The sequence below is a fragment of the Dermochelys coriacea genome, chromosome 13, assembly GCF_009764565.3.
Source record: "Dermochelys coriacea isolate rDerCor1 chromosome 13, rDerCor1.pri.v4, whole genome shotgun sequence".
Lineage (NCBI taxonomy): Eukaryota > Metazoa > Chordata > Testudines > Dermochelyidae > Dermochelys > Dermochelys coriacea.
Window position 1 is genome coordinate 10,904,072 of NC_050080.1, and position 72,089 is coordinate 10,976,160.

General features: G+C 40.8%; 1 protein-coding gene and 1 long non-coding RNA gene across 4 annotated transcripts; both read right to left on the reverse strand.

Moving 5' to 3' along the window:
• Positions 1-19,957: 19,957 nt before the first annotated feature.
• Positions 19,958-55,474, reverse strand: ZNF831 (zinc finger protein 831). Of its 3 annotated transcripts, XM_043496096.1 has the most exons (7): positions 55,044-55,474; positions 43,215-43,263; positions 36,848-41,202; positions 35,608-35,753; positions 31,525-31,697; positions 25,024-25,193; positions 19,958-23,023 (listed from the first exon to the last, which is right to left on the reverse strand). In XM_043496096.1, the coding sequence occupies exons 3-7, from the start codon at positions 41,168-41,170 to the stop codon at positions 22,190-22,192; spliced, it is 5,646 nt and encodes a 1,881-aa protein (XP_043352031.1). In that variant the 5' UTR covers positions 41,171-41,202; positions 43,215-43,263; positions 55,044-55,474; the 3' UTR covers positions 19,958-22,189. The 3 variants fall into 3 exon arrangements, with proteins under 3 accessions (XP_043352031.1, XP_038226432.1, XP_043352032.1); XM_038370504.2 differs by lacking the exon at positions 43,215-43,263; XM_043496097.1 differs by lacking the exons at positions 43,215-43,263; positions 55,044-55,474 and adding an exon at positions 47,918-48,294.
• LOC122456536 lies at positions 25,283-29,035 on the reverse strand. The gene is made up of 2 exons (XR_006275474.1): positions 28,124-29,035; positions 25,283-25,861 (listed from the first exon to the last, which is right to left on the reverse strand). It is a non-coding gene; the product is annotated as an uncharacterized LOC122456536 (long non-coding RNA).
• Positions 55,475-72,089: the final 16,615 nt, after the last annotated feature.

Sequence of the window (72,089 nt, forward strand, 5' to 3'; positions counted from 1 at the left end):
TGCGTGAGGTGTTTACAATGGTCATAAGTGCTGCGGTGAGCTGAACGGGATTCATGCTTGCCGTGCTATGGCGTCTGCTTGGGCAATCCAGGGAAAAGGGCGCGAAATGATTGTCTGCCATTGCTTTCACGGAGGGAGGGAGGGTTGGCTGATGACATTTACCCATAACCACCTGTGACAAATTTTTGGCCCCATCAGGCATTGGGAGCTCAGCCCAGAATTCCAGTGGGCAGCGGGGACCTCGGGAACTGTGGGATAGCTACCTACAGTGCACCGCTCAGAATGTTGACACTTGCCATGGTACTGTGGATGCACACCGCCGAATTAATGTGCTTAGTGTGGATGCATGCCCTCGACTTTTTAGACAATCTGTTTCTAAAAATCGACTTCTGTAAAATCGGAGTACTTTCGTAGTGTAGACATGGTCACACCTTTAGTTAATTCAGATCAGCTTTCCTGGATGTTCCCATGTAGACTAGCCCTTAGACACAACCAATGGGAGACATAACTCTTCCTTTGGCCTGGTCTACAGTAGGAAATTAGGTTGGTGTAACTACATTGCTCAGGGGTGTGAAAAATCCATCCCCCTGAATGACGCAGTTAAACTGACATAATGCTCAGTGTAGACAGAATTCTCCTATTGACCTAGCTACTGTCTCTCAGGAAGGTGGACTACCTAAGCTCAGGATTGTGCACAAGGGGGGGCAAGCAGGGACAGAGCCCTCCCTCTTCCCCCCCCCGCAGTAATTGGAAGGGGCACAGAACTCCTCTGGGGCTGAGGGGGGAAAAGTGAGCTCCTCCAGCCCCAGGGCCAAGGCGGGAGCTGACAGCTCCTCCATCCCTGGGGTGGGGGGGCATCTGTTTCCCCTCCCTCCCCCGAGTTTAATCTCGGAAGGCTGCTCGCAATGCATGCCCAGGCAGAGCTCTTAGCTGCAGTGCTGGGCAGCCAGATCCCCTCCTCCAGGAGCTAGAGTTCTCTAGAGCTCACCCACCCCACCCCTTCTATGCCTCCATCAATTAGCAGCTGAGATGATATAGAGTGACAATCCTCCTAACCAATAGTAGAGTGGCAGTGAGCAGGGCCCCTTGGGGTGGGGAAGGCCAGGAAGGGATTGGTGGACTGAGGAGCACAGGGCCTGGGGGGGCGGACACAGGGTACCCTGCGGGAGTGGGAAGGAGGGGGGGAGCACAGGGTCCCCAGTGGGGCCCCAGGGGCGGAGAGTGAACTCCTCTTGCCCTGGGGCCATGTGGGAGCATAGAACATGCCCCCCCCCAAAAAAGGGGTCAAACTTTTATTCCTGTGCACGCCCCTAAACTAACGGGTGAACCCCTCCCATCGGCGTAGGTAGTGTCGTCACTGAAGTGCTATCGTGGTGGAGCGCATCGTTGCAGCGTTTGACATGTAGACAAGCCTCTTCCCTCGCTGTAGATGTGTTAGAGAGATGGGGCATTTTCCTTTCTTCCCTTTCCTTTATAGTCTTTCTTCTATCTAAACAAAATCACTTTTCAAGTTCAAGGCTTGTCTACCCTTGAAATGCCACAACAGCACAGCTGTGCTGATGTCATGCTTCAGTGTGGATGCTATCTACACCGATGGGAGGGGTTCTCCCATTAGTTTAGGTAATCCACCTCCCCGAGAGGCAGTAGCTACGTCGACAGAAGAATTCTTCTGAAAACCCATTGCTGTCTATACTGGGGGTTAGGTTGGCTTAACTATGCTGCTCAGGGGTGTGGATTTTTCACATCCCTAAGTGACATAGTTAAACCGATTTAATTTTCTAATCTAGACCAGACCTTACTCTCCGGATGCCAATTGTTTGGCCATCATATTTAGCTGGCTCATCTCTCCCAGACAGAAGCTGAAAAGAGGCATGACTTGCTGGGGTGCTGCTGACTCACGGTACCCATCTATCACTACTGTGGACTGTTGGAAATGACTGACCAATCTGTTCATGGGTAGTTTAAATGTACTCTGTTCCAGCAGGGTTTCTTGTTGAACTACTCACTGGCAAGAGTTTAGGGTAAACCGTCCAAAATAACAAGGAACCAAGATACAATTGGCTTGTCGGGGAAAAAGTTATTTACAGCTATAAAATGAAGGGGTTTGAAGAATTCCACTGAATAATTTCCTGTTGACTTTATCATTCTCATTAGTCTTCCTATCTTCCTCAAGGGTATTAGAAATACATGTGAGGAAGCATCAAGAAATGATTGAGTCTCTGTACTGTGTGTCCTTTAGTCGATATTTTTGTTTTTTAACAGACATTGACTTACTATTACAACACAGCTGCTTTTTCTAGAGTCCATCTTGGAAAATTTCCATTTTAAATTGCTATTTTAAGTACAAATTTTTCAACTGTTTAAAATCTCACTATGCTGAAACCTGATCTTGATAAGTCAAAATAATAATTTCACTCGATTTCAAAGTATTTCTTTGTCGCGCTAATGATGAACTGTGTCTTGTTGGCATAAACTATATATTGATTTCCAAAGCCAGTAACATGGAATATTACCCAGAGGGATCCTCTAGTATTAGGTAATAGTCAGATGAACAGCAACTTGTAATTTAGCACAGAAATTTTGAATGTGTGTGAAATAAGATTTTCAAAAGTACAAGCATTGGTCTAACTCTGCACCATTTAAAATCAGTGGTGATGGTAAAATTCTTATGGAAGCAGAATTAAGCCAACATTGAGCACCTTTAGAAATCCTGCCCACGTAATACCAATGCTCATATACAGCCTTGGGTTGGCGTCTATCCATTATTTTCATTATATTTAGTGCCCTTAAAAGGCAGGAGATTTATAGTCCTGCAGATTAAATTCTTCTCCTTATAAACTGGACTCATAAAGCATGTCCCCAGTCAACTCTCCCAATTTGCCTCAACTCTGACCTGGAGGTGCCACTTGTAGAGAAGAGAGATTAGTTCAGTACCTGGTCTCCCTTCTGAGATGGCAAACAAAGGAGCCATTTGGTATAAATGTGATGGTTTTTTGGATGTGACACTTGTCCACTAGGAATTAAACTGAGATCACCAAACTCGCTTCACAAATTCTATCACACCAGTCTTAGGTCTTGATCATTACCATCCTGTGCTAGATTTGAATTAGCAATCTAGAGGCTAAATCTAATCTAAAATCAATTGTCAGTAAATCTAGTGCTATTCATAGTTCTTTTATCTGTAATTGACAACTGTCTTGATGATTCAGCTATTTTAGTGTTAGTGTAGCTTTCTCTGACTAGTCCTGGGTACACCATGAGCTTAGGAAGGCTCAGGGAGAAAAAGTGCTCATGATTATTGTATATGACTTCAAAAATAGGAAGGGCAGGATCCAGAAGATGAGTCTTTCAAGTGTGTTCAGTTAGTATGTGAGTCTTGAGATACAGCTAAAATAGCATTTCTGATGGCATATTCAGTTAACTCTATTGCTCCCCATTCCAAACAGAACAGAGCTGAGATTAGTAGAATCTTTCACACTTCTGAACTGTGACGGTTGTATTTGAGTGTATTCTTCTCCCTCCTCACACTTTGTCTACACTACACAACTTTTAGTGACACGGCTGTGTCGCTAAAAGTCGGGCAGTATAAATGCTGTTTGTCGGCACTTTTGCCAACAAAATGCTTCCACCCCCTTTGAGTGGGGTTCGCGTTGTCGGCAGGAAAGTGCTCCTGCCAACAACGAGCCATTTACACTGCCACTTGCCGCAGCAAAACTTTTTTGTCTTTCAGGGAAGGGCCTTTTTTAAGCACCTGTGAATGACAAAAGTTTTGTGGTTCAATTGGCAGTGTAGACAAAGCCTTAGGACTTGTGTCATAAAAATAAAGGGAAGGGTAACCACCTTTCTGTATACAAAACTATAAAATCCCTCCTGGCCAGAGGCAAAACTCTTCACCTGTAAAGGGTTAAGAAGCTAAGATAACCTCGCTGGCACCTGACCAAAATGACCAATGAGGAGACAAGATACTTTCAAAGCTGGAAGTGGGGGGGGGACAAAGGGTCTGTCTGTATGATGCTTTTGCCGGGACCAGGTCAGGAATGCTCTTCAGAACTTCTGTTAAGTTAGTAAATAATCTAGCTAGAAATGTGTTAGATTTCCTTTTGTTTAAATGGCTGGTAAATAAGATGTGCTGAATGGAATGTATATTCCTGTTTTGTGTCTTTTTGTAATTTAAGGTTTTGCCTAGAGCAATTCTCTATGTTTTGAATCTGATTACCCTGTAAGGTATTTACCATCCTGATTTTACAGAGATGATTCTTTTACTTCTTCTTTCATTAAAATTCTTCTTTTAAGATCCTGATTGTTTTTTCATTGTTCTTAAGATCCAAGGGTTTGGTTCTGTGTTCACCTATGCAAATTGGTGAGGATTTTTATCAAGCCTTCCCCAGGAAAGGGGGTGTAGGGTTTGGGGGGATATTTTGGGGGAGGAAGACGTCTCCAAGTGGGCTCTTTCCCTGTTCTTTGTTTAACACACTTGGTGGTGGCAGCATTGGGTTCAAGGACAAGGCAAAGTTTGTACCTTGAGGAAGTTTTTAACCTAAGCTGGTAAGAATAAGTTTAGGGAGTCTTTCATGCAGGTCCCCACATCTGTACCCTAGAGTTCAGAGTGGGGAAGGAACCTTGACACTTGTCTACACTGGCAAGTTTTTTCGATGAAACTAATGTCGCCAAGGAAAAATTGACAAAAACAAAGTTGCCAAAGCATGTCTACATTTGCTCCCTCTGTCAACAGATCGTGTCCACATTCGGGGCATCTTTGTTGACAGCGAGAGCAATGGACTGTGGGTATGTATCCCACAGTGCCTGGCAACACCATCCGTCATTAGATGTTGTGAGAATGTGGAAACAGAGCACGGTGCCTCCTGGGATGTGCAAAATGTACCATCATGCACTGCTTTGTGTCCCTTTCCTCCAAAGGTCTCTGGCTTCCTTTCACGCCACTTTTCCAACTGTCATTCTTTTGTAGTGCACGTCAGCATCTGCAGTGAGAGAGGTGGATCCCGCACTTCTCTCCTATGTGCTGTTAGCTGTCGTAGGACATCGCGCACGGCAGCACAGTTACTCGCGAAGTTAGCAGAGGATGAATTACAGGCACCTAAGTGTCATATGGATGGCAGCAACTTATCAGTGCTTTGTGCATTCACAGAGTAGCTGCATACAGTAGACAGTTGCTTTTCAGCTAGGAAAACAAGCACTGATTGATGGGATTGCGTTGTCATGCAGGTGTGGGAAGACAACCAGTTGGTACAGAACTTTAGGATGTGTAAAGCAACCTTCATGGAGCTTTGTGCTGAGTCATCCCCTGACCTGTGGCGTAAGGACACCAGAATGAGAGCTGCCCTTTCGGTAGAGAGGCATGTTGCAATCACTGTGTGGAAGCTGGCGAATCCAGACTGCTACCAGTCAGTCGCAAATCAATTTGGAGTAGGAAAGTCCACTGTTGGGGCTGTATTACTCCAAGTGTGCAGGGCAATAAATCACATCCTGCTGCACAGGACCGTGACTCTGGGAAACGTGCATGACATAGTGGGTGGCTTTGCAGAGATGGGTTTCCCTAACTATGGTGGGGCGATTGATGGCACACACATTCCAATTTTAGCACCAGACCACCTTGCCTCTGAATACATCAATAGGAAGGGATACTTCTCCATGGTGTTGCAGGCACTTATGGATCACCGGGTCATTTCACGGACATCAGTGCAGGCTGGTCTGGAAAGGTGCACATGCATCTTCTGGAACAGTGGCCTGTACAGAAAGCTGCAGGCGGGGACTTTCTTTCCAGACCATGAGTTCACAGTGGGGGATGTGGAAATACCCATAGTAATCCTGGGAGACCCGGCTTATCCCTTACAGACCTGGCTCATGAAACCTTACACAGGGAACCTGGATAGCAGCAAGGAGCGTTTTAACAACAGGCTGAGCAGGTGCTGCATGGTAGTCGAATGTGCCTTTGTCCGTTTGAAAGCTCGCTGGAGTGTTTAAATAGCAGGCTAGACCTTACTGAGGATAATATTCCCATGGTCATCGCCACGTGCTGCACTTTCCATAATCTGTGTGAATCTAAGGGTGAAATGTTTGCTCAGGTGTGGAGCATTGAGGCAGAACGCTTGGCTGCACAGTTTGAACAGCCAGATGCTGGGGCTGTCAGAGGAGCCCAGAGGGCTGCTATTAACATCAGAGAGGCTTTGAGGAACCACTTTGACAATGAGGGGCACTAACACATGTGTGCTTTGGAGTTGCTTCCCTGTTGTGTCCATGTACAAATTTGGGGCCCAAGATCCATGCAACACAATGCTTCAGAAGCCTGTTCCCGAGAGTGGATTGATTGCTATATGCTTTTGTAGAACACAGAATAAAAACACTGTACCATTAAATACCTCAGCCTTTATTTATTGTTAAAAAAGATAAAACCTCACGACTGTGTGTAGCTCCAGCTATCGTGCCAGCTGTGAGTGGGGGTGGAGCGATGGGGAAACATAGGAGTGCTGTGGAGTGAAAAAGAATGTGTGGGCATGGGGGAGGGGGGTTGGCAAAAGAATTGTGCATCTGCTGCAGTGGCGCTTGACCACTGATCTGCTCGGTCTGCAGCTGGATCAGGGACTTGAGCATCTCTGTCTGATCCTCCATCACTTTTAGCATCCGCTCTGTCGCTTGCCTAGCAAAAGCAGCACTTGCCTTTCTGTCCTGCCTTTCGGCTTCCCAGCACTCTTTGCATGCCCTGGTCTGTCTCTCATCGCACTGCAGCACCTCGTGGAACATCTCCTCTTTGCTGCGCCTAGGTTTTTTTCTTATCTGCCGCAGCCGGTCGGCGGGGCTGCATGGCGTGTTCTTCTAGGTCCATACTGAACAGAGGAGGGATTGTTACATTCCAGCAAACGACTGAAACATTTTAGTAAAAAGGACATTTTGCTAGTAGAAATCACTTTCTCTCTAAGACTCTAGGCAGGCACACAGCTCCGCGAGCACCCCAATCGTGGTGAGTGTCGGGAGTGTGGGGAAGGCAGTTGTGCGTACGGACAAAAAGGTCACGGATTTCAGGGCAGCTTTTCAGGGAACTCATTCTAAAATTATCCCATACTTTTTCACAGGCGGCCAACCTGCTGGCTGACATCTCGCTGCTGAGGGTGAGCAGAGAAACCAGGGCTCAGCTGCTGCATGCTTGTGGCTTTCACCCTGGTCTATATGCAGCTCAGCTATGTGCTGCTTTGGTCCCAGCTCCAGTGATTGCTAATGGCATGGGATAGTTTCCTACAATGGGGGAACTAACAAGGCTGCAATCCCTTGGAATCTGCGGCAGAGGATTAACAAGTATCTTGTTGAAACTTTCCAGAGCCCCTCTCTGGAGAATTCCCTGCAGGTCTCGATGTCCATTGACACCCTGCTTGGCCATGTAGATTGGCTACACAGGGCAATGTCCAGCTCACAGAAAACATTACCTGCCTCCCACTTTTTGGTTCCCTACACAAGCCACAGCAATTTACCCAGAGTCTCATCTACTTCCTGCTCCCCATTGAGCACTTCTGGGGTGGAGAAAAGTTCCTGGCTGCCTGCCCCACTGGGTGACCCCACTGGGAGCACCACATCCTCTTCTAGCTTGACTTTTTCATCCACAGTTTCAGCCTCCGGGTTACTCGCTTTCAGCTGCATGCGAAGTTTCCACAGGGCAACAAGCAATGGAGGTGGGGTCACCACCGAGGACAGCATTCAGCTCCTTATAGAAGCGGCATGTCTTAGGTGCACCACCAGAGCGATGGTACACCTGCCTCAGCTCCTTCATCTTCGCTCTGCACTGCTGCGTGTCCTGATCACAGCCCTTTTCGCACAAGCCTTGAGAAATTTGCCCATATGTGTCCCGATTCCTACGGGTCAGTCGCAGCTGCAACTGAACAGGCTCCTCTCCCCATATACTGATCGGATCCATCCACTTAGCAGCGGTCCAAGCGGGAGCACATTCGGTGTGATAGCCAGCCATGCTCACCTGGGAAGCCGCCTGGGAAGCCAGCAAGCAGGAAATGAGATTTAAAATTCCCAGAGCTTGCAAGGGGGAGGGGCAGGTTGGCTGCAGGGGAGCGGAGTTCAAACTGCTGACCAGAGCCGCAGCATGGGAATTGTGGGATACTTTCTGGAGGCCAATAAAATTGGGGAAAAAAACCTGTGGTGTCTACAGTGGCGGTTTGTCAACAGTAAAGGGAGGGGAAAAGACAAAAGTCTCTCTCAGGGATGGAAGTTTTTTGTTGCCAAAACTAGGTGGGTTTGGTTTTTTCGAAAAAAGGCACATTGCAGTGTGTACACTATCGCTGTTTTGTTGCCAAAAACCAGTTAGTGTTTGTGTTTAGTGCAGCCTAGTTTTAAATCACTCAAACAATGTAGCTAATAGACTTCACTGTGGGAGGAAGTGTTTCAGTCTAAATCTGCCTCTGTTCAATTTAAATCCCATTCCTTTTGGTGATGCTGTACCTCCCTGAAACATTTTACCAGTCCCTGTCCCTCCTGGGTGAATATATCCGCCAAATGTTTTGTGAACAGTTATCATTATCCTTGTGTTGTAGTCACTGTTTAGCCAAGCTCTGCTCCCAGTTATATACATCTTCATTGAATTTAATGGAGCTGCACTAATATAATTGAGAACAGAAGATGGTTTCTTTTAATCATTCCTCATAAATGATCCATTTCCTTAAAGATTTTTTTGTTTCCTCTCTGAATTCCTTTCACTTTGTCAACATCTTGGGGGCAAAGAGGCACGCCCAGAGTTAGCACCTGAATTCTTTTTGAAGTATGTAGCATGTTTCCACAAGCATGTTATTAATTATGGATAATTCCATCATTCCTCTTTTCTGACTATTTTCCAGCAATTCACATCTAAATATGCACATCTGGTACAAATAAAAAAAATCTGATTTGTATGTGTTTCACATCAGACATCCAGGAATAATGACTACTTTTCCTTGTCTATATATTTTGAACAACCCAAGTTGGTAAATCCTCTTTTGTATAATCCCATAAGCTTCATAATATTGCACAGGATGAGGTAGCTTTTTTGTGCTTTGCTAACTGTGTTTACTTTCACTGATATGGTCAACTTCTGAAGAATGTCTCATGAACAGAATAACGTTTCCAGTTTGAATGTTTTGCTCCATTTGCAGCCAAAATGTTTATACAATACCCCAGTCAACAAAGTTACGCAAAACTCTTTCATAAACTGGATATGTCTGCAATTGGAATAAAAATAATTTGTGTGCTACAGCAGATGTGCCAATGTACTTTGCACATCTGTAATGCCTTCCATCTGAGGATCTCAAAGCACTTTATGGACATTAATATCTCTACTTTATAGATAGAGTAAGAGGCATCAAGAGATACAGGAACAGATTTCCCCCCCCTTTCTTTTTTTGGAGGGGAGGGGAGGGAAGGGGAACAAAGCCCAAGATGTACAGGTGAACATGTGTTGCAGCTGTGATGGTGCTTTATGTAATTACACATGCAGGGCCTGTTGTCATTAGGGCTACGTATTTTAATGCAACTTTATTGCGTAGGGCCTAGAGCTGGTAGACCACTGATGTCAATGGGGAACACATGGGGTACATAAGTCAAAGCAGGACCTGGCCTTTATGTTCTTCTTCTTAGCATATGTGCAGTGTACCTCGGGTGGCACATGACCAAGTTTCATCACCGAATTTAGTCTGCTGGTTGGATCATTAGCTTCCCCGGCTTGGGCTGGTACTGACTGGGAGTGTGATGTGAATGCTGCTCCATTTCTCCGCGCCTCCCCTCCCCGCCCCCGCTGCCACCTTTATGTTGAAAGTGCTATAGAGCAGGGGCCCTGTGTTTGCATTTTGTAAAGCACCCCATCCATGCAGAGGGCTATGTAAACAATAGCCCTGGTGTAGTATAGATTTAAAGATGGCAGAATGGGTGTAAACAATGACATTTAGGATTCCAAGGTTCAACTGAAAGTGGGATAGAAAGAATGTGGGTTTGGCATGTCTAGTTGGAAGAAACTGCAAGTCCTGTATTCTGAGTGGTGGCTGCATGTGCTGGAGAGAGAGAGAGAGAGAGAGAGAATTCAGTTATTTATCTCCTTGGTGAGAAGAAAAGGTTGTGAAAAATCACAAGTGACAATTAATATCAAATGGTTACTTACCTTTCAGTGATTGTGATTCTTGGAACTGGGTTGTCCATACAGATTCCACCCGTGGTGCACACAAGCTGCGCATGCCCAGGATCGGATTCTGTTGAAATAGCCATTTCCATTGCACCCTGGGAGTCCTTGCACCCACTGTAACCAAGGATATAAGGGATGGAGCAGTCTCAATGACTTCTCAGTTCTGTTGCCAATAAAGAATCCCAGTTGTCAGGACTCCCAATAAGCAGGGACATTGTGGAATCTGCATGCACAATGCATCTCTAAGAATTACAACTACAGCAGGGTAAGCGACTGTTCATTCTTCTTTGAGTGATTGTCCACATCGATTTCACTCGTGGTGACTAGCAAGCAGTATTCTGTTCATGGAGGTGGGTTAGAGGAGTTCTGTTTACATATCAGTCAAAGAACCTCCCTACCAAAGCCTGCAGCTGATCTAGAGGCTTACACCAAGGTGTAATGAATAGAAAAAGTGTGGACTGACCTTCAAGTCACTACCCTACAAATCTCAGTCAATGCGACATATTCAAAGAGGTGGTGGAAGCTGCTTGGGCTCTAGTTGAGTGAGATCTGATGTGCCCAGGAGGCTTTCTGAGGTAGCCCATAGCGTATATATGCAGTCCAAAATATATTTAGGCAGTCTCTGAAAGGATATTCGTTGCCCTCTCATTCATACAGCAAATGAACAGTCTTGGTGATGCTGAGATTTATCTGCTCCTGTCCCAGTAGAAAGACAATGCTCTCATGATACCCCTCGTGTGGAGTTTTGCCTCAGCCAGAAAAGAATAACATTTCGGGAAAAAGACCTGTAAATGAATAGATTGTCAGAATTTCACATGAAGTAATCATGAACAGGTATTTTGGGTGAGGCCTGTCTTGTGAAAGTTGAGGTGGGGAGGGGCTGTCAGGAGTGCCTGAATCTCCCCTATTCTCTTGAATGAGGTAATAGTCACCAGGAAGGCCATCTTCATGGACAGATGGTAGAGGGACCAAATAGCCATGGGCTCAAAGGGAGATCCCGTCACATCAATTGGCACTAGGTTGAGAGTCCATGGTAGATGGGGTTCTATGATTGCTAGAAAGGCATGGGTAAGACCTTGGAGAAATTTCCTCCTGATAGAATGAGAGGATACTACGTGGCCCTGCACCAGGGTATGGCTCAATGAGATTGCAGCCACGTTAACCTTAATTGAGCTGAGACTGTCCTAACTGAGTAAGAGCCCAAAATATTGGGGATTGTCCCTTGCAGCGAAGCACAGTGTTGTCATTTGGACCAAACAGAGAATTCTTTCTATTTGGCTTGGCAAGTTCATCTCATTGAGGGCTTTCTGTTGTGACACAGGATGTTCAGAATCACCACAGAGCAGTCTTTTGCGGTAGCTGTCAGCCAGCCAATATCCAAGCTGTTAGGTATAGGGACTCTGGGGCTGGATGAAGGACCTGACCATTGCTTGAGACAGAAGGATGAACTTTCGAATGGACAATCTCAGTAGATCAGAGTACCAGAACTGCCTGAACCAAGCTGAGGCTATTAGGATGATAGTCTCTGCGTCTTGCCTTAGCTTTGTCAATACTCCAGGGAGTACAAGTGTTGATGGGAAGGCATACCTCGGACCTGGACTCCGAGGGATGAGAAAGGCATGCATGAGGAATCTGTTTTCACTTCCTTGGGAGCAGAATCTCTGACACTTGTTGTTGTGGAGCATCATGAACAGATCTATTGCTGGATATCCCCATCAGAGGAAGATGATGTGGAGGACTTGAGGGACCATTCGTGACTCTGGGAGATCCCTGCTAAGCTCATGCACTATAGTGGGCTGAAGCCCAGAGAGATGGAGAGTTGTCAGAGTGACGTGTTCCAGTTTCTCACACATGGCCCCCTGGCACAAAGAGAACAATTGTGCTCCTCCTTGCCTGTCAATGTAATGTATTGCCATGGTGTTGTTTGAAGTTCCTGCCTGATAATGCCTCAAAAGAGGGGTAGGGATGCGTTGGATGCCAGCAAAAATGCTCTAAGTTCAGGGACATGGAAATGAAGGGAGGCCTTGGGGGCTGACCACTTATATCAAATTTTTACCACATGGGTAACTTACCCAGGGTTGGAGGCATGCATAACTAGTTTTCGATGGAAGAAACATGGAGAACAGAACTTGTTGCATCTGATTACAAGGGAGACCCTCTTGTCCATGTTGTCTCAGATAAACTGATCTCAACCACCTTTGCAGAAGTGAAAGGTAAAGTTTGGCAAGCTGTGTGATGTGTATATATGTGCCAGCACTTGACCCAGAACCTTCAAACAGGTTCTCACCTGCGTGGTAGGCTGCCCTTGAAACTGTCATGTGATGCCTATCATAATGCGGCCCCTCTGAGACAGGTATGCTCCCAACAATTTGATGCTGTGTGTTTGGTGTCAATGTGGATTTGATGCTTTGCTTTTGGTGTCATTGTTAATTTGTCCTTGTTGACCCTGTATGCCGAAAAGATCTAGCCTTTGGGTCTTTTTACCTGGAAGTGGATCTTTCCTGTTGCCTGGGATCCATGGGTGGAACGCTAGAAGAAGTTCATGTAACCCTTAGCCAGCACCTGATATCTCCTGTCTGCATATGTGAAGGTCCTAGAGATGGATACAGGGTGTGCCATATGACCTTTGCGGGTTCCAAAAGCCCTTTGTCAATAGGAAAGGCTGTCCTACCAGATGATGAGATGATTTGTTTGTTTTTTCTTGAATTATCTTGAGAGGGGTACCCAAGGTGCCTACTGGTCTCCTCAAGAGATCTTAAAATGCCTTAACTCATCCGAGAAGGCAGTGGAAGAAAAGTTAGTTGTTTCCTTTGGTGATGAGGATGAGATGGCGAGTGGTCAGAGGAGAGATTATCTCTGCTGGGTTCTTATTCTTCCTCCATATGTTGTTGACGCATTAGGGTTGATACTAGAGCCGGCTGTAGTACCTGTTTTGGAGAAGGCTGCCTTGGTCTGGAGACAGCAGAAGAAGCTGGCTTCTTGACATAGGGACTGATACTTCAAGGTGACATAGGACCAAGACAAGTAGGGATACTGCAGGAAAGGAGGGCACACTAGCTTGACAGTTCCCTTCTGGATCCTGTGGACTCATGGGTGCTTCTCAGGGATTCCATCTTCTATTGTCTGTGTCCACTGAATTATTCATGGTAGACATGGATCTCATTCCAGGGAAGATGATCTGCTGTGTTCCCCAAAGGAGACCAAAAGGGTGAAGTCATCTTCCATAGATAGGGCATTCCCTGTCAAGTCTATGGTCACCACCAACAAGTTGAAAGAGGGACCCATTTTATTCATTGCCTCCCTCAGTCTGTCCAGGATTAGAGACTCCTGTACTGGCCCCACCACGAAGTCTGCTGCCACTAAGAAGTGCGGTGGTGTGAGTAAAGCTTTTGGTACTGAAGAGTTGGTCAGTGCCAAATGAGCGACTGGCATCACTGAGGTCAGTACCAGTGAGCCTAGTTTAGGTTTCCTCAGCACTGCAGTCATCATCCTGAAGTCGTCTGCTGTTGGCGTACATGTGTCAGTCCCCTAAGCAGTACTGGAATTAGTGTAGTGCTACGGTAAGAAGCGATCTGTGTTGGTTTCACCATGGAGTTCAGCAAGGCCCAGCTTTGTGGCTCTGAGAAGGCACCTAAGGGAAGGGTTTCTTGGGACCTTCTACTGAGCAGAGCAGAACAGCAAGGTTTCTGGTAGTCCCTTGAGGCTGGGATGGTGTCGTGGCTCACCAGGGCACTGGAGGAGTGTAAGTGACCTGAAGGTGGTGATCTCTCCAGTTGTTTCACAGGGTCAGTTGAAGCTTGTACAGACCTCTCCAGAAGATGAAGCTTCAGTCACCCTTCTGTCTCTCAAAGTGTGCTTGGAAAATGTCCTGCACGTGGCCATCTCCTAGACAGAGAAGGCATCTCAGGTGGCCATCATTGATGGGCATTGTGGTATCACACAATGAGCAGATCTTAAATTCTGGAGACTTGCTTTTGACCATTTTAGGCTGGGTATAGGAGGAGGAAGGAGACTATCTTGAGCCTTGTACATGGGGTTGCGGAGGCAAGAACCATTAATCTTATTAAAATGACAATAGAGAAGTCTTAGTTTTTCAATCCATCCTTTTTTTTAATGATCTAAGAACTATAATGACTAGAATAACAACAGGTCTACAGATCTAAGTGGTGAATTGCCAGGTTCTGTGTCTCAGCCACAGGTGGTAAGAAGGAACTGAGACGCAGTTGAGGCCACCTCACCTCTGACAACCTCATTACAAGGGCTCCCAAGGCACAGGTGTGCCCCAGTGCATGCTGCTATTTCGAAAGAATCTGCTCTAGCGTGTATGGGCCATATACACACCAATAGTGGAATCTGTGCGGACAGTCACTCAAACAAAATGTTCTGGCAGTTCAAGTCTTCCCCGATGTTGATGCTAAATCACGCTCCTACTTATAAGTACGTAAATTAAGGAGCACTTTAAATGCTTCAGGGCTGATTTCACACACAAGAAAAAGTGGAGCATTTTTTCAGATACCTTGTCTAGAAGCAGTGAATGTATGAGGTTTAGCACGTCTTGATTATGCGTTTTTGAAAATAGTTTATGTTCAACAGGATGATAGAGCCAGCAGCAAACACAGTGCAGGCAGATACACTTGGCGATCAGTTTTGTTTTTGTTTTTTTGGGTTTTTTTGCTTGCTCTCAAGTTGGTAAACAGCTGTGGACACACCAAACGATACTCGAGCAAAGCACTGCAATAAACATTCCTGATTTTTTGATTGGTCCCTAGTTTTGGACTGTCTTAATTTATGTAAACAATATAATTTTGTATCTATAATTTTAAAGACCTCTGTTGCATCACGTTAAAGCCTCAGTTCCTCCTAACTTAGCCTCTTGAGACCTTTGTTGCCCTACACTGCACATTCTCCAGGGCAATATAATTTTCCTGTACTAAGGTTACTAATACAGATCACAGGATTCCAGGTAACTAGCTTCAGTACAAAGCAAAGATTTCATTTATTCTTCAGAGGCCAAGCCTTGGCACAAAGGTTGAGTAAACAGATTGTGGCAGGGGATCTTCACAGGGACCAAGAAGAACTAATCCTCCCTCCCAGGATGTGACGTATCAGTGCACCCTCTCCCCAAATGCTGCAGCTCATGGGCTCTAGTTACATGAGTGGGGTTTGCCCCATGGAGCCACATCTAGACAGAAATAACTACAGTTAAAGAAAGTAATACACAGGATTTTATATAAAAGAAAACAGATCTCCTTCCTGTCTGAAGAGGAAGATAAGAAACATCCAACTCAGTAAATGTAGGTGCAGAATTTGGATTTTGTCAGTGGTTACTGTTTATTGTAGTAGTGTTCTGTTGTAAAGTTGAGGAAAAAAAGGAGAGAATGTGGTATTTGCTGTCACTTGCAGGGACAGATTTGTAATCAGATTTGCTTACAAAATAGGACCTGTACATCAGAGCAGGCACTGAGTTGATAGGATAAAGCATCACAGATTTGTACTGTGCATAGTGCCCTCATGTGGATTTTAGCGTATAGTTACATTTGCAGATTCATTAAATTTTATATAATAATTATATGACATATGTGGTAGCTGCATTAAGACTCCAGCAAGAACTGTTCAGTACAATCCCATGTGTTAACCCAGATGGAACTCCAGCATCCTCATCAAACCCAAAATACTGTAATTGTGATTTGACCTGAATTGAGACAGAGCTCAGCAAAATTCATCTTAAAAATTAATTTTATGTTGGCAAAAGGTGGCAGAGAGGAGTGTGCTGCAATTTTTGGGTGCTTTCAGGACTTGTTTACATGGTGCTTTATCCCCCACCCATAGGGATGTAAATTGTAGTCCACACTCACATGCCATTCTCTAACTGCATGACATGCACTAAAAGTTCTCTAATGTGTGTTAATGTAATCCCATTTCAAACAGTAGTTAATGTGCACTAGGGAAATTTTAAAGCATGTCAGCAGGGTTTAAATGGACCAGTTAGTGCACTACGTGTTAATGTGGACTAAATTTTACACCACTCTGTTGCAGACTGAAGCACTGTGTACGCAAGCCCGAACACTACTGAAAACACCACCACAAACTGCAGCCGTACCTCTGGAATGTGAACAACTGACCACTAAAAAATGTACTGAATGCCCCAAGACTTTTCTCACAGGCCACTTACCAGGAGAGAATAACAGCTTGTGGTCAGTGGAATGGATTCATACCCCACACACAGGTGAAACGTTGTACGTTCCAGTGCCAATAGTCTGAAGGATACAGTCCCTTCCCTCCACCCTGCAAACCCATTTCTTTACTGATAGTATTGTTGTCCAGGATGAGTGGATATTTAAACAGGGAATGTAAGCTAAAGAATGTGTGTGTGTTTAAGTATAAAGGGCAAAGAGGAAACCACAATATCAAAATGTACTGGTGGCTACTGATGATATACATCAGAAGCTATCTACATATTCCACTTGGGGGATTTCACTGGCACAAGTTAAAAAATGCCACAAACAGCTGCAAAAAACTGAAACACTTTCGGCATGGTGAAACCACATTAGTAACAATCTACTGTTTCAATGCAAATATTCCTGTGAGCCATATGGTGAGACAGCAGCAGCAGCGAAAAACATGGGTGGAAACTTCTCAGAATAAGGTTTTGGGTCTCCAGCCTTGCTACATCTTCTAATGTTGCAGTACATTCAAAGGACCTGATTCTGATCTTGGGTAGAAGACTTTTATCCCAGTGTAACCCCACTGTCTTCAGTTAAGTTACTGCACTTTTTACTGGTGTAAATGAGATGTCTTGAACTCTGAATGCTAGAATGCATTATTTGCAATACTAGTCTGCAATGAAAAACAATTTGTTCAGTCATTTCTTATGTGAGTTGAGGTTACTTGTTCATAATGATGGGACTAATAATCAGATCAGTGGCGAATGGCAAATTTATTTTTTTATTAATAAGAAATGGGACTGTCACATGAAATTACTTTCTGACAAACACAGTGTAGGAAGGCGTCCAGTTTACTAACTAAGGGAACTCCAAGTGGAGGCTGTATAGGTGATGTCTTCTTATATTAAGTGAACACACTGTTAGAAAAGTTAGAACTATGATTGTGTCTATGGACCACTGATGGCCAATGATGGACCATTGTTTCAGTAATCAATATTCCTGTATCAGTTTTGATGTGAGATCGCATGTTTGACACAAAACATCATTAACTAAATATCAAGGTTATTGAAATCAGAAAATTTACAAAAGAAAGAAAAAATAGCTATGGCTAATCATCAGTTTAAAAGTACATTTCCTTATCTCGCTCACTTAAAATCATCTTGTTTCTGTTTCGTCTAAAGCCAGCTGTGGTACAGCAATGCAATTGGATGCTGTAATATAAAACTCCAATAGCACAACTGTTCCTCTGAAAGCATTTGTTATCCACTCTCATTGGAATGTTTCCAAGCAAATAATATAAAATTACACTTTAAAACTGATCATTTAATAACAAATATTACATCAACCCTTTTTTAATCTAACAAACTCCCTATACCCAGATAACTGATTTTATACCACGAAATCTCTAGCACTATCAGCACCTGGAACACAGCTGTGTTGGATTTCAGAGTAGCAGCCGTGTTAGTCTGTATTCGCAAAAAGAAAAGGAGTACTTGTGGCACCTTAGAGACTAACAAATTTATTTGAGCATAAGCTTTCGTGAGCTACAGCTCACTGTGTTGGAGGCTCTGGTCTAATCTGATGGTAGGATATCTTCTCTTCCAGCTTCATTAAGATGCAGATAGGGGGTTTCCCTGCAGCTGGATCAGATGAAATAGGTAGGCACTGGATTTTTCCATTACCCATTTGAAAGCCCACATATTTGTTGTTTCTGCAAAATCTCTTAAGAAATAAAACCTCTGAGCAGTTAAAGTTTTGCTTTAGCAGGTTATCAGATGAAATGGCAAGAAACTGTTATAATAAAAGTCTAGAGAAAAGAAGCATTCATGCCCAGCGTTACTTTAGATTACAAGGTGGTGTTGAAAATGAAGAAGGAAATGGAACTGGAACTGAAACTAAAGCACTGCCAACATGTATAGATTTTCTGATCATTTCATCTAATTAAGTTATTAGCACAGAATCCTGAGCTACAATAATGCCACAGCATGTCAGGCTACTGCCTCCAAAGTTAAGGAACACGGTCCAAGAATAACACAGAGAACATAGCATTTAGAGGAAGATTCTGAAGACATTCCAGGGATTTTCTCCACTGGTGGTAGCACTGCTCAGACTACACAGATTTCCCAGACATTGGTAGACATTCAAATATCCATTTTAAACAAGCCAAAATGATCAAGAGTTCAACATGAAGTGCCATAATTCATGATGGAAATTCTTAAACTATTTTTTTTTTTTTGCAAAATAGGCAGATTTTATTCTGGCAGTCAATATAAACTGTGATCTGAACATCTGACACTTGTAAAATTACCAAGTTCCATCAGTGCCCATTTAAAGAAAAATGAACATTTTAACTAGTGCTTGCCTATCCTTGAAGTATCACTCCCTGAAATACAATTCTTTCCCCTGTAATACCTCTATTCTTTTCTTTAAAAAAAAACCTGTTTCATTCTCTTCAGAACAAAACTACAAGTGGCTGGCTGGCTCTGGCCAACTTTTCTATTTGTGTCATTGATATGCAAACCAGCCATCTGGTTTACTCTGTATGTCATGTAAATATGTGTATCTTATTATTCTCCCTATATATTCAGGAGCTTGCCATAACTTTGTAGGATTCTGTCTGACTATTCTTTGTAAGGATATTGTCCCAATCTAAGCTATTGTACTTGTCTGTCTTTTGGGTCTTGAATCAAGAAAGCATCTCTGTTCCAGACAGCACTTAAGCAAGTGGTTAAAGTTAAGAACATGCTTAAATCCCACCGAAGTAGATGGAAGTTCAGCACATGCTTAAAGTTCAACACATGTTCCTCAGGTGTTTTCCTGAATTGAGATCCTTTGATTAGAAACCCTTCAAGCCTTGATGTTTGTTTTGAGTATAGTGCCAACCATACTGTCAACTCTCGCTAATCCTTACTATAATTGTTTATTTATCATTGCCTCCACAGGTATAACCTCGAATTAGCACTAATTGGCTTTCTTTATATTCTCTTCAAGGATACTGTTGTCAATTCCTATCCTTGTACATGTTTTGCCATAACTTTCCCACACTATAATAGCTTCTTTCCTAAAGGTGTTCTTTTAAAACCTTGAGTGGGCATTAAGATTGAGTAGAAAGTTTCCATTCCTTTTACTTGGTTTATATGCACAGAAGAAATCTTATATGATCTGAGTCCTGAGCATACATTATAACCTGTCAGTCATTTAAAGAATCTGTTTTAAGAGGTAAATTCAGTTTTATTTTATATCACTTCAGTGATATTTATGACTATTTTTAATATGGGATTTTGTTCCCAAATTCACTGCTGGTGTAACTGGTTTAACTCTAGAGACTGGAAATGTACTCCTCTGGACAACACATTTTATGTTTAATCTAAAAATTAATGCAATCATAATATTTTTCTTGATAGGTGAATAGAAAATTTTCCTGTTTTATATTTACTAGCAAAAGAAATTTGCAGCTGATCAGTTGTATTCCTATTGTATAATTCAGGGAAAGGCATCACTGCAGAATGGCAGGGTTGTACTGCATCTGGTGAGCAACCCTGGATTACCTGATCCTCCCACATTCACCCTATGGTGCACTTGCATATTTAAAAACCAAACCCTAATAACTACCACATTCTTAGTGTCATTGTGACCTTCAAGTTTAATTTTTATCGAAACAAAATAAGTTAAGAATATAAAGGAACAGATTTTTTTTTAAAAAATATACAAATAAGTCAGTTGTATCATTCTTATCAACATTCAACAAACAAATAGTATTTCAGGTACTATATATTGCATATTCAACAAAAATATGCAATTACAATATGCAACTTACATGGCCAGCCAGTCCCCCAGCATTCATACCTTTCATGCTTCTTAACTTCCCAAAACAGGAATTTCGTACCCATATTTGCTAGTCTTTAGTATAAACCTTCCCAGCTTAAAACACTATTTGGCCTTCTCATGTCTCTGTTCCGTACATGGAAATCCCATTGAAATTAAGAGCTATTTTGCATAAAGTTTATTTACAGAATAGGGCCCCTCTATCCACTTAGTCTCTGACCTATAAGCTTATAAGGGCATAATTCTGATTTCATGTACACTCCTGAAAATCAGGAACTAACTCTTCTAAAGTGTATGGAGTTAATGCTAGTGTTATAAAACCAGCATATAGAAGTAAGATCAGAATAAGGTCCCAGGATTTCATAGAAGTAAAAGGGGAAGATAGCTAATGCTCATTTTTAGTAAAAAAAAAAAAAATACATCCATTCTTCCATGCAATCATGATCCCAAATCCTGTAGGAACCCTACTGAAATCTCTCTGATTTTGGAAATGAATATCGTAGTATTTTTATAATGAACAAATAAAGATTTTGTAGGTTATTCTTTGTGCTTTACTGCTGACAAAGAAAAAATCCTGCGGCCCCCATTAACCTTTTCAACACAATGGCACTAGCATTTATAATTAGAAATCAGTATAACACTCTGATCATGATATCAATTTCCCTAACAGTAAAAATATATACCAACATAATTTGATGCTAAATAAAAAGCTCTCTGCAGGGCAAACTGGAACTATGGTCACTTTCATAATGCATATGAGTGTAAAGGGATGACATAGATCTTAGCATTTGGTTCCATTTATGTGTATTCACAGAAAGGTTGTCATTCTGGCACTTCTCATTCACTTCTTACAATATGCATATGTTTCTCTGACATACATAGATAGTACACTAGACCTATTTATGACTAGGACCCATACAGGCTCACCTGTGCATGATTGCATGATTATTCTTTCCTTAAAGTACATGCAATTATGAATATCACATGAAAGTTAATCCATAAAATCCTGTATATGAGTCCAAATTATACAAAAACTCATAGCAAAGGTAAGTATAAAATTTGACTCTAGTACAGCAGTGCAATGATTTCAAACTTTCTCTGTCAGTTTAAACTAGCTTTTTAGTGAATGGTAAGTGTATCTGGTATTTTACTGACTGGAGAGGTTTTCATGTAAACAAAGTAAATTTTGGGTTTCAAAGCAGAAGTTGATTTACATTTGGGCTAAACTTCAGAACAAAATAAAACACAACAGTGTAACTTGCTTTTAGAGCACAATCCGAAAAACGGAATCAGAAAATCTCTGTGTTAAAAATCTCATTACAAAGAAACATTGACATTACCTATTTACACCCCAATTTCTCAAAGTAGAGCTAAAGAATAAACTATTTCTGTAGATCTCAGCAGAAAAGGCACAAAACACAAAGCAGGCATGCTTGTGTCATTTTGTCACAAAGAAGCATTGACCATTGTACAACATGGAAAAAGTCAGTATTTGTGTGACATCTCTCAATATCATAGATACATGAGGGATATATCTTCCTCCCAATGTACATACATAACTTCCTGAAAGCTGGAAATAATTACTAAAAAGGGTAGCACAGGGATGAAAATATACCCAATGGTTTGTTACAATCTACACCTCAACTTATGCATTAAGGAAGCTGATAGCTGTTTTATCATTATTGGTAAACAAACACACTGCAGTGTCTTTATAATACAGTCTCTGTGAACTGGGGATTGTGGGTGTTATGTGGGATTGATGAGGTTTAGTGGAGTTGGGAACCACCTTATGCATTTAAATATATAATTTAACTGCTTCCTTGCTCCACAGAAAAGCATTAAAATATGTAAAAGAAGCCTGAGTCCTTGCAAAGAAGAACTGTTGTTCTTAGAAGAAAACTTTGCTTATACTGTGCAGGAATGGCTATTCTGATGTTAAGGTGCTTCAAAAAGGCAGATCAATGATCTGCAATTTCCATGGCATTTCTCTCTATAATGTACTGTCATACATCCATCTGCTGTGGCAGTGTCCTGTTTGCTATATTTCTATAACTAGCCTGTCTTCGTCATCACTGCTTGTGTCAGCGTATTCCACTCGGGTTTGTTTCCTTATCATCTCTAAACTTCTTTTTTTGTATGTTTTGGAAGGCGTTTCAGAGCTAGCTGTGGACTCTGTGGGACTGAAGGGAAATGAGGGCTCTTTAAAAGTATTAGTGCCAGTTTCATTAAGTGTTCCATGGCCATCTGATTGTAAGTAGGCTCCATTCTTGTCTACACATCTATGAGGATTGCTATCAGAAGAGTTTATCCCCTGTATATTAGCTGTGCCAGGTAAGCTAGTACTTGAGATTGATGTCTTTGATCCCAATGAAGCTGAACACACAGTTTTGGAACTAGGATTAAGTTTGTCCTTCAGAGATGAGTAAGAATTTCCTTCCATTGGATGTTCCTCCTTTCGTGAGGTCTGGACCAATGGGTATAACGCAGTAAAAGTTTGACCTTGTGACTCTACATTAAGTATATTTTTGTGGTCAGCTTTTGGACATAAGAAAAAAGGAGCAGTAACCTCTGAACCCATACTCACATGCTGGCAGCATGTGCCAGCGCCTACAAAATCAAAAGGAAAAGACCAAAAAGAGGACTCCACAGGGTCAGAATGAGCATTTGGCTGTGGCTCCACTGGAAATGATTTCTGGAGCATGAGAGGTTGAGCCATTAAACAGCAGATGTTCAGGTCATTGTTTGTTTCTCGCATGGCTGCTTTAGCTGGTGATGAACACGAGTATGTTACCATAGGTAATCCTGGAGTTGCATTAAAGTTCTGAAGAAAGAGATTGCCTCTTGAGTGTTTCTCGATTGGTCTAGTAACATCCTGCAGCAGATGTGGGTGGGGGGGAGAGGATCAGGACAGAAATGAATTTCAATTTACATTAAAATTTTCAATCCAAAGCAATTTCATCCTTTGTAAAGAGAATGAAATAACAATTATGTTGACTATATCCACATGAATATAAGACTGTTTATATCTGGTTTCAGAGTAGCAGCCATGTTAGTCTGTATTCGCAAAAAGAAAAGGAATACTTGAACATGAAAAAAGAGAACATGAAACAATGGGTTTATCATACACATTGTAAGGAGAGAGATCACTTAAGATAAGCCATCACCAGCAGCGGGGGGGGGGGGAAGGAGGAAAACCTTTCATGGTGACAAGCAAGGTAGGCTATTTCCAGCAGTTAACAAGAATATTGCTGGCACATGATGGCATATATCACATTGGTAGATGCGCAGGTGAACGAGCCTCTGATAATGTGGCTGATGTGATTACATAAGTCTTGTCATAATCACATCAGCCACATTATCAGAGGCTCGTTCACCTGCGCATCTACCAATGTGATATGTGCCAGCAATGCCCCTCTGCCGTGTACATTGGTCAAACTGGACAGTCTCTACGTAAAAGAATGAATGGACACAAATCAGACGTTAAGAATTATAACATTCAAAAACCAGTTGGAGAACACTTCAATCTCTCTGATCACTCGATTACAGACCTAAGAGTGGCTATCCTTCAACAAAAAAGCTTCAAAAACAGACTCCAACAAGAGACTGCTGAATTGGAATTAATTTGCAAACTGGATACAATTAACTTAGGCTTGAATAGAGACTGGGAATGGATGAGTCATTACACAAAGTAAAACTATTTCCCCATGGTATTTCTCCCCCCCCACCCCACCCCCCACTGTTCCTCAGATATTCTTGTTAACTGCTGGAAATAGCCTACCTTGCTGGTCACCAGGAAAGGTTTTCCTCCTTTCCCCCCCCTGCTGCTGGTGATGGCTTATCTTAAGTGATCACTCTCCTTACAGTGTGTATGATAAACCCATTGTTTCATGTTCTCTGTGTGTGTATATCAATCTCCCCTCTGTTTTTTCCACTAAATGCATCCGATGAAGTGAGCTGTAGCTCACGAAAGCTTATGCTCTAATAAATTTGTTAGTCTCTAAGGTGCCACAAGTACTCCTTTTCTTTTTATATCTGGTGTAACTCTGTTGAGATCAACTGAGTTATACAGGCATAAATATGGTCCTTCATCTCCTACAATTGTGATTATATTTTGCTTTTCTTTTTGTCATAACTACAAGACAAAGTATTCATCCCTCCAGTGATTGCTAATTTCTGAAAAATGAGGTAAATTACTTGTGCATTTCTTCACTGTTAGTTAGTTATTGAAGGTTTTTTTGTTCGTTGTTGGTGTGTCTGTGTGTATTTTGTTTTTTGCTTTTTAGTTAGGTGATAGCTTATGGCTGAAATAGGGGGTTGCTGACTAACTGCATGGTTACAGGTGTCTGGTTGATTTTCTTTATGTTGAAATACTATGTACACATTGCCAGGGAGTGTGTATAACTGAGGCATTAAGGAGCTAAAAACATAGAGTTTATTATGTTGTTTGTGAGCAGTATAGAAATAGCAAGGTGGGTGTGCATCTGCAGCAAAGTTGGTTTGTTGAGGAGCATCTGAAGAGTTAGATTCCTAAATATGAGAACTAATTTTCATAAAAATGTAATTTTATAATAGTAATTTATACTAATATATTCAAAACTCATATAGTAGCTTTGACAGTGAAAGAAATGCCATTTCAAGTTATGCTATTTTCATTGCAAAAACATTCTAAATTCAGTGATTTTGAATGTTTTTACAGCCACGTTACCTTACCATCTTTGCAGCATTTGTGAAAACACAAAATCTGAGAAGCAAATAAATGGGAAAAAATTAAACTGCAGAAGCTTTCAAATGACAATAGGCTGAAATTGAAGTTTTCTAAAATCAGTGTCATCATCTATGTATTTAACAAAGAATTACAGGTAAAACACCTACTTTTCCATCCAGTTTGCCTTTTTGCCTGAAGTTGCTTGGATGCCCAGCTGGTGAAAATATTCCTGAGTTATTTTTGTGATTCCTGTCTTCTTTCTTATGAATATTCCCTTTGGACACTGGCTTGTCTGAGGTGGGGCAAGATAGCTCCTCCTGCTGGGGGAGATAATTATCTGTTGGGAAAGAGATGATTAAGAGAGATTTTTAAGATTAGATACAGTGCTCAATGAGTTTTCCATAAACCTTTTTTTTCCTTTTTTTAATATCTCTGGACAGATTTTGACTTCTTAAATTGTTGTATCAAATTAATTCTGAACATGATCTATCCTAATGTACTTTCATCTCTGATTCCTTGCAAACTGTTAGTCATAGCAGCTGTGTTTGTTGTGTAGTTGCTATTTGTAATCTGCTATTCAAGCCGAGTGACTTTTCATGAATATTCCTGAGTGAATCTTCTTCAGTCCTTCTCTTCAATTAACATTCTTGTGAGCAAAATTTTGCATGTACATATCTTCATGGGAAGCAACGTAAAGGTCTCATGAATACCAGTGAAGCAAATTTGAAGTTCTGATTCCAATAAAAGATCTTAAATACTTTTTTCTTCAGAATTTGCTTACCTTTCTATCCTTCATGTATCTTTATACAAAAATTTAAATGATAGAGACCGGGGGAGGGTAGTGGGGGAGAAGGATAGAAGGAGATGTGTTAATAAGAGCAAGGGAGTAGGAAAAGAAGTTAGGGAAGAAATGTTAATGAGATACAAAACTGCAAGTCAAGGGAATGGCTAGAAAGTATCTGAACTTCAAATTTCAGAATGGAAAAGGGACAGAACTAGAAGGACCTACTACAGTTAAAAGAAAAGGAGTACTTGTGGCACCTTAGAGACTAACAAATTTATTAGAGCATAAGCTTTCGTGAGCTACAGCTCACTTCATCGGATGCATTTGGTGGAAAAAACAGAGGAGAGATTTATATACACACACAGAGAACATGAAAGAATGGGTTTATCATACACCCTGTAAGAAGAGTGATCACTTAAGATAAGCCATCACCGGCAGCAGGGGGCGGGGGGAAAGGAGGAAAACCTTTCCTGGTGACAAGCAAGGTAGGCTAATTCCAGCAGTTAACAAGAATATCAGAGGAACAGTGGGGGGTGGGGTGGGGGGGAGAAATACCATGGGGAAATAGTTTTACTTTGTGTAATGACTCATCCATTCCCAATCTCTATTCAAGCCTAAGTTAATTGTATCCAGTTTGCAAATTAATTCCAATTCAGCAGTCTCTCGTTGGAGTCTGTTTTTGTAGCTTTTTTGTTGAAGGATAGCCACTCTTAGGTCTGTAATCGAGTGACCAGAGAGATTGAAGTGTTCTCCAACTGGTTTTTGAATGTTATAATTCTTGATGTCTGATTTGTGTCCATTCATTCTTTTACGTAGAGACTGCCCAGTTTGGCCAATGTACATGGCAGAGGGGCATTGCTGGCACATGATGGCATATATCACATTGGTAGATGCGCATGTGAACGAGCCTCTGATAGTGTGGCTGATGTGATTAGGCCCCCACAGTATGCCAACATTTTTATGGCTGACTTAGAACAACGCTTCCTCAGCTCTCGTCCCCTAATGCCCCTACTCTACTTGCGCTACATTGATGACATCTTCATCATCTGGACCCATGGAAAAGAAGCTCTTGAGGAATTCCACCATGATTTCAACAATTTCCATCCTACCATCAACCTCAGCCTGGAGCAGTCCACACAAGAGATCCACTTCCTGGACACTATGGTGCTAATAAGCAATGGTCACATAAACACCACCCTATATCGGAAACCTACTGACCGCTATTCCTACCTACATGCCTCTAGCTTTCATCCAGATCATACCACTCGATCCATTGTCTACAGCCAAGGTCTACGATATAACTGCATTTGCTCCAACCCCTCAGACAGAGACAAACACCTACAAGATCTCTATCATGCATTCTTACAACTACAATACCCACCTGCTGAAGTGAAGAAACAGATTGACAGAGCCAGAAGAGTACCCAGAAGTCACCTACTACAGGACAGGCCCAACAAAGAAAATAACAGAACGCCACTAGCCATCACCTTCAGCCCCCAACTAAAACCTCTCCAACGCATCATCAAGGATCTACAACCTATCCTGAAGGATGACCCATCACTCTCACAGATCTTGGGAGACAGGCCAATCCTTGCTTACAGACAGCCCCCCAATCTGAAGCAAATACTCACCAGCAACCACACACCACACAACAGAACCACTAACCCAGGAACCTATCCTTGCAACAAAGCCCGTTGCCAGCTCTGTCCACATATTTATTCAGGGGATTCCATCATAGGGCCTAATCACATCAGCCACACTATCAGAGGCTCATTCACCTGCACATCTACCAATGTGATATATGCCATCATGTGCCAGCAATGCCCCTCTGCCATGTACATTGGTCAAACTGGACAGTCTCTACGTAAAAGAATGAATGGACACAAATCAGACGTCAAGAATTATAACATTCAAAAACCAATTGGAGAACACTTCAATCTCTCTGGTCACTCGATTACAGACCTAAGAGTGGCTATCCTTCAACAAAAAAGCTTCAAAAACAGACTCCAACGAGAGACTGCTGAATTGGAATTAATTTGCAAACTGGATACAATTAACTTAGGCTTGAATAGAGACTGGGAATGGATGAGTCATTACACAAAGTAAAACTATTTCCCCATGGTATTTCTCCCTCCCACCCCACCCCCCACTGTTCCTCTGATATTCTTGTTAACTGCTGGAAATAGCCTACCTTGCTGGTCACCATGAAAGGTTTTCCTCCTTTCCCCCCCCCCCCCCCCGCTGCTGGTGATGGCTTATCTTAAGTGATCACTCTCCTTACAGTGTGTATGATAAACCCATTGTTTCATGTTCTCTGTGTGTGTATATAAATCTCTCCTCTGTTTTTTCCACCAAATGCATCCGATGAAGTGAGCTGTAGCTCACGAAAGCTTATGCTGTAATAAATTTGTTAGTCTCTAAGGTGCCACAAGTACTCCTTTTCTTTTTGCGAATACAGACTAACACGGCTGCTACTCTGAAACCTACTACAGTTAAGTTGCTTTGCCACATTGCAGTGGCAAGTAGTATTTGTAGTGTTGTTGTACCCCTGTTGGTCGCAGGCTATTAGACATACAAGCTGGGTGAGTGAGGTAAATATCTTTTATTGGACCAACTTCTGTTGGTGAAAGAGACAGGATTTCAAGCTTACACAGAGCTCTTCCTCAGGTAGTACTGGCAGAATCCATCATAAGAAACAGCTCAGCTCTTGCATATTGGAAATATACCAGCTCATATCTCCCAGGTTACTGGCATTAAGTAGCTAATTAATTAGATAGATAAATGGAGAGGATCAAGGTGAGGTACAAATAGTCAAAAAAGACAGCAAATGATTCTTCTGTTGATTGGAATTATATGGTAATTCGCCTTTTATTGCACTGCACACCGCTGCTACGTGCTATTGCTGATCACAAAAGGGATAACTCAGTAGAGCTGGCTGGAAGTTGGAATTCCTTCCTGCAAGAAGTTTCCAATTTTTGAAAAAATGTTTTGTCCCAGGTCATGATGAAACTCAAAATGAACATTTTTCACAGAAAGGGATTTCTAGACAAACTCAATTTCGGGGAAAACAACAGTGGAATTTTTCAGCTTGCTGGCAGCCTGCCTGGAAGGCTCTTGTAAACTTTGTTTTCAGAAAGCGATCTTGACAAGAGCCTTCCGGGGGGGCTGCCAAAGAGACAGAGAGCTGGGGTGCTCAGCCCTAGCCTGGGGGGAGACAGGGAGGCTGAGCACAGAGCTCTCAGCCACTGGCAGCTGGGCAGGCTGAGAGCTGGGGAGGCACTCACAGCGCCCAGCCTCTGGCAGATTACCTGCAAGGCTCTTGTCCATTTCATTTTCTGCCTGCAGGGAGAAAATGAAATTGACTAGCCCTTGGAAGAAGGCAGTGGGGAGCTATCATTTTGATTTTTTCCACTGGAAAATAGAAATTTTTGACAAAATTTGAGTTTTGAATCTGTGAGAAGGGCATTTTCAGTTACAGAAAACACTCAATCTGTTCTATAAATTGGTGACACAGTTGTGTTGTGTTGTGTTGGACTTACCCCAAGCTGTGGCCTCACAAGATCAAACTAATGTTTGGTATCAGCCACTTAAAATCCATGTGGCGATTAATAATGTTACAATTAACAGCTACATAACTCTTTTCATGGTCTTGTGATTAAAGCTCAGAGTAGGGAGTTAGAAGTTCTGCATTGTATTCCTGGCTCTGCCACTGCACTGTTAGATTTTGGTAAAGTCATTTCACTTCTCTGCACCTCATCACCTTTTCTATCAATATAATGGTGATAATTGTACTTCACTACCTCACACGAGTATTATAGACCTAAATCTTAATATTTGCAAAGCACTATGAGATCCTTGATGGAAAGAGCTCTAGAAGGAGAATGTATTATTATTATTATTTATTTATCATTTATTTTCAAAGCCCTGTAGAAATTAATTAATCTTAGTCTTAATGAAAGTCTCTGTTTTCTCATGTTCATATGTTCTGCTCTTTTGATGCTCTGGGATGTGCCAGCAGTCGTATGTTTTTGTCTATTTCACCTCTGTTGATCAGAACAGTTATTTAAAAGGAACAAAACAATGTTTTAAAATGTTTTACTAAAGATCACTCTGTTTACCTACCAATGTGATCATACATCAACCTCATAAACTTCCCTGATTTCAGCACCATGGTCAACACTAATTTCCTATTACAAATGAGACATACACCTACTTATCACAAATAATGGCTCAGATTTTCAACCCTGTGAGCTATACTTAGATATGGATTTTGTGCCTTTAGGCAGAGCCCTGAACAAGATACCACCCAGGCAGTAGACCCATAAGGCACAATTCCTCCATGCCTCTTGTGCTGCAAGTATAATCTTGCTTGGTCTTAGGCAAATGTGCATGTGGGAAATGTGGGCCTTATCCCTTGCATGGCTGTGTAACATGAGGGAACAGTCTAACCATGAGTAGAGAGAGATTGGCTCATTTACAATAAGGGGCTCTCTCTATGTTTATGTTCAGTTTGCATGTGCAACTTTTCTTGTATCAAAACCTTGTCTCTGCTTCCATTCTTTCTGTGTTCATAAATAGTATTTGACTTGTGAGGAATTGTGCCCAGAATCTGCAGTGTGACTCATCCATAAAATTCAGCACAGAATGCCAGCAAATTTCTGGAGTACTCTCTTTACTTTATATACATATGGCACTTAAACCATAATACAGAAGCTAATAAACCCCCTCAATCCATGTTTTTATTTATTTGAATAAGTACTACAAGGTTAATTTATTATGCAATAGAATTATAGAATCTTTTAGCAGAAAAGCAGAAATGTTCAAAAATATTTTTACTGCAAAATATAACAGTGCAGCACAGCAAATAAGCTATAAATCTGCTGTGTCAACAATTAGACATGATTATGAGTATAATAACAGAATTAGTGATTTTTTTCAACTATATTTGAGTTGTACAGTTTCTCTGTCTCCTATATATAGATATATACAATTTGTATTTTATTTATAACTTGATAATTCAGAGCACTTTATTTACAGTCTGCTGAGCCCAGATATTGCAGGCAGCGGGGCTGGTGATTTAAGAGGAAGCACTCTTCTGAATCAATACTGAAGTTCTGAACCAGGATGCTGAGGCCCCTTTTTCAGTTCAAAAGTAAAATCAAGGTTCATGTTATCACTAAACAGGTTGATATTTTCCACTCCAGAAGTGGCTTCATTTCAGGTTCTTTCTGTACCTCACAATGTATTAAGAAACTGAATTATTAATTTTTTCAAATGAACACTGCCATAGAAGAACAAAGTTGTTGTTATGTTCATTTATTAATTTGAACTATCATAAATTCCTTTATTTCAGGAATAACAATATAAAACTGACTGATATAAATTATTGTACAAATATAAACTTATTGTGTATTTGAGGATACCACTAACTCTTGTGCAGTCCACCCCTATGAAGAACTTTAGACTACGTGGGCACTTCCATGAAGGATAGCTGTACCTAGTGACTCAGAGATCTCATCAGTTGTTCCAGTCATCAGGAGATGGGTGGCAGTGCAAGGAGACCCACTGTCTACAACTGTACCTGTTCTATAGACACAGTATTTTTTCCCTAGGGCTGGCACCAGGCAGGTTTATTATCAGATAACACATTTTCCCAGTATCTAACCCTGCCATCTTCTCTTACAAAGGTATATGCAGATGGGAATTTTGAAAAGTTAGGCCCTGATTTGCTTTAATGGTCATAAGAACATCATTGCAAAGGGAGGAAATACAATATTTGCAGCCATATATGAAACATAATATGTATCAGATAAATTGGTTTATATTAAAAATTAATAAAAGAATATTACATGCTTGCAAACATGAATAGGCGAGTTATCCTTACCTTGCAAATTTGACGCAGGAGAGTGGCATTTCTCGCATTGATTAAGGCTATCATGTGTGTGGAGCAGCTGATGCTTTTTCAGAGAATCTAGTGTCCTGTTTGGAAGCCAGTGTTGCTTGCTCAGCTTGTTAGTTTTCAACTGACTATATCCGTGCATATGGTTCCTTTTGGACCTGCATTGTAAAATATACCATTTTCAGTAAAAACACAAAATAGATATGTTGTAAGTAGTTGCTATTTAAAAGTAGCCTCAGTGGAGTATTATCACAACTTCACTGGAATTCCACTGGGGCTGAAACTGGCTTATAGAAGGTATGACTATAATGAAAAAAGGAAATGTTACTTTTATGTATGCCACAAAAAATCCTGTATTAGAGAGCCTTAGTAAAAATGGGCAAAATCCTGAAGTTCTTAATTTTACTGGAGTTGGTGGAAGCTTTGGCTGAGTAGGACTGTGTAAAAATTGAGTAAAGACTTCAAACCTTGGTCCATCAAAAGAAAAGGGCTGTGTACTCTGCAGGAAATCCACAGATTTTTCAACCAGGCAAGATATCAAAACAAGATCATACCTCAAGGACCAGGGTCACACAAGGACACCAGTACTTGTCTGCAAGTGGCCTCTGGCTCAATTTCTTATGTGCTATTGTTTGCTTATCACTACTAAAGAACATAAATATTTCAAGGACTTAGATCAAGGAGTTTGAGTTCTCTGGTTTTTGCTATAAAGTGACAAAAGTCTATTAGTTAAGTTTACACATCAGAAGATGTCTTCTTGGGAATGCTGATGAAGAAATACTCGACTAGCTTCCAAAACATGACAGCACCTCACATCTGTGTGAGTCATAATGAGTGGGACTTTCAAATGTACCTTAGAACATCACTGAAAGTCAGTGGGAGATGTGGTCTTAAATCACTTCAGGTTTACACTGTAGTAAAACACCCATGGCTGGCCTATCTCAGCTGACAGGCTCACAACGTTCAGGCTGCCAGGCTATAAAATTGCAGTGTAGATGTTTGGGCTCAGGCTGACGGAAGGGTCTCAGAGTCTGGGCTTGCGTGGGATTCAGCATCAAGAACAAGGCTTTGTAAGTGCCAAATTTTTAGCCAGCCCATAGATTTACATGAACATTTATGTGTGTAAAAACAAACAAACTTGCATTTATGTGCCTGGTTTGGGCAACTAGCTCCCTAAATGTGCAATCCATGCATTCAAATGACTATCTGCCATGTAAAATAAGGGCACTCGGTTATTTTTTGAAAAATAAGTGCACAGATTCAGAGGTCAGGACAAAAAGTCTGGCCCTAAAGGAATGTGACTAGACTATTTAGATGGCACAGGTCAGCTCTTAGTTCTCTATTTTTATTATTCTCTCCTTGGCTGTACCTTAAGCCAATATATGGTCCCATTTTTGCTTGTCTCTTTAAGGCATTTGGCTCATTGAGCTGCTTTCTCTATGCTCAGCCTGCTTTTTTGCTTAACAAGTGAAATCTTTTTTTCAGAATCACTGGGCCTCAGACAAGAGAATTTGGCCCATGTATGACTTAATTGGGAGTCCCATATGGGTATCTGAAGGCAGATTTGGCTTAGACTATTGATTTAGGGTCCAGTCCTGGAGACGTGAAGCAGGCAAAATGCCCATTGACTGAGTAGAGACTAAAGGATTGAGCTCATGTTTTCTAAATTGTTTTTAACAGCTTATTTGTGCATTAAATACATTCTATATAGACCAAAATAGCTAAAGGATTAGGTCATGGGAAAGAGAAATAAGAGAGAGAGAACACACAAAATCCAGCAAATTCTTTCCAACCACCATGATCTAGCTCATTGGTTCTCAAACTTTTGTACTGGTGACCCCTTTCATATAGCAAGCCTCTGAGTACAACCCCCCATATAAATTAAAAAACAGTTTTTTTGTATATTTAACACCATTACAAATGCTGGAGGCAAATGCTGGGGTTTGGGGTGGAGGCTGACAGTTTGCGACCCCCCCATGTAATAACCTTGCGACCCCCGAGGGTTCCTGACCCCCAGTTTGAGAACCCCAGAAGCTAGTCCACAGTTTGTAGAACTATGGAGGCAGAAGAGACCCACAGCTGCACTCTTGGCATAAATTTTGTTTGCACCTTTGTTTTATCTATCAGAAATACAACATAACTTTTAATTTCAATTCTGGCCTAAATTCATTCTTTTTTTCTTTTTAATTTATCCATATAGAACCCTACTTCTTGTCACTTAAGAGGGTTAGTGGTGGGTTTTTTTTTATCCTATCCCTTTTTTTACCATGTTACGATTGTTCAAGAGGCATGAACTAGAAAAAAACATGTGTGACAATGTATAGTGCTACAGGAAAGCTTTGCAGCATTCTTAATTCATTTCCTCTAAAACAGAAAAGTGTGTGATAAACAGGAACTGAAAACAATCATGTGAGAGTTTCTGAAAATGTGTATGGGGGGCAGGGATTGCCAGGAAAAGAACTGACAAGTAGAAAGAGGACAATTCAGCCCTGAAGGTCTGATCTTCTAATTCTGTTAAAGTCAATAGAGATTTTGCCTGTTTCAGGAAAGCAGAATTGAGCACTTTAAGCCCTGATCCTGGACTGAGCTTTGTGTTGACAGACCCTTACTTCTACATAGGACCCTCTAATTTTAATTCAGTGTGGTTTTCCACTGTTGCAGGACTCTGCCTGCACAAAGCATATTACAGGACAGGTCCCATAGATACAGTCACATTAATGGCAGTAGTTTAGTTGATAACAAAGCTTGGTCATCAAACATACACTGACACAAATCAGGATGGGGTCATGCATTCACATTAGGTCCAGATTAGATGTGGTCCTATTGGAGAAAAATTAATTTGGCAGCCTTTGCCTCAGTGGCTCAGAGGCTTTGACTCATTCCTCTCAAATAAGCATCAGTTAACAGTACTGGAAAATCCTCATGCCTGCAATTTATACCTTCCTATATCCTTCTGTTGGATGCTTCTCCAGTTACTACCCTATCATTTACTACCCTATAATTACCCCCTCAATACATGTATAACACCGACAGACCCTGGTCGTCAGCAAGTAGGATCGAAGCTGGGAACTCCTCTGGAGCTTAGTGCATGAGTCTCTACTGCATGAGCTAAAAGCCACATGGCTGTTAGCTAAGGCTGTAGAGCAGATTCATTAATCTCTCTCTCTAAGTGGTTTCCGTGCCACTAGATGGGACAGAACACCACACACAGGAGGTGTGTGGGTTACACGTTACATCAATTCAGATTGATTGATGCTGGCTTGTCAGTTTACTGAGGTGTCACTATCATCACTTCTGATTATGGCCCACTGTCTTTATAATGTTCACCCAGTTTATCCAGGATAGTGTTATTCTGCTAGGGCAAATTTAAATTTAGTGCAAGCAGATACTGAAGTTTTTGGAGCTCTACCCACTTATTCTAGGGTTAAATTTGTCTCCCAGTCACCAACCCAGTCTTCCTTAGCATAGCAGCAAATCCTGTTCTAACTGCTGTGTAAAAAGATCTTTTCTTGATCCAGAAGAGAAATTCTCTTGTCTCTACAGTAACCAGGAATGCTTTGGCTCAATATGTCTGACCCAGATTATCAGATCATGGGCCAGGCATGGATTTTGGCCATGCAGTGGCTTTATGGGTGACATCTATCAAGAGCAAAAAAACTTGGATACCACAAAAACAGCAAGTAAGACCTAAAAAATAATACAGTTCTTCGCAGTTCTGCATTGTATTTCATCTGCAGTAGAGAACTAAAGGTTCAAAATTTGGGTCCCTCCAGGAAAAAAAAAATGATTCTTTTGTTCCCTCTTGAAATTATAAACTTCAAACAACTGTGAGCATTAATTGACAAGGTTTCCCTCTCCCTTTGACACATTTGTGATGTGCCTAGAAAGCTTTGCACTTTCTTTATAAAATAACATTTTTTTTAAATGATCATGCATTTTCCCAAATCATCATGCTTCTCTCTTTTGGTTAATCAGCACTTTGGGGGCACCGTTTCAGTTTCTGAATCTTATACCTATTTTAGTAAAATGCTACCTATATTGGATGAGGTTGAAAACAACATTCTTTACCATTTTGGGTTGATTTTCATTTTTTTCTGTTTATGGCTCCTCTTGGATTTATTTGTTGTGAATTTTTCCCTTCTGCAAAGTATTTCTTTCTTCTCTCGCGCTGCAATAGTTCCTGAAGCTCCACTTCCTCCAGCCTTTGAACTGGACTGTTGAGAATAGTGAGAAAATTATACTTGTGCATTTCAAAGCACATGAACATTTCTGAATGAGTTACAGAAATTAACTGATTAGATTAACAGAACATTGTCAAACAGTGTAAATCCTAAATTTAACAGTGTAATAATGATTTTTGGTAACAAATTCCTTCTGTATTTAAAAAAGTATTTATATGTTGTGTGTTTAAATTCATATTTAACTGAATATTATTCATATTTAACTGAATATTTAACTGAATATTAACCATAAAATTAAAAATAAAACAAGTTTAATATTTTTCTGGGCCCATGCAAAAATAATGTATGTGCTCTAGTACTGCCCTGCTGGGTGTGAGGTTGACGTTCACTTTAGACATTCTTCCAGGAGCTGTAAATCTCTTGAACTGATTAGTTACTCTTAAACTAAAAATATCCTTCAAAATCTTAAAAACATTTTATAAAGTATGAATACAAGTGTCTCTGTTAAGATGTGAGTCCATTCTCATGAAAGATTTTCACTATTACTTCAAGTGTAAAGCAAAACAGATTCTGGTACAGGGTCTGTCCTTTTTACTTGTTTGTAAAGCACCTAGCCCAAAGGGTCCCTTGACCCTCAACTGTGGCTCCTAAGGGCTACTATAATACAAATAATAATTTAAAATGAAAACAGAAAAAAGCACATGCTGGAATAGAGGAATCCAAAGACTATAAAATTCAAGTTACAATAAAGTTAAAGCATGCTTTTCTGGCTAAGCAAATTTTCTGGCCAAATTTCCATGCAATAGGACATGCTTATTTCCACAAAATATGCAAGTCCTGTGCACGAAATGAGCAGCTATATGCAGTTTGCATATGTACCTGTGTATTTGATATATATAGTCACCTGTGTGTGCCCACACATGCATATTTTGGGAGAAAAAATTAGGCACTTTTTTGTTAAAGTAGATTAATTCAAGTCTCTCAATAATCTGGGACAGAACAGGATTTATATGCATGCTGGAATAATATGCCCCCTAATCTTCACTCTCCTATTCTTTCTAATTAAAGAGTAATCTTGGAGAACTGTGCCCCTGTTCTGAAATAGGAAATAGGATTCACAACATTACCTTCTGTAGCTGCTCTCCCTGGGAAAAGGATGAAAACAGTGTTTTTAAATTCCCAGTGGTTAAGCCATAGGGCACAGTCTTGCTAATACTTTTCATTTTGATAAAAGAAAAGTCACATTTTGACAATGTGCCTTCACTACCAGAATTTTTCTTACAGATGTGCAAGGAAGAGTAAGCAGAGTCGGCCTTCTCCTTTTGCTCAGCAGGTAGAGGAAGGCTTCTGGTTAAACAACACCAAGTTAATTGAGGCTCAGCATTTAGTGATGGGAAGGAGCTCTTTGTGCTTGAGATCCTTGAGTTTCCCGAGAGACAAGTCAAACTGATTTGGGACAGTGCAGGGAGTTCCTTACGTTGAGAACTGAGGGTGTGGCAATAAAACGTGCCAAAGGAATGGCAAAAATAATTTGAATTGTCTATTGAACACACAGAATACTGTAAATCCTGCAACCCTGGTGAAGTGTCCTTAAGGATGCCTGAAGAGCTACCATCTGTGTCCCATCCCATGATTGTCTGTTCAGTGTCCCCGCTAGAGGTTGCCCCTTTGCCTGATGAAGATGTCATTATTAAAGAGTTATTTCCTGAGTGAAGGTGACGTAAGACCTGATTCTCTCCTTTGATGTCGGCAGATATGAAAAAGCCACCTGTATACACAGAAGTAAAGCATACTTTCTTCTCTGTGGTTTGTGCAGAGCAAACGGTTGTACTTATCCACTTCTCGTCTGCTTGCATTCGATCACTTAAGTTATCTTTATGCTTAGTCTCTTTCCAGGTGTCTTTGATTATTTCCTTCTGCCTGCAGCTTTGGTTCTGAAAGCTGTCATCTATCTTGGTTGGGCTGTTAGTTGTTCTTGAGTTGACTGGTAGACAAGGTACCAGAGCCTTCCAGTTTGTATGTACACCCCATCTGAGCCCTACTGCTCTGGCCTGGTGTCTCAGTTCAAATTCTAAAGGGGACAAAAACACATCACCAGAATCAACACTGACTGTCCTATTGTTGATAGTGCAGGAAGTTTTGGTTATCGGAACTGGTAGAGAAATACCAGACATGCTTTCCTGCCCTTGTTCCACTAAAAGTGACAGGTCTGTAGTACTCTCTTCTTGTGGTAATTTAAGGATGTACTTTGGAGAAAATGCATTTTTCTTTAGAGGTGGAGTTACCTGACCAAACTCCAGATTTTGAGTAGTGGAAGATATGCCAGCATCATCACCACTATGCAGTGACAATCTTGCTCCTGCTGTCACAGGACATGTTTTGGCTCCTGTATCTGTCACCTTACTTAAGGCAAAAGAACTACAATTATCTCTCTTTAACTCAGGCACCAGAAATTCAGAAAGTGAAGCTGTTGAGACCTTTGCTGATTGTGGAAGAAGGTTAGCAGTATTATCACTATCATATATGGGTTCTATGGGAAGTTTCATTGTTTTCTCATATTCCATGCCTTCAGCACTGCTGATCGATTCATTCATGTCTGTGCTTGAATTCTGCTCTCCGTCTTTAGCTGACTGTTTAACTAATGCTGGGGAGATGGCATGTACACTATAACAGTCTATCAGTTTCACTGTTTCACCTACTGTGTTATTTTCGCTACTGGAGCTGGGACTGGATTTTAGAGCTCCATTATCTCCACTCTTCAGCTCATCGACTTTCAGTTTTTTTCTCTCTGATGGTAGCTTTTGGAATTCCTGTGTAGATTCACCATTGCTGCAGTTGTGTGCCCTTAAGGTCATCTGTGCATGTTGAGAAGTTTCTTTACTAGTGTGGTTTTCTCCATCACTTTTAAAAATATTTTCACTATCTAATATGAGGATATTGGATTCACTCCCAGGATATGACTCTTCCAATTGACTATTATGCATTTGCAGACTATCAGTGTTCAGCATGTTAGAGTTTAATTGACTAGCTCTCTGCTTAAAATGAAGCCTTGTTTCATGACTGCTTACAGCCAGTAACATGTTATTGCCACCTGTATATTTATCTGAACTATGTTTGTTCCTGCAGCAATGTTTTGGGGAAGTTTTGCATATTACACTCTGTTCACCAGCATTTATTGAATGTGCCATTTCCATTAGTTCTGTAAATCTGCCTTCATTCTCTTCTGAGGAAACACCGTGCAGTACACGATTACCAATGGGACAGGTTTTTGATTTCACAATGTTTAATTCTGTGTTAGAAATGGTCACAGGGGAGGAAAGATTCCCACTTAAAGAGCTCCTTCCATCTTTTGGCTGAATAACTCCATCACCATTGGCTGCTTCCTTTGGATCAGGGGTGAAGCCTATATTGTCTGTTGCCTTTTCCCCCCTTTGATTCAGTTTCTTGGCAGTTTGACTGCTTTTCATTTTTTGGTAGATTTTCTTGAATGTTTCGTCACCATACATCTGCCATTTTTCCTGAGAGAACATTTTAAATTTCCTTTGAGTTGACTTCTTACATTTAGCATTCACTCCTTCTCCTCCAGCTCCAGGCTTTTTAGTTTCTTTCATCTCCTCAGAGAGAGAATAATCATAGACTGCGTTACTTAGTGGCAAGTCATCCACTGCTGTTTGTCTGACAAGTGCACGGGGATGGCTGTTAGGAAAATCCACTGAACTTGTAGCAAGATTGTTGCTATGCAACAAACTAGAAGAGCTCATATTCAGGGGCTGCCTAGTGAAAGATGGTAGTTTTGAGCTACCCACTCTGTCGTGTGCCATTCTTGTGCTCTCTACAAATGGCAAAGAGTTGCTTCTTGTGACAGGCACACAGTCTATTGTTGTCGAGAATTGCGTGGGGACTGAATGAAAAAACAGTGGCTTGGATTTTTCTATGGGTGTAAAGGTAGATTTTGCTGAACAAAGGGAAAGATTCTTTTTCCTGTTTACTTCAAGAGATCTGATGTCAAAATGGAACGAGTCTTTATATGTGTAAGGCATTGGCAGATCAATACTGCCCTGCTTGGAAAGCACTGTTTTTCTGGGTCTAACGTTGTCTAATTGGGTATCATCCACCACAGCTTTGTTATGAGAGATCAGTTTTGAGATATGCTCTTCCAGCTTCTTTTTCTCTAGCATCAAGGCTGTTGCTTTCTCAGCTGAATCCAGTTTTGCACTACTTCCTGCCATGCACCTTAAGCCACTGAAGGCAGTTTCATTTTCCAGCTCTGTGCTTTGTTCACAAAGACTATGCAGGGGGCTGGAGGTCAGCATCTGTTGCTCTGTACTATCAGAGCGTGATAGATATCCGGAATCAGTGCTCTCACACTTCTTCAGCTTATAGTCAGATGGTTTGCAGTCCCATTGCTTATCTGAATAAGTTGCTTGCTGCCTTTGCAACTGAATATGTTTATTTGCTGTTGAGAATCTTTGCTCCTGTATCATCTTTCTCTGGTGTACACTGTCTGGCAAAACTAGTAGAGAAGATAGATTTTGGGGATCTTGCATTGGTTCTCTTTCAGAGACACCCTGACTTGCCTCTGGCCAATAGGAATCATCAATTGTTATCTTCTGACTTTCTGATGTAAGTGATAAAGCATTCAGTGTTGGTAGTGAAATAATGGATGGAAATGTCTTCGTGTCCATTGTGGTACTGGTCTCTGAAATTATTTGTTTAATTCTTGGCCCCTGCTTTTCACAGACATTGTTGTCTCGTTTTGCACCCTGATGTGACATGATGCTGTCTGTTGCCTTCTCATTCTCCTCTAATATGCCACTGTTGTCAGACCCTGAGGGCAGCTTGGTATTGTTGACATGTGTTTGGGTTCTTCTGTGTTTATACAAATTGCTTTGAGTTTTAAATGCAATACCACAGGTAGTGCAGGGAAAGGGCCTCTCACCTGTGTGTGAGCGAATATGTTTCTCAAGGACACTGGGCTTCAGGCAATCTCGTCCACAGTGTTTACAGATGTACTTCCCAGCATTTTTGGATTTCCCTGGACTTCCAACAGGTGCATTTGGACAGGAACTTGATGGTAAAACCGGTGAACTAACTATGTTTAATGTCAAAGTTTGCCCTGCTTGTTTCTGAGCAACTGACTGAGGCTGATCTGTCCTCTCTGAATGCAGACGTGGGTTTAGGATTAAAGGCATATTACTGCTGTCTAGATTTATGCTGCTTCCACCAGCTGCTAACTGGTTGTTTGACTGATAGCATCCTGACTGGATAGGATGATACAGTGGTATGGTAAGGGCTTTCAGGTATATAGTCTGAGGCAGGGCTTGTTCCTGCTGAAAAATCACAGGACTCTGTCTGATACTTGATGAACAGTATGCAGCCTGAAGAGATGAAACTTTAACTGGTTGATCAGCTAGTGCAACTGTGGAATGGGGTTGCCTCTGTGCCTCCATTTCAAAGGTTGTATGTTATCCAGTTCAGTTATCTATGGGAAACAAATATAACATATAGTTATGTTTGAAATGAAAAATCTTGATTTTCTTCGGCTGTTCATTATGCCATATAAATTCGGCATCTACTATAGTAGTAGATGCAAAATTTAATTATATTTCTATAAGGTCTTCCATACTGAAGAATATCAAAAATTTTTATACAAACTTTACATGTACAGGAATCAGTTTATTCATCACTAAAATAGTGTCACCTCTGGTTTGTTGGATGGAAGCTAATAAAACACAGGAACATTACACAAAAGTTTAGTATAGTGCAAAGGAGACCGACCGCTAAAGACTCCTTTTAAAATCTATCCTGAAGTGGTATGCAGATATTAAAAATCTTAGTCTTCAAACTGACATCAAAGCACTTTCATAATATTGGAAATGGTATAGGATAGGATACAGTGTATAGTACAGTAATATAGAATTACTCTGAATTAGTCTGATGTTATATCTTTTTCCAAATTACTTTCTAGATGAGCAGCTTCCAGTGCTCCCAAAGATTCATGATTAACTTATTCTCACTGAACAGTATGCTTAATAAAATAGAATGTTAAACTTTGTAGGCCAAGTCTTGATCAGGACACTCTTGTGCCCGCTTGATTTACACATGTACAACTGCCAACATGGTACAAATGCACAGTTGCACACACAACTGCACTTTTGAAGATCAGTCTTCAGAAAAAAAATAACAAAGCTTGGACATTTAATCAGATATAAAATATAAATGATTGTAATGAATTCAGTAACTAAAGGATACAAATATACCCTGTTTAAAATAAAACACGTGCGTAAAGAAGCTTTGACAAGAGGCAGTGTAGCCTGTTAGTTACAACTGCAGATTGGGAATCAGAACTTCTGTATTGTATTCCCCGCTCCTCCGTTCATTTGTGTTGTGACCCTAATCACACCAGTTCTGACAGTACCCACTGAAGTCAGATATATTTCCATTTACTTTAATGGGTATTCTATCAGAACCTTAGTGCCTAAGTTTATACATCTGTAAAATGGATTTAACAATTAATTACTCACAAACTTCACATAGGTGTTGAGAATTAGGGCTTTGAGATTTTCAGATGGAAGATGCTATAAAACTGACAAATTCATTATATATATCACTCTCAATATAGTTTTAAATAAATAAGTTCTAATTTGTTGACACCATATATCGTGTTAGTTCTGTCTTTTGAAACTAATCTGGAAGCTACTGATGTTTGAAAAAGAAAAACATAATTAGAGTTTAATGTAGCGTTTTAACAAGAATTGAGAGTGAGCCACATAATCCCATATCTAATACCCCTACAATTTCGGAAAGTTCATATCCAACTTTGGTTACAGTCAGGTCCCTCTCTAATTATAACAAGTCTCTGTTTCTAATGTAAACATTCCTAAAAAAGAGCTGGTGTCCAGATCTACTCTCCAGTGTGAGACAATACAAAGTAAAGGATGCACTGCATTTTAATCTGTATTTGATACTTTTAACTACAGCTGAAGCAGACAGGCCACAATTAGAAGAAAATTTGCACAGACAGTTATTAAAGACTCACTGCTACAAACAATGAGTGCTATGCATGGCCCCATATAATGACCTTGTTTAAGTGAGGCTGAAGACACTGTCAGAATTAAACAAGGAATCAAAAGGTGAAAACAAAATGAAACTGTAGATTTAAAAGGTTCTTTTTTTTACTATCCAAATTTATATATGTAAAAGATATAACAGATGTTAGAGCTCACACTGTTGGAGGCAAAAAGTGGAGATAGCTTACAAAGTTGTCTTTGTGTGTGTTGAATGAATTAGAGGCACCATGATGGCATGTTGCCTTGTGTGTATATATAAAAATATATATATATGAGAGAGAGAGAGAATAGCTGGGCAAAAATTATGTAGGTACAGCTTGCACACTCAAAAAGGATGCCACCCTTTAAGAAAATGTGTCCCAATATACTTGTTTTGGTTCAAGATTTGGTTATCGGGTTCAGAGCAATTTTTATTTTCACAAACCTGATTTGGCTAGCCTTGGTGGTTTGTTCTCTCTCCCCTCCTCCCCTTCCTAATAATAAAAACAAGTTGGAAAGCCATGAAAATAAGTTACTTTAAAATTACCATTAGGAAGAGCAGAAATAGCAGGATAATATCAGCATAATCTATCATAAATAGAGCCTGACTGAACTGTAGAAAACTTCTTGTGAAAATTCATTCAAATTGTGATTCATCTATGTTCACAACCCTTTTGTGTTTAGTTTTTCTGAATATTCAAATACTTAGGTTTACTAGAGCAAATAGTCGCAAAAAGCACATTTTTTAATAACAGTCAACAGTGACATTTGAAACGTGCACTGTGTTGGCTTCTCACATAAGTCACTATTACAGTTTCTGCTACCTAATTGGATGATCTATGTAGCAAACTGTCACAGAGTAAACAGCAAATATTGTAATCCAATATAACAATCTGAATTTTGAAACTATGCCATGTGACTTGTATAGCTAACCCATACAGCATGCATTACAGGTATTCACAACAAACTCTTTGTAAGATATACTCTCTGAAGAAATTTGTGAATAATGCTAAATAATTACATTAGAGGACTTTTCAATCTATTTGCAGACAATTCATGATCAGGAAAAATGGCAGTGCTTCTGAACTAAATTAGTTGATCTGAATTATTCACTCAATTGCAGTTGGAATAGCTGATAAACCAAAGATCCAATAGTGGTTCAGCCATTATGTTGACTGAGAAAGTTAGCACAGGACTCAATTGAGCTAATATATCACATGAACAAATGGAGAAGTTGTGGGAATAACCCTGTATGTGCGATCAGGTAGAACTAGTCACAGTTAACAAACATGCTAGGGCTACTTGCTCAAGCATAATGAAATCCATGATGAAATTCTAGGCTGTAGACTAGGAATAAGGGTCAAGACTACAAATTAAAAATAGGAGTTCTGAGGTAGCATGAATAAAACTAAAAGAGCCTCTAGAGACCCCTCTATGCTACGATATTGAACCACAACAGCAGCATAGCCCTCTATAAAGGTCAGCCATCTATAAAGGTACAGCTATATCAAGCCAGTCATAGCCCATGGAACAAACTGTACTTCTCCACTTGAGCAAAGGGGGACCAATCAATCTGCCTCAGTTCCTGAGCAGATACAAATTACTTTCCTCACCCCTGCACCAGCTCATCTCCACTGGTTGGCAACTTGGGGAGGAGTAGGCAGAAACAAGGAGTGGAGTAGAAGCCCCAAAGCGCCTTCTCTCTCCTTCGCCTAACTAGGAGGTTGCATTGGCAGGGAGGGAGTCTTGCTTCCCTTTTCACACTTGCAGAGTCATGTAAGGCTGGGCCACATTCTGACCCAAAGTAGACACACATCTGATAATGGGCATGGTACATACGAACTTGTCTTGCTGTATGGTGTACCTCTACTTAAGGAAGTTCTATGGCTTGTGTGACACAGGAAATCAGGATAGATGATCACGGTGGTCCCTTCTGGCCTTAGAATCTGTGAAAACCCAACATTTGAAACGAGTCAACCCAGAATACATTGATGTACCCTGCCCTTTCACCTCCTTCCCATGGCCAATGCTTTTGTGTGTTTAAACCCAGCTGCCAGGCATGAATTTCACTTTTCTGTGTTAGAGGTTTCTATAAGGAGAAATTATTCTGTGGTATGGTGCTTTACAGAAATGGGAAGTAGAACATAAACTGTACCTAGCCCTGTTGCAATATGAGGTAACAAAGCAAAGACATAATAATTTCCAAGTAAAACTGTGCCTTTCTATAAGAATGACTAATCAGACTGGGTGTTTTCATGATTACTTAGGATTTATCAAAACATTTATTAAAAAGATCATTACTCTGAAATACCCAACTGCACTATAGAATAGCACCTTTTTTGTTAGTGTGCAAAATAATGGGACAGTGGATACACATATCTAGTAGTTCAGTTTTTATGCAGCAATATGTCTATAATAATAATTTCACTGGTAGGTAGATGACATGATAACCCCAGAAATATCACAGATAGGTAAATTAAATAAATGAATAGCTACCTCAAAAAAATAGACAATAAGAGGTTTACATTTTCAGAAAAATGTCTGTGTGACTAATTTGCACTGTACACAGTTACCATGAAAAGTTTGTAGAGGATATTTTCCTGAGAACAGCCCCAATACTTTGCAATGTAATAAAAAGGAAAAGTCAGACATCTCCTGTTTCTTTTTTTAAGGCGGGTAGTGATCGATCTATCGGGGATTGCTCTGTAGTCGACTCTGGAACTCCACCACAGTGAGAGGCGGAAGCGGAGTCGATGGGGAAGCAGTGGCCATCGATCCTGTGCCGCGAGGACACGAAGTAAGTGATTCTAAGTCGATCTAAGATACGTCGACTTCAGCTACGCTATTCTCGTAGCTGAAGTTGCGTATCTTAGATCGATTCCCACCCCCCTCAGTGTAGACCAGGCTTAAGACTAGCATTAATCATCAATTATATGGGTCACAGTATAATTTTGGGGAAAGTTTTAAGTAATGCTAAACTTTTGAATTAAATGGTAACACACATGCAGCTTAACTGATACATGTATAGTTATTAATATTATTTCTATTCAATTCTGGCAGTTCTCTGTTTTCCGTACCAATTGATGTTATCTTTCTTCCTAGGTGATGTCCTGTGTTGCTTACATTTTAGTGTGGTGCATAAGATCTCACTTTTCATGTCTTTATAGTATAAAGATACTTCTACAGAAAAAAACCACAATATTCTTTTGCACATAGGCTGTGCTGCTGCAGCAACAGTTTATCACAATCTCATTATAACTCAAGGTTAATTCTAGATAGTCTTTATCTAATATAGCAAATCAATTTTTACAAAAAGCATCCAATTCTGAAAAGTACTGAGTGCCCTCAACTCTTATTGACGTTTGGGAAAATGGAGAGTGCTCAGCACCTCTAAGGGGGTACTTGGTACCTTGTCGGACTGGCTCCACAGGGTCAAAACCTGGTCCCATTGAAGCTTTTGTGCTACTGGCAAAAGTGGAGCAGGATTTGGCTTATCCTGAATTTTTCCAGCCAATTCTTCAAGTTTAAAAAGTATTACTTTTATATTGGCATTAACAGAACTGGTCACTGTAATTCCATTAAAATACATTAATTCGGTCACTGGTCCAAATCATGCTTCTAGTTACTCCAGTGTAAATAGATCCTATAAAGTCAATCGAGTAGCTCCAGATTGACACCAGTGTAGCCAGGGTTGCCAGGTGTCCGGCTTTCGACTGGAATGCCCAGTCGAAAAGGGATCCCAACAGCTCCGGTCAGCACCGCTGATTGGGCCGTTAGAAGTCCAGTTGGCAGCGTAGCAGGGCTAAGGAAGGCTCCCTGCCTGCCATGGCTCCGTGTGGCTCCTGGAAGCAGCGGCATGTCCCCGCTCTGGCTCTTAGGTGTAGGGGCAGCCAGGGGGCTCCACATATTGCCCCTGCCCCAAGCACCAGCTCTGTAGCTCCCATTGGCTGGGAGCCATAGCCAGTGCAGGCAATGCCTGTGGATGGGGCAGTGCACAGAGCCACCTAGCCACGGCTTCGCATAGGAGCTGGAGGGGGGACATGCCACTGCTTCTGGCAGCCACATGAGGTAAGTGCCACCCAGATCCTGCACCCCCTGCCCCAGCCCTGATACCCCTCCAAACCCCTCGGTCCCAGCCTGGAGCACCCTTCTGCACCCCAAACCCCTCACCCCAGCCCACCCCAGAGCCTGTACCCCCAGCCAAAGCTCTCACCACCACCCCGTGCCCTGCCCCGCCCTGATCCCCCTCTCACCCTCCAAACCCCTCAGTCCCAGTCCAGAGCACCCTCCTACACCCCAAACCCCTCATCCTTGGGTCCACCCCAGAGCCCACACCCCGAGCTGGAGCCCTCACCCCCTCCTGCATCCCAACCCCTAAAGCCAGTCCAGTGAAAATGAGTGAGGGTAGGGAGAACGAGTGACAGAGGAAGTGGGGATGGAGTGAGCAGGGCCTCAGAGGAGGGGCAGAACGGGGTAAGGGTGTTGGATTTTATGCGAGTAGAAAGTTGGCAACCTAAGTGTAACAGAGATTGGCATTTAACCCACTGTGTTAACATATCAGTTACATTAATATTAGTTAAACACATAAAAACATGGGAGAATAACAGAGCTACATTTTCCTATATAAATTGCTTCTTTATTATGTCATATATATTATATATCCTTGGGTTTCTGAGCACTACAATACAGCCCCATTGTAATCCTGAATTATACAACCAAAGGACTCTTTCTACCCACTGGATATCTAATGCCGCATACAAACTGTGTGGTAAAGTTGCTATCACATATTTAAAAATATTGCTAACAGTCCAGCATGCAATCTATTTCCAGTATTTCTTCTTTACATTTCTTTACACAGTATTTCACATACCTTTTGTGAAGAGTAATTTTTAACTAAATACAATATTAAGTCCCCTGACTTGGCCTATGGATATTGTCCATAGGCACAAAAAGCTTGATGTGTTTTATCACATCGAAGTAGCTGTTGAACATTCTACACATGCATAATGTACTATACTGGCTGATAGGATGCCTTTTAAAAAGGCTTCCAGTCATTCCTACTCCAAACATAATACTGCAGAGTATAGAAAAGATTAAGATATCCTCTTTTCTATAGAAATAAGAGAGATTTTTTTGAGCTTACCGTACCTTGCATATAACTAAGTATTTCACCAAAAGAAGTCTCATTGCTGTCAATATTTGATGCAATCAGAGAGAGAGAGAAATGCAGACAGACTTGAAACAGATAAGAAGTAGGAAGTATTTTTTTTTTCTGTATACACTCGTAAGTGTCATAGTAACAACCTTCAAAAAACAGGAAGAGATGAAACAGGAACATGAAACAGCATTTCAACCTTTTTCTATCATTATCATTAGTCATCTAACAGCCCATAAACAGAATCAGCAGCCTCGAAATATAGGTGTTTTATAAATTGCATTACTGGTAACATTGTTAAGTGAAAGATATTAATGTGATACAAAGAAAACTCCTACAATTGTATGTGACTAAAGCTAATTTTCTTAAAATACTTTCTGTACAACTGTAGCAAGTAGTTCTTAAAATTGTAGTGGAAACGAACAATGAAAGACACAGATGTTTGTTAGACAAGAATCCTAATATCTATCCAATGTGAGTATGATCCAAGGGCTTCTGATAGTGCAGCACAGATAGGGAACAAGTGATAACTGAAATGGTATAGGACACAGATACTTTAGCTATGTTGGAAAAATGCAGTTAGCGTAGGCTGAGAAAGAGAGACTTTGGCATCTAAAATCAGCTTAGAGTTGCATAGAAAATAGGGTGAGGCCCAGTTGCAAACAACACAACTGAAGAGATAGTCTTAATTTTCCAGATCTTGAATGTAGGAGTTCACTTCATCAGGTCAGACACATTACCACTCAAGTTCATTGCTACATGACAGCTTTCCAGCCCTTAAGTGACATGGGCAAAGAGGCCCTGACCCCTTCTAAAAGCTGTTTTACTTTCAGCAGTCTTCCCTCCTGCTCTCCATAGATGTGGATAGCCGTGAATGTAACAGAACCAGTGTGGTTTCACTGCACTAGATGACTTGCTGTGAAAAGTCCTAGTAGGGGGTTCACACACCTTGTGCCACTGACGCTTGATCCACATTATCCCCAGAGGAAGACTTTGACGTAAGCCAGGGAAGAAGCATCAGTGTGGCCAGTAGACTCATATATTAGGAGGCTCTGTAGTGTGATGTTTACTGTTTTTTTATGGATGCAGCCCTAAGATGAAATACAAATTTTATTGCTTTGAGTGATTCTCTGTGCCACATCATTGGATTGTACATGCCAAACTGGAACACATGAACTTCATTTCCCAAGCTGGTGCAAATTAGCCCTTTCTTGGCTTGCAAATGGTACATGCTCATCACTAATACCTTGAAGATGTCATGTCTCCATAATGCAAATTTTACTTTAGCTATCATCACATGTGCTGACTCATTTGGTAAACAAAGAAGTTATGTTTCTTTTGATTGATTGGTCCATATTCCCTGCATATCCACTGGAGTCTGAGATCAATGGTTCAGAGTTTGGATCATCTCTAGAGGTGGAAGTGGGTTTTAGTTTTGCAAAACTTTATTGGTCTGGGTTTGTTCCTTTGTTTTTCTCTCACTCACTCATTCCCTCTCTCTCACATACACACACACAACTGAGAGTGACTTTCATCCTGGTCCCATTTACCAAACCCCTAGATTCAGGGGTGGTAGCCAGATAAGTGGTTCTGGGGTTAGCCAATCTCTAATTCTTTATTTTTTTCCTGCTTTTATTTATGAAGAAAAAAGCTCTTACTAATACCCAGTATAAAGTATGGGAGCCGTCCAATCCTGTGGTATACAGGAATATTCTTAGCAATAGTTAAACATTAAATTAATACATGCAGTTAAAATAAGATCAGTGAAACTAGAAAAAAACATGTTTTGTGCCAGCAATGATTCTTGCTTCGGGTTTACACATTTGCTCTATGCATATGTGTAAGAATAACTACAATGCAGCAATTAGTTGCAGTTCCACTGAAGATACTCTCCTTACTGAATCTATCCCAATTCCATACATGTAAGTGAGAAATTCTGAAGGACTATCATGTGCTAAGGCCAAAAAACTGATTTAAAAGAAGATATTAATTTTAAAACAGCGGTTCTGCCCTTAACTTAAATGAGCCCCACGCACAGTTATGGGCATCTCACAAGCAATTACAAATGGTTTCTCTTAAAAAGCAAAAACCGTCTCTAAGATGATTTAAGCTTCTGCTTGGGACTGTGATTATCATTATTACTCTCACTGAGAACATTTAAAGAATATTCCAGTTTTAAAAATATTACCAACTCCAGCAATATTCCCTTTCTTTAAAATGGGAAATACTGCTAGAACTGAAAATCTCTCTAAAACCATCATTATTTATGATAGTCTATAGTTTGTAGTTTTATATAGTGCTAGCATTATGCTAGATCCTTCAAAAAAAAAACATAAATGCAAGGTGCCATCCCTGAGGAGCTTACAATTTAAATTAACATTGTACAGATTGGGGATGGGGTACAAGTAAAAGCAATGGAATGACCAGTTGTTTAGCACATATCATTAGCTACACATTTTGTATGGTACTTCTTATGTATGTTAATGTCTGTTTGAGGGTAAGATTAAAATATACAAGCTTCATGCCCAGGCTTGCAGAGCACTCTGAAGCTTCAGCAAAGACCTGATCTAAAACCTATCAAAATCAAGGGACAGGCTCCCACTGTCTTCCCTGTGCTGTGGATCAGGCTCATAGTGCAGAATATAGTAGGAGCAGGGTGAAAAATTGTTCTCCTTAACTTCAGAGGATAGGACAAGAAGCAATGGGCTTAAATTACAGCAACAGCAGTTTAGGTTGGACATTAGGAAAAACTTCCTAACTGTCAAGGTGGTTAAGCTCCGGAATAAATTGCACACGGAGGCTGTGGAATCATCAGTATTGGAGATTTTTAAGAGCAGGTTAGACAAACACATCTGTCAGGGATGGCCTAGATAATACTTAGGCAGAAGACTGGACTAGATGACCTCTTGAGGTCCCTTCCGTTCCTACAATGTTATGATTCTATCCCATCTGTATGGCTGAGTGTGCTAGCAAGGGTACAATGCACATTACACCTATGTACATGTTGACCCATTCCACTCTCCAGAACACCGTAGCATAGTGCACTAGTTTTCTGTTTGAAATGCAAGAGACTGGTTTTGTTTGTTTTTAAAAGCCAATCTATTTTTAGATATCACCAAGCCTTCACTGCCTGTATAGGAATCTTTAGGCAAGATCAGTTATGTGCATTTCAGACCAAATCCTGGTCCCACTGAAGTCAGTGGCAAAGTTCCCACTAACTGGTCCACGATTTGGCAGCATGATTTTTATAATAATTCATAATGATGAACATAGCATAATAGAAATAATAATAAAAACAATGTGTTATCCACTAAGGAATATCTGGTGTTACCAAACTCACTTCACATGAGTAAGACTATGGAATTCTGAATATTCATTCTAACCTGCAGAAGCAGAAAATCCATCCTGAAAATGCCTCTGACTACACAGACTTCATATTTGTCATTTTCAGTATGCCTATCCAAATTATTCCACTGAGTCACTGTTCTCAAATACAAGAAGCCTGCACATAACAAAGCATTAGATCTTGTTAATATAAAAAATAAGTAAGAAAGAGGGGTTTTTAAATTATTCATATAATTGTTTAGAGAAAATGAGTTGAATAGGATAAACTGTACTTTTAGTTATTTTCAGATGCATAATTAGCTTTCTATGATTTTTGTTCATCATTTATTATCCATGGACATTTTTATATGTACTCTAGAAGTGATGGGGCCAAATCCTGTTCTCTAATACACCAGGGCAATTCCTGGTACTTCACTATGGCCCATATCTTAGCATTTGTAAATATAAACCAGTGGTCTGTATACACTTTTCATTTCAAACTTGAAAAACTATACATCAGACAAAAGAAAAATCTTGGACTGAGGGTTACATATCATGCTTCAGTCCATTATTCCTTGTAATTTACTTTTTTCATATTTATTTTTTTTCAACTGAATGGTACTACCTATATATAAACTGAAACAAAAAGTTCATCTAATTTCTTAGCCACTATGTGGCTTGTTCTGCTACCTCAAATTTAATTAGTGAAATCTACAGTTTGTTGTGACCAAGACTAATTTACCTGGTTTCTTGGAAGACATCAGAAAAAACCTTGCATTTATAGTGTTTTGAAAGTATGGTGCTTAACTATCTTGGCTTCTTCCAGAGCAATAAGAACACGTAAAAGCTCATCCCCAGGATGTACCTTACTCTAAAATCAGAACACAAATCATTTGGGATACTCCTGACCAAGGATTCTCATGCCCTGTCTTCAACAGAGCTACACCAATTTTACACCAGCTGAGGATCTGGCCTTCTGACTGTTGCAAAAAAACAACTGCAATCTCTGGCTGCTTAAAGGCCATTTTATGCTGTTTATGGCCTTAATCCATCCCTCGGTGTTCTGAATGAAAGACATTTTTACCAGGCTAACATATAAGTGCAGGTCAGCTATACTTAGTGGCAGGGAGGGATTATTTGTTTTTGGTTTTTACTCCTTGTATAATCCTCTTGAAAAGTTAAACTGGTTGCAAGATGTTTCAAATGGAAAAAAAACGCTGGTCTTTGGAACAAAGAGAGTTGATTTAAAAGCTAAATTCTACATTAGTACCGACAAAGTACATCTGTCTTCTGAGAACTCATACATTTCCTCTTCTGAGTTTTAAAAGAATGCACATTTATTTACAAAACAAAATGCTGACACAGTTCAACAAGCACATTTATACTTTCATCCTTGCCAGCACAGATACTTTTGGCCACATAAGAGATAAATGACAGTGTCTCTCACAAGGAAATGCCATGTCAACTGCTTGAGTGGCACTGACAAGCTGTACTCTTATGAAATGTTAGGGCCAATCCATCTCTGCAGGAAACCATTCAGGAGTGGCACTCCATTGTGGTAGAGACTGTACAAACATAAAACCGAACCATCAATAGATTTATAAGTTGAAAGTTGGCACTGTCATATTTAGTAAGCACCTATGAGGAAGGTAGCTTTTATTAACTGCACATTTAGCCAGTTCAGTCTGAAATGTTTCAGCCTCTGGCAACATCTAGTTCCCACTAGGCACGTTCAGATACTCCAGACAGGTATTTAGCATAGTCAGTCCCATATGTGAAACATGATATCTATATTTACAACAACCAGCACCTTAAGTTTTTGGGGCAGGTTGGCTAGGGGACCTGGGTGGAAAATGAAGGGCAGCTGGAGGAAGCCCTGAATAGTTATCTGAATAAACATGGATTTGCTTGCACTGTTCACTTGATCTGCGGGATAGTCCCACACATCTACATAATAAAGTTGCGGCCTAATTAAATCCATATCAAGTGCCTCCTATCCTTCTTTCGGTATAGTCAGACAATGTTTATTGGAAGGACTTCCTGGAGAACAGATCACACTTGTATTCAATTGCATTTTCATACACAGTATGAAAAAGTAATTGTACCATTAGTAATACATTAATTATTAATGGTGCAACAAATATCATTTTGTTTGGTAGAATAGAAGGGTGGTTTTTGGGAGGGGGTTCTGTATTGTTTTTAGAGTGCACAAGTTCCATATACTTCTACACTTCAATTCTAATTAGTAACAGTGGTGTTGATGGACTTTCTTACTGGCCCAGAAGTGACTGCTAGTCTCCCCCAAGATACCTTTTTTCACTGTAAATAATTTCTGTGTCTGGCATTTATTCTCATTCTTGCCTCATTTCCTGAAGCTGAAATCATCTCCCAATGCCTCATAACAAAAGTGCATATTTGACTTCAGCTCTTCAGTTGTTCTTCAAGAGATCTGATCCTGTGAAGTTCTGAGTACCTGCACCAGGGTGCTGACTGCACACTTCTGCTAAAGTTAATAGAGTTGAGGGTGCTCAGCCTGTTGCAGGATCAGGACTGGGGTTTAGAGTCTCCTCATCTTTGGGAATATTGATAATCTTTCCCAGGAGAATTAGTTTTAACCATAGTCTGACCCTGAGACATCTGCCTGCTCATTGTGATATCAATAGTCCTTGAAAATCACACACCTTGCCTCAGTTGTTGTGTAATATACAAAGCAGCTACAAAACATGCTTTATCTAATTCTGAAGTCATGGCACCGAAAGAGTCTCTCTTCAGGTACTGTGTATGAATATTTGGGGGAAATTTACCCTCACTAATTTCACAATATGCTCCTATCATTTCTTAGTTTTACATAAGTGGTTTCTTTTTGTGGATATTGCACCAGAATATTATAATCCTTTCAGAGTATACGAAAGAGAGAAAATTAAACCTATAAAATCAAAATACTCCAGATAAAATGCAGAAGCTGTCTTAAGTTTCTATAACAACTGAAATATACAACACCTATGACAGCAAAGAATTTGGGATTTATCTTGATGGTTAATAGAAGTATATCAACTTGTGCTCTTCATTTTTTCTACTCTTGGATATTTTTAAGTTTGAAACCTCCAAAAGGTTTGACCTCAGTATAAACACTCTATAAGCTAAAAATATATTTTAATATGTACATAAAACATTATTTTTGACTTATAGTTGTCTCAGTCAGAATCATTTGTACATCAAAATATTTTCCACTCTAATTCCTATACCACTTCTCATCTCAGCTGAATCACACAGTACTCTCTGGATTATTCTACGTCTGTACTTCTATTTTAAATTTAGCTTATTTCTCTCAAAAGGGAAACACATTTAATACATCTGTTATTCTTGCACATTGTTGGCAGCTCTATAGTGACCAGGCAAATAGGATGTTTCTAGTTGCACAACAAAAAAAATTAAGGGAGTTCATATTTTTATTTTGTCGCATAATCAAATTCACTGTGCATTTTCTATGCTAGGAAAGAGTTAACAACCTTTAGCCAACAGTCTGCAATCAACAGGTTGCACTGAGAGTAAAATAATAACCTTAATCCAGCTTTTAAAGTTTTGGAGGCTGTACTAACAGATGTAAAAATACCGATTATAAAACTGTCTCAGACAGATGTGGGACTGGTTCTAAAATGCTCTATGTTTTGGAGAAAAGCTTCCCTCATCTCGAATTTAAATAATTACTGCATTAAAACAAGCACAACTTAATGATTTATCTCATTCTATATAGAATTTCCATTCACATAAAGTAACAACAAAGCACTTGCTAACCTTTAGGCGGTCAGTCCATAGGCAGGTGGAGTGGTACAGGTCTCTCTGGAATAGCGTTGAAACAAAAGAAGCATCCTGTTTCCTTTTTCAATTTTCTTTTTTTTTTTTTTAAACTGATCATTGAAGGTTTTGCAGTGGGGTGTGTGGGGATGGGGGGTGATTTCAGCCCATGCTTGGCGTGGGAAGAGTTTTAATGTCTGTTGCTGGTAATATGGTTTGCCTGTTACAGTGTCTGCACTACTGCAGCTCTGTGTGGGCGTAAAGAAATGACACGACTGGGTTTCAAACCATTACAGTGAACATTTGCAAACAGATTTAAAAAAAAAAAACTATCGGGTACAAATGAAAAATTATTTTTTCTTTCTTATATTCTCTTTTGGTTTTTAAAGGAGACTTCTTTTTTAACCTTAAAGACTTAATAGATCTAATGCCCTTTCATTCCATCCAGTTCTCCTTCTGGGCCTATAAAATAAAGAATGTAGCTGAAATATTTAGGAAGATTCTTGGTTGTGTTTTGCAATAAATGTTTCACTATCATCTTTATTTCCACTCTTTAAGGGATTACAAGAAGTTAGTCTTTTTAAAACTCCTTATCAGAATAATTTTTATTTTCTGTAGCATCATTTACATATGCCTCGTAAAACACTTCAGTGACTTAATCATTCAGAGTTTTAAATTATACAGAGCTTTATTCAATATAAAAGCAACACTTTGAGATTTGATTGAACAGGACTCCGAAGGGCCAAATTTTGCCCCCTCTTCTGGGGACACAGAGGCCCCTGATTCAGTCAGACAAGTGGAAAATAGGTGGCAGAATTTAAGCACTGTGCAGGAGATCCAAACTGCCTTCACACATAGAGCTCTGCTTTATCTGAGGCTTCCTGCGCTTCAACATGAAGGGGGGATTTAGAGGTGCCCTATGAAAAGGGTGGAACTGGCAGATTATTAACTATAAAGATTCATCAGCTATTCTTCTGCAAGGAGAGGGAGTGCACGAGCCACTGGAACTACTCTATATTCCAAGAAAGAGTGATTAATAGGCATAGTGCAGTTTCGATAGTCAAAAGTGTAATTTATCACATTCACATCACTATCACATGTGTGAGTATGACACCCAGATTTTTAGAAAAATATGTAAGCATCTGGCACACAAAAATGCAATGCAGTGAGCCCAATTTTCATGTGCTGTTAACATGATTTCATACTGTTATTATTTATTGCTTGTATTACAGCAGCACCTAGAGACTGCCACCAAGAATGGAGCCTATTGTGCTAGGCTCTGTACAAACGCACATACAGTCTCTTTCCCCCCAAAGAACTTGCAATCTAAGTGGATAGACAAAGGTTGGGGGGGGGGGGAACAGAGGCAAAGTGACTTATACAAGATCACATGGCAGATTAGTGGCAGAACTGAATTAAGAATCCACATCCATTGACTCCCAGTCTAGTGCCCTATCCACTATATCACCTTGTCACCCCCTATACTGTGCTGTAGCTTTTATCCCAAAGAATCTGTGTTGGGGTATCCACCCCACACAAGACTGGAAGGGGCTAAGGTGGCCAGGTAGGCCTATTAACTCCACAGGCTGCACCCAGAGAAAAAGCCAAGGAGCAGGGAATTGATTGCAATAAGGTTCAGCTGTGCAGGAATAGGTAGGGCCTATAAAGCCAAGAAGTTGGCAACAGACAGGTTGCTACTGGGAAAGAGGAGTCATTCTCTGGGAAGAGGGAGGAGGGTTTGGAACTGGTACTCCCAGGGAAGGGGGACCCAGCAGTGCAGGGAAGGAGCAGTGAGAGCTGGGAGAGTAAAGCCCAGAACTACTGGGTTGTGTGTCCTGGACTTGAATACAGAGTAGAGAGCAGGCCCAAGTTCCCCTACCAGCCTCTTGTTTGAGTCAATGAATGGGAAGACTGCCTAGGATTGCTGAAGGAAAGAACTGGATATACCCCAAAATGGGGGGAAACTGAGTGACCTGGCAAGAGGGGTGAGTCATGAAGAAAACACTGCAGTTCCTGGAGTGAGAGAGGAGCTACAGACTAGAGAGATAGAGACAGAGTAACAATGTGCAATGGCGAGAAGGGGTGTTGACCTCACCAGAGTAGCCAGGAAGAAGCACCACACTAGCCATGAGTGGGGCACCCCATCACAGGATCCCAAAGTGCTTTACAAATTATATTCATATAGCCCCGCAGAAATGCAGCTATCTGACACTGCATAACAGTAATGTAGAGGGGACATTTTGGCCAATGGTACCAAAGACCCCTACTCTTAAGAACTGTGGGAACATTCCAGTTCATATAACAGACAAAATGCTGGTGATTTAAGTCTCATCAAAAGACCCAGGCAAACAATAAACCTTATGGAGTTCAGTTTATTTGCCTCCAAAGGAGTTCACTGACTCCTACCGGAGTTGGAATCTATGGTTCCAAGGAGTCAGTGTTTTCACACCTTATTGTTGTTTATTATTTGTATTTTAGTAGCACCCATCACATGCTAAGCAATGTCCATGCACAGGAAGTTAAGGTGTAAGCTTTTGAGAGCAGGCACTAAGAAAACCAAGAACCTCACGCATGTGACCATTGTGAAGCCTCACCAAAAGAGTTGTTTTCTTCTAACACAGAACATGGGACTTTGTTGGAGTAAGGCAAAATTATTATCCCTAAAGCTACTCTGTCTCTCTGCTTCGTAGTTGAGATTCTGTCTAGGATGCTTCTCAGACCTCTTCATGCCTGGCTTTTTTCTACAGGTTTAACATAATAATGCACATATCCTCATAATCTGATACTGCAAGATTATTCCTTGCCCCTGCAAGTAATCTATTGAGTCAACAGAAGTAAATGCATGAGTAAAAATTGCAAGATTAGGCCTATGGTGCTCAGATTACTAACCCACGCATCTAAAATAGAAAGCCAGAATGAGATACATTTATTAAAAATGAATTTACATTATGATGTATTAAAAATACTTTCATTTCCATATCTTCCTGGTAGTACATACCATAAAATATCTAGTGCTGATAAAAGAACCAGCTGAGTGTGCTTGTGATGGTGTAGGGTATGGCAGCAATGGATAATCAAACTCTTTTAATGACAGATGATAGCAGGTTATAGTCAACTCTAATGGAACTTTTCCAGACAAAGATGTCAGTGGTGTAAGTACTGACAATAAAAAATTTCCCTGTGTAGAGGTGAAAGATACAGAGTTCCCAGCAGAGTGTTACGTTCATGTAGACTCTGACAAGTTTGTGTGCGATAATGCAGTATAATATGGACTCTGAACTGAAACTGCTTAAGTCAATTCACTTAAGATTGTAGATTTCCCAGCGCTCTAACTCCATGTGTGTTGCAGAAGCAACAAGTCAGACTCTTATCTCTTAAATTATCTGTTCCTTTCAACATTAATGTAATCTTTGTATAGATAAAGGGACTGCCTCAGACTGCTCAACACAGAAACTCCTGACCAATTAAGCACTTTTTGTGTCATAGTCCTTGAGCTCTTGCAGCCCTCAAGACATGTCCTAAAAGTCTTCATCTTCTAATGACATTTCACATGACAAAACCACTTGGATTTCTGAGGTTAAAATCTGTGCTGCAGCTCCTAGAGGGGAGGAAATTGGGAAAGGAGCCGGAGCCGGAGCCAGTGGGATTGGGGAGAAGGAGCTAGGACATGGCTCTGAGGAGAAATAGAGATTGGCTAAGAAAGAATACTGGTGTGCGGAACCCAAGTAGGGAATCTTGCATCAGGTACAGTACTGAGATGGGAGCAAAACTGGGACTCGGGGAGAAAAGTACTGGCTGGGTGAGGGGACTGGGACTGGGACTGGAACTGGGACAAGGAGTCGGGGAGGGGACTAGGATGGGGACCTGGGTGGTGTGGAGAGATGGGACTAGCACACGGACAGGCTGGAGGGGACACAGGCAAAAGAGGTCAGGCTTGGAGAACAGCAGCAGAAGTGTTTGTGCCCACAACAGCACATTCTCCTCCAGAACCTGTAAGGTTACCTCTACACTACAATTAAAAACCCACTGCTGGCCAATGCCAGCTGACTCAGGTTCATGGGGCTCAGGCTAGGTGACAGTTTAATTCCTATGTAGATGTTAGGGCTCAGGCTGGAGCCCAAGCTCTGGGACGCTGCAAAAGTTTGTCTCTCTCACCAACAGAAGTTGGTCCAATAAAAGATATTACCTCATCCACCTTGACTCTCTAACTTATTACTTCTGTCAGTTACTCTGTTAGCTCAAGTGGCAGAGGTCTGTGTTGTGGATCTAAAACAGGGATTGGCAAACTTTGGCACGCAACCTGTCAGGGAAATCCACTGGCGGGCCGGGACGGTTTGTTTACCTGCAGCGTCCGCAGGTTCGGCTGATCACAGCTCCCACTGGCCACGGTTCACCGTTCCAGGCCGATGGAGGCTGTGGGAAGAAGCGTGTGCCGAGGGATGTGCTGGCTGCTGCTTCCCGCAGCCCCCATTGGCCTGGAACGGCAAACTGCGGCCAGTGGGAGCTGCAATCGGCCGAACAAGCGGACACTGCAGCTAAACAAACTATCCCAGCCCACCTGCAGATTTCCCTGAGAGGCTGTGTGCCAAAGGTTGCTGATCCCTGATCTAAAGAATCCAACCTTGCTAATGAACTGTATAGGACTCAGTATAGGTCCATATGATGTAATTTCTGTTTTTCAGTTTGCTGTTTCAAAATGCTAGGTAAATTATGCTACTAAAATGGATGTTAAACTATATTTAAAAAATATTATGGTTGCAAAATCAGGTACTCAAAACTTAGGAAATGCCCATGCAAACTTAATTCAACCTCCTTGTGCATATACAGTATGATACAGTCTTATATTACGTGATTATATATTATTTTTTCTAAATGGCCCCTGCCTCATTTGTAAGTTGACTGAAAACCTTTAAAGGAAGCATAAAGGAGACGGAGGTATTTGAATAGATCACAGATATTCAAAGCAGGAGAAATGAACATACCCCAGTAAACTGACAGCTATCTGTAGCCTCATATTATTAATACATAATAGCAACAAATAAAGACTAATATTAAACTTTAATAAGAACTAAATACAATACTCCTCCATTTGCTCAAGCTTGCAAGCAGTTAATATTTTGTCCACATATAAAAATTAGTAAATTAGCACTTTAATTGCTTATGGCAAAAAAATGTTGAGCGGTAGCCAATTTAAAAGTAAAAAATTTGGAGATTAGATTCAGTTATTCCTGATTAGAATTCTAAAACTCATAGAGATATGAATAGCAATAAGTTGTTTTCTTCGTTTTTTCCCCCACTTGGTAATATATTCTAACCATTAAAATTTAATTTCACTCAAACTATTCTAAGATCCTACTAGGTAACAAAGTAACCTGATGAGGGAGAATAGGAAGAGCACACTACAAAACCAAATGCTATTCCATTACACTTTAATCCTGATTGTTTTCATTTTTTCCCATTAATGCCATAATTCTTTGTACTTCTAATGCACTCCTGTAAGATTCTCAAAGCACTTTACAGAGAAAAATTAAGGATGTCTCACATCTTTGTTCTATTATACCAATTTACAGCTGTGTAAACTGAGTTAACTGGAAGAAAGAGTATGTGATTTAACCAAAACCACGAGACAGGGGCAATGCTAGGACCAGAAACCAGGAGTCCTGATTTCCAATTCCCTTCTCTGTTAGAATATTCACTGTGCCAAAACCACTTTTCACAAATTTCTTCTGCTATAATTACTTATTATTTTAACATTATTATATTAAAACTACAAGGGTTTCAAAGTTCATTATTTCTACTAAACTAATTTTTCATTTGTCATTGCTAAAAGGATACTAAAGTCATGATTTTGTCAAGCTATTCTGAAAGAGGCCCTCATCTTGGGATCTGTAAGAGTAAATAATAATAACTAATATGTACTAGGCTAGCCATAAATCATTGGGCTTAATGGAAAAGCCCTCATGTTTTATGAAAAATATGTAAATTTTTTACAATTCAGTACATTCTTGATTTTAAAAGAAAATTATATATATGTAGATAATTTAAAAATTTACACTTATATCTACCAAAACTAAAGTAAATTCACACTCAGAGCCACATTTTTCAACAATAGCCTCCATTTTTGTGCCTGCACAAATAACTGCAGACACAGTTTTGTACCAGAAATGATTTACAGGCTCAATTAAGTTCACTTAGGGTATGTCTACACTGCACTCTAAGCCTAGACTCTGCCTCAGATTTAAGCTCAGGCTCCCGCTCTGTCCACACAAAAATCAGTCTGACTCAGCTCAGCAAGCTCCCAGGATGCAGGTCCTAGGACCCTGCTAAGGGGGATGGGTCAGAGCCCCAGTCCTGCTGTGACTTGGGTCCAAACCCTATCATTTTGCAGTGTGGAAGCAGCTCAAGCCACAGGCCCAAGTCAGAAGATCTGCATAGTGCTGTATGACAGGTTTCAGAGTAGCAGCCGTGTTAGTCTGTATTCGCAAAAAGAAAAGGAGTACCTGTGGCACCTTAGAGACTAACAAATTTATTTGAGCATAAGCTTTTGTGAGCTACAGCTCACTTCATCGGATGCATTTGGTGGAAAATACAGTGGGGAGATTTATATATACACACAGAGATCATGAAACAATGGGTTTTATCATACACACTGTAAGAAGAGTGATCACTTAAGATGAGCCATGACCAGCAGCGGGGGGGGGGGGGGGGGGGGGGGGGGGAGGAGGAAAACCTTTCATGGTGACAAGCAAGGTAGGCCATTTCCAGCAGTTAACAAGAACATCTGAGGAACAATAGGGGGTGTGGTGGGGGGGGGAGAAATAACATGGGGAAATAGTTTTACTTTGTGTAATGACTCATCCATTCCCAGTCTCTATTTAAGCCTAAATTAATTGTATCCAGTTTGCAAATTAATTCCAATTCAGCAGTCTCTCGTTGGAGTCTGTTTTTGAAGTTTTTTTGTTGAAGGATAGCCACCCTCAGGTCTGTAATCGAGTGACCGGAGAGATTGAAGTGTTCTCCGACTGGTTTTTGAATGTTATAATTCTTGACATCTGATTTGTGTCCAATTATTCTTTTACGTAGAGACTGTCCAGTTTGACCAATGTACATGGCAGAGGGGCATTGCTGGCACATGATGGCATATATCACATTGGTAGATGTGCAGGTGAACGAGCCTCTGATAGTGTGGCTGATGTGATTAGGCCCTATGGTGATGTCCCCTGAATAGATATGTGGACAGAGTTGGCAACGGGCTTTGTTGCAAGGATAGGTTCCTAGATTAGTGGTTCTGTTGTGTGGTTGCTGGTGAGTATTTGCTTCAGGTTGGGGGGCTGTCTGTAAGCAAGGACTGGCCTGTCTCCCAAGATCTGTCAGAGTGATGGGTCGTCCTTCAGGATATGTTGTAGATCCTTGATGATGCGTTGGAGAGGTTTTAGTTGGGGGCTGAAGGTGATGGCTAGTGGCGTTCTGTTATTTTCTTTGTTGGGCCTGTCCTGTAGTAGGTGACTTCTGGGTACTCTTCTGGCTCTGTCGATCTGTTTCTTCACTTCAGCAGGTGGGGATTGTAGTTTAAGAATGCATGATAGAGATCTTGTAGGTGTTTGTCTCTGTCTGAGGGGTTGGAGCAAATGCGGTTATATCGTAGAGCTTGGATGTAGACAATGGATCGTGTGGTATGATCTGGATGAAAGCTAGAGGCATGTAGGTAGGAATAGCGGTCAGTAGGTTTCCGATATAGGGTGGTGTTTATGTGACCATCGCGTATCAGCACCATAGTGTCCAGGAAGTGGATCTCTTGTGTGGACTGAAGCAAATACTCACCAGCAACCACACACCACACAACAGAACCACTAATCCGGGAACCTATCCTTGCAACAAAGCCCGTTGCCAACTCTGTCCACATATCTATTCAGGGGACACCACCATAGGGCCTAATCACATTAGCCACACTATCAGAGGCTCGTTCACCTGCACATCTACCAATGTGATATATGCCATCATGTGCCAGCAATGCCCCTCTGCCATGTACATTGGTCAAACTGGACAGTCTCTACATAAAAGAATAAATGGACACAAATCAGACGTCAAGAATTATAACATTCAAAAACCAGTCGGAGAACACTTCAATCTCTCCGGTCACTCGATTACAGACCTGAGGGTGGCTATCCTTCAACAAAAAAACTTCAAAAACAGACTCCAACGAGAGACTGCTGAATTGGAATTAATTTGCAAACTGGATACAGTTAACTTAGGTTTGAATACAGACTGGGAATGGATGAGTCATTACACAAAGTAAAACTATTTCCCCATATTATTTCTCCCCCCCACCCCACCCCGCATTGTTCCTCATATGTTCTTGTAAACTGCTGGAAATAGCCAACCTTGCTTGTCACCATGAAAGGTTTTCCTCCTTTCCCCCCCTGCTGCTGGTGATGGCTCATCTTAAGTGATCACTCTCCTTACAGTGTGTATGATAAAACCCATTGTTTCATGTTCTCTGTGTGTGTATATAAATCTCCCCACTGTATTTTCCACCAAATGCATCTGATGAAGTGAGCTGTAGCTCACGAAAGCTTATGCCTAAATAAATTTGTTAGTCTCTAAGGTGCCACAAGTACTCCTTTTCATAGTGCTGTATGGATGTGTTAGTACAGCTGTGAGACCCAGATCCAGCAATTGTAAACACAGGTTTACAATGCAGCATGAATGCTGAAGTGCAGCCTTAGAAACACTGAGTCCACAAGCCTGGGTCCCACAGACCTGCGTTCACATTGCAGTGTAATGAGATGCTTGGATATCAAAGTGAATCTAATCACACCTGCAATAACTGCAGGTTCAAAAGTAAAGGCCCAGTTAAGGCCAACCTGAAAATTTAGGCTAAAATCCTTACTACATTGAAGTAACTGGAACACCTTCTCTTTGCTTCAATGGGGCCAAGTTTTCATCCTTAGGCTCTAAAGATCAAAATTCAAATCTCTTGTTAAAATCCCTAGCTGAGGTCTGTACTGCCTACATACTAGATGTTTAATTCTTAACTACTCGTGTTCTTGCTTTTCTAGGTTTGTCAGAATCTTAATATTAAAATGTAATTTTTCTTCATTGAATAATTAATTATTATTAATTACTATTATTTACTGACTTATTTGTATTTAGGTAGAGTTTGAACACCCCAATCAGAATTGAAGCCACCTTGTGTTAAGCATTGTGAGAACATATAGGAAGACAAAGTCCCTAATGTGAAGAGTCTATAATCTAATTTAAAACAAGACACAAAAAAGTATGTAACAAACAATAGGAGTGAAACAAGTAAGGAGGAGGAGGGGAAGAGTAAGAAGGATATGTGTTTCTATAGGCTAGCTGTGGACTTGATCCATCTCCCATTACAGTCAATGGATGTTTTTAAATTGACATCAGTAGGCCTTAGATGAGGCCCTATATGCATAACTTAATGGTTCTGAATCATTAAATTTTTAAAAATATATAATTAAATGCATATCTGTAATTCACATTTTAACTACTGTTAGCTGCATTTTCCTTTAGACCTCACAGTACAAGAGGGTCTGGAGAAAGACATCTTTATGGACTAAATCAATATTTTATGGCTAAAGGGCAACATGGAGGAAAACTGAAGATAAGTGGAAGAAGCAGAGAGCTGAGGCTGGCTTCAGTGGTAGAGCAGAGAGGATGTGGGTTATAATGAAGAACTCCCCTTTCTGCACCAACCACCCCTACACTGAAACTGTGAAGGGGGGAGGCATTGGGGACATATACTAACTCTGAAGTACTCTTGTGCTAGAAAATTGCTGCTACAGAAACTTAGTGGTATGTATTTGGAGACTCACTGGAGCATTGTTTGTCTGAGTATCTTCCACATGTCTGGGGTTTACAAACATATCAGACATTCAGGTTTCAGAGTAGCAGCCATGTTAGTCTGTATCCGCAAAAAGAGAAGCTGTAGCTCATGAAAGCTTATGCTCAAATAAATTTGTTAATCTCTAAGCCACAAGTCCTCCTTTTCTTTTTGCTATATCAGAAATTGCGGTTCATGTCCTACAGTCTAATTCAGATATAGACAACTCTGTACAGACACAAAAAAACTGGATGATAGGTTAGACTAGAAGCAATGCAGATCTCATGGAGAGATCAGAACTGAAGGCCTTTGTGACAGAAGTATATTTTAAAAGAAGGGATATAAATGAGAAAGAGGTTGTTTGTCAAAAGAGAAGACGGTAGTTCTAAAGTTAGGAGGTGATATTGGTACAAGATAAAAAGGAGGTGATTAACAGTAGCTTGTAAAGGGGGAAATATTAGGGCTCAGATGTAATTGATTTTGAGACACTGAAAATTTGGGCCTATCTGAATCATCACCCATTTAGCAAGGTATGAAAATCCAAGAGGACACAGGACTGGTATTACTAATTATATTTCTGTGTCCTATTTCCCTCTCTCGAGCACGTATGCTTTTACAAAACTGAGTAATCTGAGCTGTATCCACTACAAAGGTTAATACTCCAGGGTATGTAACCTAATAAGTTTTGATTTTTCTGTTCTGAAGCATCATGGGGGGAAAGGAGTGTGCAAAAGAGAGAATTCGATACCAAGTATCTGATTTTCACTGAACATTACCCCTATAAATATAGGTAAAATTATGTAAAAAAAGGCCCAATTAAGTTTTGGATTAGCAAAAAATGCAGCATCAGGTTCTAACATAAAGATTGTGTTAACGCTTTTTAAAAAAAAGTTTAGTTCTATGATAAAATTTGGGACCTCAGAAATGGAATATCCAAAGCAAATTTATTTTGCCTTTCTCGCTCATGTAATAAAAAGGTGAGATCTGGATCTGGGTAACTCAAAAGCAGAGTCCATTTTATACCACTGTGTCTGGGAATCACCCAGGGTACTTTTAGTTTGACAGATACTGCTCAAAGAGAAAATAATCCAAATAAATAGTGTTGAGGAAGGATTATCAGTTTACCCAAAAAAAAAAAAAAAGTAAGTCAATCTCTTAAGACTAAGAACATTCTTTGATTCTGATGCTCAAGGTCAATATGTCACTTGGAGTAAGAAAGCAAAGCAAGGGTCACGGAGACCAAAGTTAGAAGAATTTCCTTTCTTTCACTTCTTAGATCACTGACTATTAGACAAATAATCAGAGTGAATCCAAAATGTCCATATATGAGTGTTGTAAATGAAGCTAAAAACCAAACTGTGCTATCACGTACAAACTATGTACCCTTAGTATCACTTAGAAGGAAATACAAAATGATGGATAGTGTAATAAAAATGTTCAGATGCTTTTCAATATTGCAATATATAAAATCAGAGATTAAGGCAATTAAACACAACAACCAGAAAATAGCACTTTAACCTGCTTTTAAGAACTGTTATCAACCGGGAATTATAGATAATCAAAAACATATTCCAAAAAAGCACTCACTCCTATTTATCAAGATTGTCTTTTGATAGTGCCCAGAATTGAGGGCCCCATTTTGTAAGACATTGTTATACAAAGACATTGTAAAAGATAGTTATTTCCCCCAAAAGTTTACAAGCAAGTCTGAGAAGACACAACAAGTGCAACAAATAAAGAAAATGGGACAAGAAGGATGAAGACAACACTGATTAAAAAAAATGGTTATTAGACTAACTTTATGCAGTCAATTACATTTTGAAAAATTATTAAAAAAGTCCCTACTTTAATTGCAGGATGATTGTCAAATAGTTGCATCTGAGTTGGACCTTATTATTTGTGGTAATAAAGTCCATTATTAGTTTTCTGTGATTTTCTACTGTCAGCTGCCCAAGGCTAAGAGCGGGGGCTCCCGCTCTCAATCGCCATGGGCCTGCCTGATAGTGGGGGCCCACAACTGACAGCGGGGCCCTGGACTGACAGCAGGAACACTGGGCTGACGGGGAGCTCCCGCTGTCGGCTGAACTGGGGCTGAGAGCAGGGCTTTGTATGCAACTCCAGAGGGAAAGGTTACCAGCACTCCTCCAAGAACCTAAACCAGTGGAGGGGTGATTAAGGTGAATCACATAGGTTGTAAACAGCTTCCGAAAGGTACCATGCCCTGGGAAGACTTTTATATACTGGTTCAAACTGGGTTTTCCAGAGACCAGCAAAGAAAGGGCTTTTAATATAGAAATGCTGTATTTAAACTGATGCAAAGCTTTCTTTCCGATCCAGCAAATGTCCAAGGGGTACACCAACCTTTGTGGAAGGATTGGAAAGTCTTTGGCCTACTAAGGCCCCATAAGAGTGCTTGGTGACTCTTGGTATATTTAGAGCAGGGATGGGCAAACTTTTTGGCCCACATCGGGATATGAAAATTGTATGGCAGGCCATGAATGCTCATAAGATTGGGGTGCAGGAGGGGGTAATGGCTCCAGCTGGGGGGTGCAGGCTCTGGGATGGAACCAGAAATGAAGAGTTCAGGGTGCAAGAGGAGGTTGGGGTGCAGGGGGGAGGGCTCCAGCTGGGGCAGTGCTGGCTCTGGGGTGGGGCTGGGGATGAGGGGTTTGGGGTGCAGGAGGGTGCTCTGGGCTGGAACCAAGGGGTTTGGAGGGCACAAAGGGGATCAGGGCTGGGGCAGGGGAGTGTGAGGGCTCCGGCAGGGGTGTGGGCTCTGGCCTGGGGTACAGGAGGGCGCTCCAGGCTGGGACCGAGGGGTTCAGAGGGCAGGCAGGGGGTTGGGGCACAGAGTATTGGGGTGCAGGCGCTGGGCGGCGCTTACCTCAAGCAGCTCCCAGAAGCAGCGGCATGTCCCCACTCCAGCTCCTATGTGGAGGCACGGCCAGGTGGCTCTGTGAGCTGCCCTGTCCACAGGCGCCGCCCCTGCAGCTCCCATTGGCAGCAGTTCCCAGCCAATGGGAGCTGTGGCGGCAGGGCTTGGGGCAGGGGCAACGTGCGGAGCCCCCTGGCTGCCCCTACGTGTAGGAGCCAGAGGGGGGACATGTCACTGCTTCTGGGAGCTGCATGAAGTGGGGCAAGCCTCCTACCCTGCTCCCCAGCTGGAGCACCAGAGCGGGGCAAACCCCTGACCCCCGCTCTCCAGCGGGAGCTCGAGGGTCGGATTAAAACATCTGGAGGACCAAATGTGGCCCCCGGGCCGTAGTTTGCCCATCCCTGATTTAGAGACCATATAAAGATATTTACTGGGGTTTTTTTAATGTTTTCTCCATAATCCTTTTATTTTAGGAATAAATTTGCTTGCTTAGAGAGAGCTGTGTGGTAACAACTGCAATACACTGTTCAGAGCCTTCAGAGATAAAGCAAAGCACAGGTGCTGGCCTTTAGGCAGATTGGCTTGCTGGAGGTATCAGTGTACTTGGGGATTCCCAACGCTTCCTGGAAGCATCTGTTATCAGCATCTTGCTGGCACTGGGGTAGCAATGGCATTCCCTGACAGACATCTTTCTGATTTGTCCACCAATGAAAAAATGCAAGTAAGAATCCTGGAACAAATACTGGCAACTTCACGCTTTGCCTATTTGATTGACAGACCAACCTCAGCCATTCCTGAAATTTCTCCAACCTGCTTGAGGCATGTTCTCATTGATGTTAATGGGTTATCTTGAAAATCTGTTCTAATTTAAAGGATGGCACATTTCAGAGTAGCAGACGTGTTAGTCTGTATTCGCAAAAAAGGAGTACTTGTGGCACCTTAGAGACTAACAAATTTATTTGAGCATAAGCTTTCATGAGCTACAGCTCACTTCATTTCAGAGTAGCAGCCGTGTTAGTCTGTATTCGCAAAAAGAAAAGGAGTACTTGTGGCACCTTAGAGACTAACAAATTTATTAGAGCATAAGCTTTCGTGAGCTACAGCTCACTTCCGATGAAGTGAGCTGTAGCTCATGAAAGCTTATGCTCTAATAAATTTGTTAGTCTCTAAGGTGCCACAAGTACTCCTTTTCTTTTAGCTCACTTCACCGAATGCATCCGATGAAGTGAGCTGTAGCTCACGAAAGCTTATGCTCAAATACATTTGTTAGTCTCTAAGGTGCCACAAGTACTCCTTTTCTTTTTTAAAGGATGGCACAAAACCTTTCCTGAGGCAAGAAATCTTTCACTGTCTTTGAGTTGAGAATTGCCCCTATGAATTCTACTAGTTAGGCTGGAAGTAGATTTGACTTGCTGAGGTTGATCTTGTCCATAAACTTAGCCACTCTATCCCACTGAAAGTAGTCATATTTAGGTAGGAGAGATTGGGAGTTTGCTCTCCTAACTGCAAACCAGCCAAAGAGTAGATTTTTCTACCAGAAAGCTACAGTCTTTGTGACAGTATATCCTTCAGGGTAGATTTAGATGGGTCAGATTTTCTCATCCTCTCATTAGCAGCTGTCATAACTAGGTGCCTGGAGTAGGATGAATATAAAAATACTTGCATTCCCTCAACAGAACTTGATACCTGTGGTTTGCACACTTTGATGTGGCGGAGGTTAAAACTGGGGTAGCCCATAAATCTTTGGGTCCAAAATTCCCTTGTTTATAGGCATAGCAACTTGACCTTGAAAGACCAGATAGAGAATATCAAATACTTTGTATGTCATCTCTTGAATGAGTTCTAAAGGAATCTCAAGGGTCTATTTTCAGAGTAGCAGCCGTGTTAGTCTGTATTCGCAAAAAGAAAAGGAGTACTTGTTGCACCTTAGAGACTAACAAATTTATTAGAGCATAAGCTTTCGTGAGCTACAGCTCACTTCATCGGATGCATTTTCAAGGGTCTATGTCATCCTTTTGATGAGGTCCTGAATTGTTTAAAGTCATCAGTCGTAACAGGGACTGATGTCACCACTGCTTCATTCAAAGAAGATGAAAATACCACAGCTACTATGCAAAAAGAAAAGGAGTACTTGTGGCACCTTAGAGACTAACAAATTTATTAGAGCATAAGCTTTCGTGAGCTACAGCTCACTTCATCGGATGCATTTGGTGGAAAAAGCAGAGGAGAGATTTATATACACGCACACAGAGAACATGAAACAATGGGTTTATCATACACACTGTAAGGAGAGTGATCACTTAAGATGAGCCATCACCAGCAGCTGGTGATGGCTCATCTTAAGTGATCACTCTCCTTACAGTGTGTATGATAAACCCATTGTTTCATGTTCTCTGTGTGCGTGTATATAAATCTCTCCTCTGCTTTTTCCACCAAATGCATCCGATGAAGTGAGCTGTAGCTCACGAAAGCTTATGCTCTAATAAATTTGTTAGTCTCTAAGGTGCCACAAGTACTCCTTTTCTTTTTGCGAATACAGACTAACACGGCTGCTACTCTGAAACACAGCTACTATGGTGTCCCCCGATGCTCTGTGAAATCACTTTCACTCAGTAGTTACAAAAAGAAAAGAAGTACTTGTGGCAACTTAGAGACTAACAAATTTATTTGAGCATAAGCTTTCGTGAGCTACAGCTCACTTCATTGGATGCATTCAGTGGAAAATACAGTGGGGAGATTTATATACACAGAGAACATGAAACAATGGGTATTATACACACTGTAACGAGATCACTTAAGATGAGCTATTACCAGCAGGACTGGGGGAGAGGGGGGGGAGGAAGAAAACCTTTAGTGGTGATAATCAAGGTGGGCCATTTCCAGCAGTTGACAAGAATGTCTGAAGAACAGTGATTATCACCACTAAAGGTTTTCTTCCTCCCCCCGCCCCCCCTCCTGCTGGTAATAGTTCATCTTAAGTGATCTCGTTACAGTGTAATGCATCCGATGAAGTGAGCTGTAGCTCACGAAAGCTTATGCTCTAATAAATTTGTTAGTCTCTAAGGTGCCACAAGTACTCCTTTTCGTTACAGTGTGTATGATAACACCCATTGTTTCATGTTCTCTGTGTATATAAATCTCCCCACTGTATTTTCCACTGAATGCATCCGATGAAGTGAGCTGTAGCTCACGAAAGCTTATGCTCAAATAAATTTGTTAGTCTCTAAGTTGCCACAAGTATTCTCTTTCTTTTTTGCGAATACAGACTAACACAGCTGCTACTCTGAAACTCAGAAGTTAGTTATTCATGCTCCTCTGGAGTAATGTCCTGAAACCTTGTAGTGCTCAGCTGCTGGAGATTTTATTCCTGGGGATATTATGTGCCAAAAAATTAAAAATTCTGCAAATTTTAGTTGTCAAAATAATGCAATACAATCTTACCAGTTTCAGTTGCTTTGATAAGTTATTTAAACTACAATACAGAAAAAAGTCACAATAACTATTCGGCATTTCCTAAACACATGAAAGTTAAGTTACAACTACTTGGTAACTGGTACCCTGCATTCCAGTTATAATCCGGATTTTCATTTAAATTATATTACAGAACACCAAACAGAAAAAAAAAAAGTAGAATGTCATTTTAAATTTCTCAGACTTTCACACATGAAAGTCATACAGTTTTGCTAGTCATTGTCCTGGACTTAGCTGGGTACTTTGGGAAATGCTTGGTTCTAATTGTCCTGACATTTTATTGACTGTTTGGTAAATGTTTTATTTGCCCTCAAAAGTCCTTTTTTCTAATGGGTAAGTAAAAATCTAACCCCATTGTGCCACAAGAAAAAAGTGAGAAAATACATAGATCTTTCGAGATGATTCCCTTACTGTAATTTATAAGGCTTTACATCACTGTGGCAATATAGGGGCCTTAAAACATTTACAGGTTTTTATGCTTCTGGGGGAACTGACTGAGAATGGGAATAGTTAAGTAACAATAGAATAAGACAGGTTGCTAAAATTCTGCCTCAGAGAATGGGATCAATTAACCATCAACAGCAACACATAAAGTGGGTTTTTTAAATAAGCTATTTTCTTTAACTTAAAAACAAACAATTTTCAGTAACATGATACTAATATTTTATTAAGTGTTTTTTCAGTTCTCAAAAAGTTACATTTTGCTAGGCAGGTAGGCTGCTATACTTCTGCCGTGGGGACAGAGCCTTCCTCCTGCATAACAAAAAGATCTAGCCTCCTCCACGCCCCTTGAGCCGCAGTATCAAGAGAGCAGGACAGAGTCTCTCTCATTTGTTGAACAGTCCTGCCC

Bases quoted from the DNA above. Each gene is read 5' to 3' on its own strand.
- ZNF831 (XM_038370504.2), bottom strand. From the start codon at position 41,170: ATGGAGGCACAGAGGCAACCCCATTCCACAGTTGCACTAGCTGATCAA. The intron at 35,754-36,847 runs GTAATGTTGTGA...TATTCTCAACAG, and splicing joins AGGGAGAGCAGCTACAGAAG to TCCAGTTCAAAGGCTGGAGG. The intron at 23,024-25,023 runs GTAGGTGTTTTA...CATCTGCTGCAG, and splicing joins AAGGCAAACTGGATGGAAAA to GATGTTACTAGACCAATCGA.